The 50799-nt window shown below is 55.3% G+C and overlaps 5 protein-coding genes and 1 long non-coding RNA gene across 9 annotated transcripts in view; 2 read left to right on the forward strand and 4 right to left on the reverse strand.

Moving 5' to 3' along the window:
• The first annotated feature begins 1504 nt into the window (after positions 1–1504).
• HSPA12B (heat shock protein family A (Hsp70) member 12B) lies at positions 1505–19362 on the forward strand. The gene is made up of 13 exons (XM_060031163.1): positions 1505–1619; positions 6430–6489; positions 8134–8231; positions 9234–9358; positions 11918–12104; positions 12451–12555; positions 12886–13002; positions 14800–14974; positions 15688–15774; positions 16203–16307; positions 16417–16675; positions 17169–17272; positions 17864–19362. The coding sequence occupies exons 2-13, from the start codon at positions 6447–6449 to the stop codon at positions 18517–18519; spliced, it is 2061 nt and encodes a 686-aa protein (XP_059887146.1). The 5' UTR covers positions 1505–1619; positions 6430–6446; the 3' UTR covers positions 18520–19362.
• Positions 19363–19744: 382 nt separating this feature from the next.
• ADISSP (adipose secreted signaling protein) lies at positions 19745–33058 on the reverse strand. The gene is made up of 6 exons (XM_060031164.1): positions 32902–33058; positions 26409–26525; positions 24840–24982; positions 21663–21801; positions 20678–20800; positions 19745–20440 (listed from the first exon to the last, which is right to left on the reverse strand). Exons 2-6 carry the CDS (start codon positions 26425–26427, stop codon positions 20340–20342), a joined length of 525 nt encoding a protein of 174 aa, XP_059887147.1. The 5' UTR covers positions 26428–26525; positions 32902–33058; the 3' UTR covers positions 19745–20339.
• A 2545-nt stretch (positions 33059–35603) lies between these two features.
• SPEF1 (sperm flagellar 1) lies at positions 35604–38461 on the reverse strand. Its single transcript, XM_060032871.1, has 7 exons — positions 38353–38461; positions 37156–37267; positions 36649–36805; positions 36422–36461; positions 36165–36225; positions 35828–35951; positions 35604–35729 (listed from the first exon to the last, which is right to left on the reverse strand). Exons 1-7 carry the CDS (start codon positions 38459–38461, stop codon positions 35622–35624), a joined length of 711 nt encoding a protein of 236 aa, XP_059888854.1. The 3' UTR covers positions 35604–35621.
• Positions 38462–41211: 2750 nt separating this feature from the next.
• On the reverse strand, positions 41212–44131 carry CENPB (centromere protein B). The gene has a single exon (XM_060031166.1). It carries the CDS (start codon positions 43849–43851, stop codon positions 42040–42042), a length of 1812 nt encoding a protein of 603 aa, XP_059887149.1. The 5' UTR covers positions 43852–44131; the 3' UTR covers positions 41212–42039.
• Positions 44132–48236: 4105 nt separating this feature from the next.
• On the reverse strand, positions 48237–49938 carry LOC132438920 (uncharacterized). Its single transcript, XR_009522245.1, has 3 exons — positions 49920–49938; positions 48738–48792; positions 48237–48312 (listed from the first exon to the last, which is right to left on the reverse strand). It is a non-coding gene; the product is annotated as an uncharacterized lncRNA (long non-coding RNA).
• Positions 49939–49986: 48 nt separating this feature from the next.
• Positions 49987–50799, forward strand: part of CDC25B (cell division cycle 25B) — a 9252-nt gene continuing 8439 nt past the window's right edge. For 2 of the 4 annotated variants that reach the window (XM_060032875.1, XM_060032876.1), the window contains exon 1: positions 49987–50186. In XM_060032875.1, the coding sequence (XP_059888858.1) occupies positions 49987–50186 (200 nt within the window). The remainder of the gene's footprint in view (positions 50187–50799) is intronic. The other 2 variants (XM_060032872.1, XM_060032873.1) reach the window with 1 other exon arrangement.

Below are 50799 nucleotides of genomic sequence, written 5' to 3' on the forward strand. Positions count from 1 at the left end.
AGCCCTGGTCCGGGAAGATCCCACATGCCGCGTAGCAACTAAGCCCCTGCGCTACAACTACTGAGCCTGCGCTCTAGAGCCCGCACACCACAACTACTGAAGCCCGCGCACCCTAGAGCCCGCGTGCCACAACTACTGAGCCCATGTGCCGCAACTACTGAAGCCCGCACACCTAGAGCCCGTGCTCTGCAACAAGAGAAGCCACCACAATGAGAAGCCCGCACATGGCAACGAAGAGCAGCCCCTGCTCACCACAACTAGAGAAAGCCCGCTTGCAGCAATGAAGATCCAATGCAGCCAAAAATAAGTAATAAAAATTTAAAAATAAGAATAAATAAAATTTTTTTAAATAAATAAATAAATAAAAAGTCTAGGAGAGATGACACTTTAGCTGGGGAGCCTTATAGATGGTCAGAGATGAGGAGAGAAAGTATTCCAGGGAGGGACAATAGCTCCTGCCAAGGTTTGGGGTGGGAGGGGCAGCTGATGCCCAAAGAACTGTGGGAGCCTTCTTTGGAGAAGGGGCTGGGGGAACAGACAGGAGGCCAGGCTCCCTAACACAGAGAGACAAGCTAAGAAGCAGCTTGGCCCTATCCCATCCGTGCCTAGCCTAAGCCTTTGTGGAAACACACTGGGCAGAGAGAAAGGGGCCAGGCCCAGGCCCTGCCAGAATCAGGAGGTGGTGGGCATTATGGGAAGTCAGCTGCCTTAGAGGGGCCTAGCAAGGAGATCTCCACTCTATGTCTCCTGTTTGGAGGCCAGGTCCCCAAATCCTCACGAAAGCATGGGTTAGGACAGGAAGAAGGTCATGAACCCTCACAGGAAAGGAGCTCTGTGCTCCTTGCCAAAGCAGGATGAGTTCTGAGTGATCCCTTTGCTAGGAGTGGGGACCCAAACTGTGAGAACCCTTCCCTCCCTACCCCAAACTTCAGCAAGGACAGACCTAGGCCCCAACCTGGGGCTTAAAGGCCTGTCCTCACCCTCAATCTGGCTTCTTCTCTCTTCTCTGACCCTTGGAGACCAAGCTCGGGATCTTGGGGGTGGGCTGGGGGTGTCTGGGTGAAGGGACTGCGAGAGTCCCGGGCAGGGGCTGGAGGGGTCTGGGCAGGGCCCTCCCTCTCAGCAGCTAGGCCCCTTAGGCTGAATCCCGAGGTGGCCTTGGGGTGGGCAGAGGAGCCCTTTGCAGTCGGGCTGCAGGAGGCCTACCAGGGCCTGAAATTCCTCTCCTCCTCCCTCCACCTCGTCTCCTCACCCTTCTCCCCTCACGGCCCCCCGGGTGGCTGGGAAGTGGGGGAGGCGCAGGAAGGGCAAAAGGAGGGGCGGTGGACTCGAGCCGGGCCGGGCCCCTCGGCGGAGGCCCGTGCTGCAGGCCCCGCCCCGGCCTCGCACATCTGGGCTGAAGCGCTGGCCCACCCGGCGGCGGCGGCAGCGGCGCGGCCATCCGGCCTGGGGGAGGGGGAGGGGAGGAGAGGGGCGGGGGCGGTGCGGGGCGGAGAGCCGGGCTGGGGCTGGGCGCACGTCGAGGGCTTTGGCCGACGCGGCAGAGCACAGCCGCCCCACCGGCTTTGGGCCCGGGATCCAGGCGTCTGGACACAGGTCGAGCTGTCGGCAGGGCAGAGGTGAGTTCTGGGCGGGGGACCGCTGGGCTCCCAGAGAGGAGAAAACGCCAAGGTTTGCGGTCTCATCGCGGGCTGGCGGCTGAGACCCCACCACAAACTTCCTGACCCAGGGGGACAGGACTGGGGCAGATCTTCAAGCTCCTCTCTCCAGCAGGGCTGTGGGTTCGGTAAGGCAATTGGGGTAGCGACGGAGGGCTACATCCGGGCTTTGGGACCCCACACTCGCCCTGTGGAGGGTGGGGATCTGGGGGAAGGGAGGGGGGCTCGAGGGACTTCCGTGTCTGGGTGTCTGTGGGGCTGGGGGCTGCTCCAGGGAGCCAGTTTGTGGAGGACACGGTGCTTAGGCCAGAGGTGGAGACCCCCGGGTTGAGTGTGTGTGTATTTGGGGATGCCTGCAGGGGGAGTTCCCAGGGCCTGTGGTTCAGAAAGTTCAAGAGTGGCTGGGTGGCACAGTGCCAGACTGTGGGCTGGCCTCATGAACAGGGACCTCTGGTTTCTCTCTGTGAGGCCAGCTTGGGAATCCAGGTGGGATGGGGTCAGGGCTCCCTGTGGGATCCCAGTGGAGCCAGGCTGTAAAGTTAGCTTGTGTGGGGGAGAGAAACTGACAGGGAGGGTGCTCTAAAATGTGGACTCCCTGGGAGAGTGAAGGCAGCCCTGGATCCCCAGAAGGTAAGAGATGAGGGACAGTGGGCAGAGGATGGGAGGGGCTTCAGGCCCTAGGCTGTGTGGGACAGAGGTTGTTTGTGAACTGGCTGCTCCCTTGATGAGGACCCATGGGGGCAGGGCAGGATGTATAGAAAGAAAAGTCGAGGACAGGGAGGGGACTTGGGAGGCCATTTCTATCACTCCCTGCCTCAGGCCAGGAGAAGGCAGCTTCCTCACCCCACAACCTCCCACTGGTCCCTCTCCTTGAGGGTGCCTCTCCAGAGACAGACTGGGGCAGCCCTTTGGGTGCCATTTCTGATCTGTTCCTTGGGCCCTGATTGGCTCAGCCTCTGGCTTGGGAGAAATGCCTGTGGCCTCTCTTTGCCTGCTGACTGGCAGGATGCTGAGAGAGCAGTGGATGGGAGAGGCAGGGTCCCGGTAAAAGGAGGCCTGCAGGGGTAGGGAGGTGAAAGTCCTAGGCTTTTGTGAGTCTGGGGGACACTGTGGGATGGGAGTCTCCAGTTTCAAGTCCCTACTCGGCCACACTCTGTCCTAGTCCCCAGTCATGCCTATTGGGTAGAAGCCAGGGCCAGGGGTCAGGGTAAAGCTGAAGATGAGAGGTCAATATGAGGCCAAGGGCTAGGGGTCAGTCCATGGGCAAGGTTAAGGGACAGACCATAGGCAGGGTTAAGGGTCTCTCTGTGGGTAGGGTAGGGGTCAGGCTGGGGCCAGGGTTTAGCCTGCCCCCAGGAAATGAAGTTATTCTCTCTGTATATCAAACTGCCCCACCCAATTCTCAAACCCATAAGCATCACCAGTCTGAAATTAGTGGGCCCCTGGGGCAGGGATCTACCTCTCCCCACTTCCAGCTGCAGGCCCCGCCCAGATATAGCTTTTGTAGCTGAGGTTGTCCTGAGTCCCATGATCAGCATTCTCCTTACATGTTTCTGGTATGTGGGTGTGTATGCATGGTGGGGGATGTCCCAAAGAAATATGGGGTATGTGTGTGTGCTTGTGTGGCTGCCACCCTCTTGTACCTCCACCTCTCAGAGAATCAGCAGGATCCTCCTTCTTTAACACAAATTGATTCAGGGCCTCCCTCCCTCCCTAAAGAACTCAGAATGACTAGAAAAAAAGTCTCAATAAGACCAAAAACTTCTGACAAGAGAAAATTCAGAATCCACATCACTAAGGGAAAGAACACTGCTCACATCTGTCGAACTTCCTGTCTTTTTATCAGCCACCTTCCTTTCTTGGACTTGATCCTCACAAGCCCCCTGCATGATCCATTTTACAGGAAAGGGCACTGAGGCACAGAGAGGCAACATGATGCACGCCAGCCAGGTGCTGTAACAGGCCCTTGTCAGCCCTGAGTGTAGGGGCATTCCGTGTCACATGCTCAAAGATGGGAGATAACTGGACCAGGTTCACAGAGCTGGGGAGATTATAGACGCATTGGTTTGGACATGGAATCAGCTTAGAGTGACAACTCTTGAGTCTTTTCTTCTTGGTGGTTCTAGATTGTTTCTGCTCCAAATACAGTATCCTTGGTTCAGAAAATCCATTCATTCATTCAGCAAAGCATTTCTCCAGCACTTAGCTGCAGAACCTGGCAGGAAGAAATGTCAATAAGTTTTTGCTGATGAATCAAAACAATGTATAAATAGGGCTGCCATATTCTCTCTTGTGGGCTTGATCCAGTAGTGTGTTCGTAGATGTTTTTCAGTCAGCTCCCCAAGAGGGAGAAAAACCTAATTTGCAGTTTACCAACTTCTATGGTAGAATCACCATGGCTGATTTCAAGCTATCAATGTGATGTCATTAAATGCAGAATTGAGAAGAGATGCACAGAATCAGCTCTTGGGAGCTGGTAGAATCCACGTCCAGCACGACACTCCATCACCCTGAACTGGGCACCTGTCCCTGGTTCTCAAGGCCCATACCCACCCCCACCATTTACTTTCCTTTTTCTCAGCATCATCCAGCTGCTGTACAAGTGCCCACGATCAGCCCCTGTATTTCTCCTGATTCTAATTCCTGGACATCCACCTGTGCACCTCCAGTGACAGCAGGACTGCATGCGTCTGGAAATCTCCATGGTGCTGGCCATGGGGGAATATCCTGGATGTGTCTCAGTGTCTGTCCATGCTGGGGCTGGGTTGTGTGAATTCTGTGTGAGCAAGGGTGTGTGCACATGTGTGTAGGGGTGTGACAGTGCCCAGCTCTGTGTCCGCTGTGTTCTGTTAGCAAAACTTCCTGATCTGGCCACTGGCTACAGAGAGGGAGTGGGCTCTGGGCTGTCCCCATCCTTGTTTAGGCTCACTGCTGAGGACAGTAGCATTGGTGATCTGAAGACTGGGCCAGGATACATTGACAAGCACTTCTCAAACCTTAGGGTGCTCCCAACCACCTGGGATCTTGTGAAAAAGCAAGCGCTGACTGAGCAGGTCCGGGGCGGAGCCTGAGGGCCTGCACATCTAACAAGCTCCCAGGGGACCCAGTGCTGCTGTCCTGATACCACGCTTTGAGTAACAAAGCTGTCAATGACCTGGAGGACGAGGCCTCTAGCTGGGCCCTCAGAACTTCACAGACACAAGCTCAGGTTCCTCCCACCTTAGAAGAGAAAATAAAAACCTGTCCTCCCCTCCTCAAGCATTATGTTCCTCCAGGTGCTAGCTGGAGGAGTGCTAGCTAGCTCTGTTCTCTCACTGTCTGCTCCCTCCTCGCCTACCTGACTCCCGCCCCATCTCCATCATTCCACTGAAATGCCATTAAAAACAGGTGTTTCCAGTCTCATCTAAAAATCTCTAAAGGCGTCTAGCTTCACAGCCTTCTCTTATCAAGATCTTCATGAAACCATAGCAGGCAACTCCGTTTCCCTGGCCAGCCAACCTTCCTCCAGTCAACCTTTATTCAGAGCTTCTCCTCCCTTCCCTTCCCCCACTCTACTTTCTGCCAAGCCTCCTGTGACAATGACTCCCAGACACGCATCTCCACCTCAGATTTCTCCCTGTCCTCTAGGTCATATGTCATCTGACTCCTCAGTCTGTTCTCTCAGCAGTTTCAAAACTGCACCCAGAACACTGCCCCTTACCCCTGCCAGCCTGCCCTGCTCCAGTATTCTCCATTTCACCATCCATCTCCCAGCTTGAATCAGGCAATGTCATCCTTGACACCTTCTTCTTCCTAACCTCCCATGTCCAATCCAGCCATCTTCCATCAGGCTTGTTGATTTTAACCTCTAACATAAATGTCTACACTTCTGTCTCAAGACACACAGCCACCACCATCATCTGTTGCCTGGAGCACTTATTGGCTCCTGTTTTCATGTCGTCCCACTGCAATCTACACTTCCCATGCAGCCAGAGGGGCTTTTTAAAACACAGATTTAGTCATGCCCCTGCCTTCACTCTGCCACTTGAAACCTTTCAAGATTTACTGTTGCCTTTCATGTAAAACCAGATCTAAAATTGGGTCCACCAGGGTCTACCTGCAGGGTGAGCCTAGCCCAACCCCTCTCTCCAGCCTTGCCATGCTCCCCTTTCTGCCCTGCTTCACAGTATCCTTCACAGCATTGTTTGTAATCTCAGATTCACTTACATGATTATCTGATTATGAATGGCTTCCCCACCAGGCTGTGGGCCCCCAGGACAGGGACAGTGTCTCTCTGGGTCACTGATGTCCCACAGCATCTGGCAGAGAGTGGGCACCTGAAAACACTTAGGAGCATCCTGGTTCCAACAAAGCAACTGTTAAAAAGACATTTTTGAGGGAATTCCCTGGCAGTCCAGTGGCTGGGTTTCCTCACTTCCACTGCAGGGGGCCAGGGTTCAATCCCTGCTCGGGGAAGTAAAATCCTGCAAGCCACGCAGTGTGGCCCAAAGAAAAACCTGACATTTTTGAGACAAGCTGGGATGGAGGATTGAGCATTGGATGAAATTAAGGAATTACTGTTGATTTTGTTAGACATGATAGTGGTGTTGTGGCAATGTCTTTTAAAAAATCTCTGTTAGAGAGACATTAAATAATTTATAGGTCAAGCAACATGCCTGGGATTTGCTTCAAAGGACTCAGGCCAAAAGTAAATAAATAAAATAAACAATTATTCAGTAAGGGAACAAAGGAACAAATAAATGCCATTCTGCTTGTCTGTTCCCGTTCACAGCCACAGGGCCTACAAAGATGCTGGCTGTCCCGGAGATGGGCCTGCAGGGGCTGTACAGCGGTAAGACCCACCCCCTCACCTCTGCCCGGGGCCCACTGCCCCCCTCACCCTGGCACTCAGACCCACCCCTAGTCTGTCCATGTGCCTTGCCCAGCAGAGGCTCCTGAGCACCGTTCTGTGAGTGTGTGTGCGCAAGGAGGGTCAGTGTAACAGGACTACGCATGTGAGTGTGTGTGTGTGTCTGCGTGTCTGCCTATGGGCAGGTCTCTGGGCACAGGGTGTGTATGTCTGCACAGAACTCTGTGTGCATGCGCATCTGCCTTTGGCCTGGTCTGGGCGCAGGCTCTGGGTTCTGTGCAGGGGTAGGAGGCCAGGAGGCAGGACGGACACGCCTCAGGAAGTCCACTCACAAAGACCTGGTGGGCTGGGGCTTCCTTCCTGACTCCCTTCCCAGGCTCAAACCACAGCAACTCGGCCCCTCAAGCTGGAGCTGGTGACAGGACCCAAGCCTGCCCTGGCCACCTGAGAAAAAGGGGCTCTGGGAGTGTGACCACCATGTCCTTGCCCCTCCAGCACTGCAAGACAGATGCCAGCCCTGTCCAGGCACTTCCCAGAATCATGCCCAGCCCCTCACATATATTCCAAGTGTACCCCAAGGTCGAGGAGGGCTGGGACTTGCCAGGGCCACAGAGCTGTGGCTGAGCGAGTACACAGGCCCCAGCCCTGGCTCAGCCTAAAGCCAGACATTGATTTGCCAATGTGTCTTCATACCAGACCCCATCAATCTCCCTGGCCAGCGCCCCCGTCCCCACACACGGATCTCAGGGCAGCCCCAGTCCCCCTCCCAGGGGCCTTAGCAAAGTTCAGTGTGGTGGTGATAAGCCCACCAGCCCACACCAGCAAAGCAGGCCCTCCTGCCCCCTGAGCTGCCAGAGCCTCCAAACCAGGCTTTGGGCTGCCTTCTGGGCGCTGCACTGCTTCCTCCCACCAAAGGTCCAGCTCAGTCCTGGGCCTGTGAGAGGGTCTTAAGGGGGCCTCCTGCCCCCAAACGCTGGCTCCAGGTCTATGTGTGTCATGGGGGAGGGGAGGCTTGGAATCTGACTTCCTAGTGTGGTGGACACCTCTTGGCTCAGGGCTGGGCTGGGGGAGGTGTTGCCCCAGTCAGCCAGCTGGGCCTGTCCATGGCCCTTGTGGGGCAGAGGGAGGGGAGGAGGCAACTCCCTCAGGTCCTGATTAGAACCATGTGGCTGCACTTTAGTGGGGAGAGGAGCGGCTCCACTCCCACTCAGGTCTGTAGTCCCCTACCTTTTCTGGTTTCTCCACCCTCACCCCAGGAGCTCACCTGCCCCATCTCTCCTGCCCTTCTATCTCTGGACTCAGTCTTCCCCACCCCCACAATGCTTCTCTGTCTCTCCCCTTCCCTGCTGTGTCTGAGGAGTGCTGGGGGAGACAGTGAGTCCCTAGGTGAAGTATGTCACCCTTCAGGAATAGGTCGCCTCTAACTGATAACAGACCCTGAGCCCAGCTATCCCCGACCCCGACCTCAGTCCTGTCCTTCCTACCCTCCCTCCCTCATCCCCTTTCCCCAGCAGGGTACCCCTCACCTTGGCCCAGCAATGACTGATGAAGAATCCCCCAGGCTTGGGCCCCAGCCACCAGCCCCTTACCCTGATTGTGCCAGAGTGATTTGCCCTCTCTTTGCAGGCTCCAGCCCAGAGCGGTCTCCAGTGCCCAGCCCACCCGGCTCCCCAAGGACCCAAGAAAGCTGTGGCATTGCCCCCCTCACACCCTCACAGTCTCCAGTAAGCCCAGAGCAGGGATTGGGGTGGTGGGTGGCCTGGTTAGTGGGGAAGGTCACACTGGTGCCTGGAAGAGCCCTGGCAGGTCTGGGCTGGGGGTGCCATCATGCTTCCTGCCCCTACACACTCCACTCATGTTCCCCCTGATGGGTTAGCCTTAGGTGACCTTGGACTGTAGGGGTAACAATTCTACTGAGGTGATCTCTCTCCAGGATAACATCTAGGGACCATTGCACGTAACCTGCCTGGGGCAGGTGTACTTCTGAGCAAGTAGTTTTGTGTGTTCTTAGAGCACTGGGCCTCCGAGACTTGCTTCCCCTCCTGTCAACCACAGCCACCTTAATACAAGGTATATCTAGGGAAGAGGAGACATGTTGCTAAAAAATAGTTTGGGGCTAGCTTGAAGTATCCAGGACATAACCAGCACCCCCAAGCTCCCTAGGTCACCCCACGTGGGGTGGCCTCACCCTAGTGATTCAGCCTGGGGACCCCCTTTTTCTCAGGGAGCCCAGGCCTGGCCTGGGAGGAGTCAGGGACCACTCTTGGGCACATGCATGGGGCCTCTCTTCTCTGTCACAGAACTGGATAGAGTCTGGCTGTGTCACTGTGGCCACAAAGAGCAAGAGGGTCAAATATACGCAGGTCCATGTGCTATGAAGCTGCTCAGAGCAGCAAAATTGCCCCCAGCTGGGCCCAGGCTGTGAAGTGGTGTGAGATGGGGGTGGGGCAAAGGCAGTCCAGGCAGAAGGTGGGCAGAGAACCAGAAGCAGGGAAGCAGGAGCTCAAGCCCAAAACTTCATGGGGCTACCTGAGAGGCCTTGGGCTTTCTGAACAGTTGGCATCTCAAGGGCTTACCTTGGAGCTTAGGAGAGGAAGGAAGCCAGGCAGGCAGGTAGGTGGGGTTGGGCCAGGGCCGGTCTGGACCACAGCCAGGGGTTGGGAGGGCTCCCACATACACTCAGCCTGGCCATCTGGCTGCTCCCTGACTAGGTCTTGCACTTGCAGAAGCCTGAGGCCCGAGCCCCCCAGCAGGCCCCCTTCTCCGTGGTAGTGGCCATCGACTTCGGCACCACATCCAGTGGCTATGCCTTCAGCTTTGCCAGTGACCCTGAGGCCATCCACATGATGAGGTGAGGGTGGCTGGGCTGGGAGATTGGTGTGGGGTGCGGGGGGAATCCTACACCCTGGGAGACACCTGGTCCCAGAAGTACTGTCACTAAGGAGAAATGGGGTCTCCTCAGAGTGCCTTCCACCCTTAGTCTGGGCTCCTCACTGGGGCAAAAGTTTGGAGGATGGGTGCTAGGCCTGGGCCCTCAGCCCCAATTGGGGCAGCTCTCTGACCTCTGCAGGAAATGTTGGGCTTTGTTTTTTATTTTAAATTTTTTATTGAGAGATAACAAACATACAGTAAAATACACAGATCTTTTTCTGGGCTAGTCACAAACACATACACAAATACATATGCACAAATACATATGCAAAAACCAAATAAATATGTGGTTTTAAAATAAAAGTGTTATATCATACAACTTGCTTTATTTTAAGCTTTCAACACTATTTTCTAGATGTTTCATGTGAATACAGAGAGCCACGATTTTGTTTTAATGGTTGCATAGTATTCCACAGTACAGATGTGTCATAATTTATCCATTCTTATATTGATAGTTTTGAGGCTATTTTTCCTTCTAATTTTTCACTATTACAAAAAGTGTTGCAATGAATATTCTTCCTTGAAAACTTGTGCTGGAATTTCTATGTGGTAGAATCCTAGAGGCAGATTCCTAGGTTCGGCTCAAATGAAATACAAGGAAATGAACGATCAGAGGGTTAACTGAGTTGACAAGTCACACAGTTGTCATGAAAGAGCTGTTTGAAAAATCCATTCTGATGGATTTTGTTTTGTTTGAATGAAACATTTGTCTGACACTCCCCTTCAGGCCTCAAGACCCTGATCCTTTGAATATATCTTAGTGGGTCTGTAGCCTATAGGGGGAAGACCCCTGTAGAAGACCCCAAAGCTCCCAACTCAGCCTGGGGTGGGGAATCAGGGGGCTTCACCAGGGCCTGGGAGGCTGGATGGAAGGGTGGGTGGAGAGACAGGCAAAGGGTCACTGCCCCAAAGATACAGGGGACCTAACCTACATGAGCGTGGACTGTCCTTCCCCCTTCTCTGCTCCCTCCACATCCACATGAGGCCACAAAGGCTCTGGGCCCTTAGAGCTCTCTAAGAGCTGCAGGGCATCCCAACTTGTCAGCACGCACAGCCAAGGCCATGCTGGGCCCCTTGCTGGGGCTGAGGACACATGAAGGGACACTGGAGATAACAATCACAGGAAGTAACTGGGGGCATCTTGGCCTCCTCCCAAGTCCTTCCCACCCCCACTAGCCACTAATCCCCATCACTTCTATCTCTAATATCTCTGTAATACCCGCCTACTTCTCTCCACCACTACCACCCCGAAGTTCAGCCCCACCCTCTCTCACTTGAACGGTTGCAATATCCTCCTCCCTAGTTTTCCTTCTCCATCCTCCCTCCCCTCCACTCTGTTGCTACATGGGGACCAGTGACCTTTCTAAAGGCAAATGTGGTCATGCCTCTTCACTCCCCTACCTAATACCCACCAAGACAGAATTCTGATATGGCATTTGATACTCCTCCTTAGTTGATCTTAAGATTCCTGTATTTTCTCCTGCTTTGAGCCAACTTATAGCTAGTTCTCCCTGGTCTTTCACACCTCTAAGCTTTTGCACATGCTCTTCCTTCTGCCTGGATTCCCAGTTATTTCCCCAAAAGGCTGCACTGGTGAGCTTGGCCTAGAGGAGTCAGGGCATCAGACAACGCAGAGGAAGGGGAGGAAGGATTTGCCAGGCTAATGAACTGGGCAGTGAGTTCTGGGTGGAGGTCCAGATGATGCCTGCACATAGGGAAGTCTGGAGTCTCAGGTTTTGGGGGCCTGCTGGAGGTGCAGTCAGCTGGGGTGTAGCTACTGATGTCGGCCAGATAGGAGTGATCATGAATACCTTGAAAGAGCTTAGCTGTGGAAGATGGCCTAGAGGAGGGCAAACCAGCTGGCTGGGAGGAGGCCTCTGCCAGGGTCCTGGAGAGACACATCAGAAGGCCAGACAAGGCAGATGGTTTGCTGCTGCTGCTTGTTAAAAAGACAGGGAGGTGGGCTTCCCTAGTGGTGCAGTGGTTGAGAGTCTACCTGCCGATGCAGTGGATGCGGGTTCATGCCCCGGTCCAGGAAGATCCCACATGCCGCAGAGCGGCTAGGCCTGTACGCCATGGCTGCTGAGCCTGGGCATCCGGAGCCTGTGCTCCGCAACGGGAGAGGCCACAACAGTGAAAGGCCCGCATACCACAAAAAAAAAAAAGAAAAAAAAAGGGAGGTGAGGTCCAATGGTATACTTCATGGAAGGGATCAGGAGCTGAGGATGTCGGATGGGACCCATGGCCCCATGGATAGAGAGGATCCCATGAGCAACGTTTATGGAGATTTAAGTGGATGCCAAGCACCATATTCACAAGAACCCTAAAAGGTAGGTATTATTATCATTCTCATTTTAGATACGGAAAGACTGAGGCTTGGGGAAGCCAAGTGAGCTGCCCAAAGTCACACAGCTGGTTCCAGAGCCAGCACAAAGGGAGGATTACTGCTGACCACACTGACAGCTATCTGCCTCCACAGGAAATGGGAGGGCGGGGACCCAGGTGTGGCCCACCAGAAGACCCCCACCTGCCTGCTGCTGACCCCAGAGGGTGCCTTTCACAGTTTTGGCTATACAGCCCGTGATTACTACCACGATCTGGACCCTGAGGAGGCTCGTGACTGGCTCTACTTTGAGAAGTTCAAGATGAAGATCCACAGTGCCACTGTGAGTCACATTCTGGCTCAGGGCCCAGCTCCAGCCAGGGAGGCAGGGCTAGGAGGGAAAACGGGGAGGGAGGCCTCATGGAGGGTAGGTAAAGCTAAAAGGTGAGGAGGGGACTGGTGGAGGAGTAGCTAAGGAGGCGGAACTTGAATGTAAGGGATGGAGGCATGACCAAGGGGTGAAGATAGGGTAAAGAGAGGGGCTGGGGAGAGAACTAATGTGAGATTAGAGCCAGAGTGGGACAGTGCCAAAGAGGAGGAGCACCAGGAAATGGGGTGAGTATAAGAGGTTGTCAGGAAATGGAGGCAGAGCTACGGCCTCCTGCAGAGTCACCTTGTGTTCCTGCCAGGATCTCACCTTGAAGACCCAGCTAGAAGCGGTAAATGGAAAGAAAATGCCTGCTCTGGAGGTGTTCGCCCATGCCTTGCGCTTCTTCAAGGAGCATGCCCTTCAGGTGCGCTGTGACCCCATCCCTGCCTACTGGGGTGGAGGGCCCCCAGGTCCATCCTTTCCCCTCAGCCCATCCCCTCTCCATCCAGTGGGTAGCCACTGTCAGAAGACAGAGGTCGTCTTCTCCAGTCCCCTGCCTTTCTATCTGGTAGAGCCTGCATCAACCCTACAGGTGTTGGGGAGGTGGTGGTGGTGGGGAAGTGGGTGTTAGGATTCCAAGTTAGCTGGGAAGTTCCTCCTGAGGGCTGATTAGTTCCTCCAGCTCCCATAGAGGCTAAAGACACTCCCCGCAAACCAAGCCAGCCATTCCCCTCACTGCCCTCTCCTGCTCCAGGAGCTGAGGGACCAGTGCCCATCGCTGCCAGAGAAGGACACTGTGCGCTGGGTGTTGACAGTGCCGGCCATCTGGAAACAGCCAGCTAAGCAGTTCATGCGAGAGGCTGCCTACTTGGTGAGAATGTGCACTCAGAGCCGTGGACGTTGGTCGGGAGGGCCCCGGGCAGGGCCCATACCCTCATTCACCCACCACCCTTGGGACCACAGAGCCACTGTGTAAAGACTGCCAGCCGCCCCCTGCTGGCCATTTTGGAGGGCTGTTGCCACCAGGAAAGGGGGTGGGCCTGCAGGACCAGAGAGCAGAGGGACAAAAGACACAGCCCAGGCCAGCTTAAACAGTGTCTTAGGGCAGGTTTCCTAGAAGCAGAGCCCAAGATGGGGATTCTTGTGCATGTGGTCTATTGCTAGGACTCTCAGGAGAAAGGGGAGTGAGGAAAGCAGGACAGGAGAAAGAGTTGAGCAAGGATGTGGTCTCAGCTGGAGTCTAGCCTCAGCCTGATCCCATGGAGAGCTCTAGAGGGAGAATGTACTGTGGCGTTGGCCACGGGGAGGCGGGGGGGGGGGGGTGGCTTTTTGTCCATCCTTATCAGTCTGTCATTGGTTACTGGGGGGGTTGGGGAAAGCCCCTCCAAGTGAGGCGGTTCTCATTCAGCTGAGGGCAGTTCTTCAGAGAAGGGGCAGCGGTGAGCCAATAGCAGCCAACACTCACAGTAGCTGGGCAGGACACCAAGAACACCCACTTCAGCCAGCATCAGTATTTTCACCACAGCCCCAACCACTGAGCAGGGGAAATAGGACTATGAAACTATGAAGGGAGGCAATTTTGGCCAATGTTTGCTGGTCTTCCTACCATAAGAGGTGCCCAAAGGTCTGGAGAAAGGGGGACGGCTCAGGCACCCCCCTCTCAAGTGGAAATGGGGAGGTTGGAGGGGGGCTCATTGTTTGATCCTGCCTGTGAACCTGAGGCCTTGGTGGACACCCTAGGATCCCCAAAAGGGATCTCAGGAATTCCAGTACATCTTCCCATGGAAGATACCAGGACCCCCAACCCCCCACAAACACAACTTTGGGCCAGGCATGCCACAGCTGTCAAATCCGCAGGTGCCTACACTTGTCTCTAGAAGGAGCTAACCCTGAGGCCAGTGGGCATCCCCCTGCAGAGACCAGGATGAAAGCATGGCTGTGCCCAGCCAGAACAAACACCTACACCAGTGGCCCCCTGCTGGTTTACCCACCCTGCTTCCTCCCACACTGTTCCCTGTCAGCTGAGAACAGGCTGGAGTCTCAATACCCACCCATCCCCATCCCCCACCTGGTCAGACTGCCTTGCCTTGGCGCCTGAAATTTCAGTTAAAGTTTCTTTCCTCCTATATCAGATTCCCTGAGAACAAAGTTCTCCTAAGAGTGGGGAGGCCCATAGCCACTGTCTATCACCAGTGGAGAAAGAGGGTTCAGTAAGCCAAAAGGGGCCCCCCCACCCCTCTGACTGATGGTCTGGCCATTATACCCACCCTCCCCAATACATTGTGTTGGCGTCTCCACTAACCCCCTCAGCCAGTGCTTAGCTGGCCAACCCAGCATCTGTGAAGGGAACCTTGCTGCAGCCCAGGGACACCTTGGGCAGCCTGGAGGCAGATCCCAGGTGCTCTAGGTTTTCACTCAGTCTAGGGTCTCTTCCTGCTGGGCAACACCATGGCATCCTTGGCCATGGCCATGCCCCTCCCCAGCCTGGTCACAGGGTGGCTGTGAGACAGCTCCAAATTTGTGCAGCATGGAGGGGCCTCAGAAGCTTAGCATGGGTGGGGTATAATCCAGAGGAGATTGGAGCCCCACAGGCCCCCGGTTGCCTGCCCATTTCAGTGTGATGTTTGGCCCATGATGCCCCCCAACCCTGCTAACCACCCATCCTCAGGCCGGACTGGTGTCAAGAGAGGATGCAGAGCAATTACTCATCGCCCTGGAGCCTGAGGCCGCCTCTGTCTACTGCCGCAAGCTGCGTCTGCACCAGCTCGTGGACCTGAGCAGCCGAGCTCCAGGCAGCGGGCGCCTGGGCGAGCGCCGCTCCATTGATTCCAGCTTCCGTCAGGGTGAGCCACCCCCAGGGATACTGCCCAGTGGTGGCCTTGGAGGCAGGCGCTGAAGATTACACCTTGCCCTAGAGTAGCACTGTCAGAGGATGGTAGGACTCAGCCCAGCCCTGAATCTGAGAGTGGGAGAGTGATGCCTACCCTGGGGAGAGGTGCTTGGGTACTGACAAAGGGTACTCTGAGCTGAAGGTGGAGGTCTTCAGGAGCTGCCCCTTAAACAGCCACTGAATCAGTTTTCCCTCCCCTCCTGGCACATCAGCTGTCCTCCCCCCTCCCCCATCAGCCCCCAGCTCCTGCTGCCAGGACCAGGAACTGGGACAGCTATGGTCAACCTTCATCATCCCCTCAGATGCCATCTCCCATGACAGGGAGAGGTCCCAGGACCTCCCCCCACCCCATCACCAGCTCCTTCAGACCTTCTTAATTCTGATTTTGCCATGGCCTGAGCCCTTCTGGATTAAGGGAACGTCCTGCAGCCAGAAATATTCCCCCTTAGCTGTTGGTTACAGTGCCTAAGATTACCCCATCCAGTTTCTCTGGACCCTCTGGGGTTCAGCATTGCCCTCTCCCAGTTAGGAGTGGAGCAGGAGTTTCAGGAGCACTGGCTGCTCCAGATGCTCATGGAGGGCGTTGGTGGAAGGATGTGGGGCATTGAGCGTAGTAGCTGAGACACCCCTTCTAACCTCACTGTCCTGCTGTCCCTCAACACACAGCCCGAGAGCAGCTTCGAAGGTCCCGCCACAGCCGCACGTTCCTGGTGGAATCGGGTGTCGGAGAACTGTGGGCTGAGATGCAAGCAGGTGGGGGAGGGGAGATGGAGGGATATTCCTTGGGCCCTGTGGGGCACCGTATACTGAAGGTGGGGGGAACATTCCCAAAGTCAGCTCTAGCCCCTAGGAACCCTGCCCCTTCCAACTCTTTCAGCTGTACCTAACCTCATAGTTCCCCTCAGTCACCTGCACTCCCACCCCCACTCACAGCCATGCCCCTAACCCCCACTCCCCTGGGGGATTCTCTGCAGATGAGTTGCAGAATCCTGGGACCATTTTCCCCCACACCTTGTGCTCCTACCTGGTGACCCTCAAGCACCTGAAGCCCCTTTCAACCCTAACCCCCATGGCCCCGCAGACAGGGCTCAGGACCTGGGGCAGGGCTGGAGGCTGGGTGTGTCTGCAGAGGGCACAGAGCTGAAGGTGCCACGAGTGTGTGCTCACGCTCGCCCCCCTAGGAGACCGCTACGTGGTGGCAGACTGCGGGGGAGGCACGGTGGACCTTACCGTGCACCAGCTGGAGCAGCCCCATGGCACCCTCAAGGAGCTCTACAAGGCATCTGGTGAGTAGCCAGGCAGCGCCCTTGGTACCCAGACCGCCCTGGCCCCGCCAACGCCCCCTGGCGGCGGAGTCGGCACTGACGCCCCACTTCCTCCTCTGCCCTACCCAAGGTGGCCCCTGTGGCGCGGTGGGCGTGGACCTGGCCTTCGAGCAGCTGTTGGGCCGCATCTTCGGCGAGGACTTCATCGCCACCTTCAAAAGGCAACGCCCAGCAGCCTGGGTGGATCTGACTATAGCCTTCGAGGCCCGCAAACGCACCGCAGGCCCACACCGTGCGGGGGCGCTCAACATCTCGCTGCCCTTCTCGTTTATTGACTTCTACCGCAAGCAGCGAGGCCACAACGTGGAGACAGCCCTGCGCAGGAGCAGGTGGGCCGGGGGACCGCACCTACAGGGGAAGGTGTGGGAAGGTGTGGGCCCCGGGGGGGAGTAGGGGAGCCACCTTATCTGTCCCACGCACATATCATGCCAGCCCCGGTGGAGGCAGTGGGAGGGGCATGAGTACCCCAGCTGGAATCAGCAGCCCAAACTGGGGCGAGAATCTTGAGCCTGCAGAAAGGCCAACATCTACCTCTTCCCATTCCCTGCGCGCACACGCGCGCGCACGCACGCACACACACACACACACACACACACACACACACACGCTAGCCAATGGGTCTGGGTTCCTCTGCTCGAGGCAAAGGGAGGCTCCTCTCCTGGGACCTCATGCCTGGACCTGGAACAGACCTGCGTCTAAAGCCCTGAAAGTATGCCTGGCACAACACATAATGTGCAGTCAGTGCCCAGGTACTTCGACCTGGAATAGGGGTAGCGCCCGGGACCCTGACCCATGGGCCTGTGCCTCCTTCAACACCTACAGCGTGAACTTCGTGAAGTGGTCCTCACAGGGGATGCTCAGGATGTCTTGTGAGGCCATGAACGACCTTTTTCAGCCCACGGTCAGCGGGATCATCCAGCACATAGGTGAGCACCTGAGCCTGGGTCCTTCATTCACCTCAACATACATACCCAGATGCGGGAATATGTTACCCTGTTAGTGCCTGGAAACCTCCCCATATCCACACACTGGAATGAGACCCAGAATCATCTGGAATACCTGGAGGATGCAGTGTGGTGGGGATTAAGAGATAGGCGGGAAAATGTGCAGTCTTGCCAGGTTAAAGAACCTCTGGTGCCTGTTTCCCCAAATGGGGTGATAGTATTAGGTCCCCCAAACTGTTATCACAGGGATTTAAATGAGCTGAAGTATCTAGAGAGTGCAATGTCTTGCACGTAGTAGGCATTTAATATGTGTAAATGCAGACCCTTATCTCAAGCCCTCCACAGTGTGGTGGGGAAGCAGAGCCCATAAAGATTGCCAGGGGCCCTCACGAAAGTGCCCGGTGTTTTTCTTTATGAAAACCAGGCTACCCTTTTATAGTGAAATGACTAGTTTCTGGTTGCCTGAGGATACAGGCGGGCAGAGGAGAGGCACCAGTGGCTGCGCAGTGGTGGCCTCAGTGGCCCACTCCCCGTCCCTCCTCCTTACCCCCACCCTTCACTCCTGTACCGCAGAGGCGCTGCTGGCGCGCCCCGAAGTGCAGGGCGTGAAGCTGCTGTTCCTGGTGGGCGGCTTCGCAGAGTCGGCCGTGCTGCAGCACGCGGTGCAGGCAGCACTGGGTGCCCGCGGCCTCCGCGTGGTGGTTCCGCACGACGTGGGCCTCACCATCCTAAAGGGCGCGGTGCTCTTCGGGCAGGCTCCGGGCGTCGTTCGGGTGCGCCGCTCGCCGCTCACCTACGGCGTGGGCGTGCTCAACCGCTTTGTGGCTGGGCGCCACCCGCCCGACAAGCTGCTGGTTCGCGACGGCCGCCGCTGGTGCACCGACGTGTTCGAGCGCTTCGTGGCCGCCGAGCAGTCGGTGGCCCTGGGCGAGGAGGTGCTGCGCAGCTACTGCCCAGCGCGCCCAGGCCAGCGGCGCGTGCTCATCAACCTGTACTGCTGCGCCGCCGAGGACGCGCGCTTCATCACCGACCCAGGCGTGCGCAAGTGCGGCGCGCTCAGTCTAGAGCTCGAGCCCGCCGAGGGAGGCCCCCATGCCGCCGGCGCGCCCCCTAGCCGCCGCGAGATCCGCACTGCTATGCAGTTTGGCGACACCGAGATTAAGGTCACTGCCGTCGACGTCAGCACCAATCGCTCCGTGCGAGCCGCCATCGACTTTCTTTCCAATTGAGGGCGCAGTGCCAGCCCCCGTCGGCCCCGCTGAACTCTCTTTTGGCCCAGGGCCTGGGGAGCGGGCTGAGGCGGACCAACCGGCCCCATTCCCCACCATCCTGCCCCGGGAGGTGAGGTCACAGGAGGATGGGTGGGGACATATCCAGAAACTCTGGCTTTAGGATTGGGCCCCGGTCCGCTGACTGGAAGGCTGAAGGGCCCTGCCAAGGACTGAGGTCAAGGAGACTTAAAAGAGGTTTGCAAGACGGCGTGCCCACAGGGAGCACATGATCCTGAAAGCAGAATGCACCGGAAGACTTGAGCCCTGGTCTGAACTGGGGTCCGGGATGGGAGTGGGGGGGTGGGGGTGCAGCTGCAGGTGGGGCAGCAAGAGGAAGGAGGTTGTGCACGGCCTGGGCCTGAAGGGCGGAGTGCACTGACTGACTGGCTCAGCCTGTTTAGGGAGCCAGACAGGACAAGGACTGGAAACTGACAGGAAAGGGACAGGGGTAGTAAGACCTTCCTGGGTGTGGTACTGACCACCCAAGTATGAATGTTAATTGTAGAAAGAGCAGTAGCAGACTATGAGAAGGGTACAGGGCGAGGCACTTATGAGGGGGATGTGGGGGCACATGTCGGGGGGGGCCTTTCCTTTCTATCTGAGAAGGCCCCAGGGGCAGCCTATGAATGACCCACTTGCACTCCATCGAGCCACGGAGTGGGGGGAGGGTAGGGAGGACAGAGGGAGCACTGGTCGCAGCTCTGCCATCAACTCAGTGTACCTGCCCTCCCATGATGTGCAACAGCTCCACCTGCCTGAGAACCCTAAGGTGACAATAAAGCATTTATGCTCAAGGTGAAGCTATAGCCTCCTGGTACCTCACAAGAGGGGACCCTAATAGTGGAGTAGTGGAGAGGGGCTGGGATCTGCAAAGGGAGGTTTTCAGCTGTGCCTGGGGCTGGGAACTGACCAGAAGGGGGTGCTGCTGTCTCTGGGTCAAGCCTCCCAAACTGAATGCCCCATTCCACAAGACCTCTCTCTGACCTGGGCAGAAGGCCCCTCCCCATCCAAACTCTGTCTTGGCAACTATTCCCAGGCCTAAAATGTCACCCCCTGTGCATACTTCTTTTGGGGCCAGGTGCTGTAATACCACAAAGTGACCTTGCCTCCAAAAAGAATGAGTTGAGCCAAAACTGTTCCTTGGCCCTTCTGTAAAGGATTGGGCATTCTCAGGGCCCTGGAGAACAAAAATCCTGCTGGCCTCTGGTATCCACTGGAAGTTTTATTTCTTTAGGGTTTTATCCCAACCAGTTGTTTAAAAACCAAGAAACACAGACCTGGGGGGGTAGGGATTGGGAACTGCACCTCCCTCCTCCTCACCATGGACGGCAGTGGGAAAGAGGGAGGGGACAGGAGAGATGGCTAAAGCAAGACGACAGCAGCAGTAATGGGGGCAGCTACACCACAGAGCCAGCTCCCTCCTCTCCTAGGCCCTGGCTACAGCCCCTATGGCTTGGGGTAGGGGGGTGGGTAGAACCCACCCCAGGCCCTCTCCATCCCTCCTCAGAGAGCCTCCTTGGGGGCTCAGCCCATTTCTTCCAGCAGGAGACTGAGGCACACAGAGAGGAGGAAGTGGGAGAGGAGGATGCTGGAGAGGCAGGGAGGTGGCACAAATGAGGTGAGAGGTGTGGGCGAGGCTCCAGCTTGGAGGCCCTTGGACCCTCCACCTCCATGCCCATCCCTGGGAAGGGTGAGGAAGCCACACCATCACGCAGCATTTGAGGAGACGAGGTGGGGTTTAAGGCTGAGAGGCCCCGAGGCAGGTGGGGGCGAGGGCCTCAGTCGAAGCCGTGCCAGTCACTGTGCTCTGAGTCGTATTCTAGCTCAGCACCCACGCACTTGACACCATCTAGCAGCATGGGTGTGCCGTGGTGTCGGTCTGCAAGGCAGGTGACAAGTCAGTATGCCAGGCTGGACCCTGGCCCCACCTACTCCAAGGGGACTCCTCTACCTTCCCTCCCGGCTCTGCTAGGGGATGGGGAGAAAGGCACCCACCAAGGAGGTTGGGGATGGGCCGGGACAAGGATCCCTTTTTCAGACTCAAGGAGGGTGGAAACTCCTTGCAGCCAAGTTGGTGCCTCCCTCCTCTAGCCAGACCCGGGCCTCGAGCTCTCACCCATGACGCGCGCCTGCACCATCACGCGCACGCAGGTGCCGGTGCCACCTTCGCAGGCTAGCAGCATCTCCTCCTTGAGGACGCCCTCCTTGTGCGCTGAGTACTCACACTTGATGCTGTAACCTGCCCGGGCGATCAGCACCTCTGCGGCCTCCTGCCCCCACCCCCCAGCACTCACTGGCCCCCACCCACCACCAAGACCTCCAGAGGAGCAAGGATGGCCCAGGACCCTACCCCCAGGGCTGGGCGCATGGGCCTCAGGAACTTCCCATTCTTCATTGAGCTCTACATGCCTCTGCCTGCAGGCCAGAGGTCAAACTCAGGCTTCCAAGAGGTGGGATTCCCCAAAAAGGCAAGCAAGGAGAGAGGGTGATGGGGAGGGGAAAGGAGGGCAGGGCAGGGCTTGAGCAGATCTGGTGGCAAGAGGCCTGAGGGGGCTTGCTCAATCCACTTGAGGGTGAGGTCATTAGGTAGAGGTAGAGGGAAATGAAACTGAAGCTGGGGCTTCGGTACATGGTGAAACTGATACCCTAGCCTTTGGGAGAAGGGGGGGCACTAAAGCTGGCAGGGTATAGAGAAGCAGCCCCAAGCCCAAGCCCAGGTTTGGCGGGTGATGGGAGGTAGCTGCCCAGAGTCCCTGAGGTTCCAGTAGCTTTTTCCTGAGGTACAGGCAGAGGGAGGGCTAGAGGCCCAGAGCCAGTTCCTCAGTGGCTCCCACTGTCCCATTAAGGTAACTATCAGGCAATGAGCAGACATAGGCCAACTGTGTGAGCCTATGGACTTCTGTTCAGGGAGTGGGGCCTGGGGTATGGGACCTGCCAAGGTGCCACACTGCAAGGCCATAAAGAGGCATCATGACCCCTGATTGCTAAGCTGCCCATCAGCCCTAGATGGGGGAAGGAAGTACCCCATGCTCTCACTCCCACTCACACCCAGGCCCTGCTGGAGGAGGGCAGGCTTCCAGCACCCCAAGCAGGGTACGCACCTTCTGGGATGGGCATGACGCTGAGGAGCTTGAGGTGCAGGCTGGGGACAGGTGCCTCTCGGACCTCCTTGCTCAGCCTGCGCACTGGGGGCAGAGTGAAGGTAATCTCATACCTGTGCAGGATCTTCAGGAAGCCAACCTGCAGCAGGAGGGGTGGGGGAAGGAGGCACCTTCACTTACAGTCTCCCCCAGGGCCCACCCAGGTTGTGCCACTGATGATCCTGTGGGGCCCTACACTTGCTTCCTTGACAATCCCAGGGTAGCCTGACTCCCTCCATCACTCTAGTTGGTCCACACCCCTGGCCGGGTAGCTCTAGGCCCTTTCTCCAAGGACCCCATCCCTACAGCTTGGCCCACACACTCCTCAGCATGTGTCTCATGAGCCCTGAAGTTCCTTGGTGGCCATTTTATAGATGATGAAATGGAAGCTAGGAAATGACTGGCTGAAGGCCACAGTGTGGTCAGGGTATAGTCCTCCCTGGACCTCTTGGCTACTGCTGCCACACGTGGCACACAGCAAAGCACCAGCCACTGCCCACAGGGGAGGCTCAAAGCCCCACGACACAGGCCATCCACCTGCTCCCACCACTACCAGCATGTGGCCAGAGCCAATAGCCCAGGGACTCTGGTCCTCTAGTCATGGCAGGGCCACCAGGCAACACAGATAGCACAAGATGGAGGATGGGACAGAATTAGAAAAACAGACACTAGACCAGCTGTGTCAGTCCAAAGCTGGCCCACAAGACTGGCACCAGCCATGGAACCTGGGCTCCGGCCCACCCTGCTGGCATGTGAACATGGATTCCTGCCTGCCCACTCAAAGGCTCACTGTGTCCAACAGCCCTGATTCACAGCCCGAGCAATTTCTGTTGTTCATACACAGAGCTTGGCCATCCTTGGAAACTCCAGCCATGTGAAGGGTCACAGGCCAGGGTGGCTGTTGGGCAGGTAGGCTGACTGGAGTGCCAGTCCAGGAGGTGCAGGGGCGCATGCTGTATCCACAGCTCACATGCACACACACTCCTGTTCAGTTTCAGGAAATGGATGGCCCTGTCCTTTGGGGGAGCAACTAGCCTTTCAATGAGATCAGATGATGTCACTGCATGATAAAGCTCAGTCCCTGTGGCCCCTACACTCTGCTGGTAGAGGGCACACCTCTCAAGAGGACTTTCTGGCTGTACCTGCCAATGGTGACCCTGTGATCCAGCTGTATCACTTGCAGAATTTTCCAGGGGAAATACTCAGAGATGTGCAAAAAAAAATACTCATCACTGCCCTATTTATAACAGTACAAAACTGTAACACCAGGAATAGGGAACCAGCTAAATCAATGATGATACATATAGTGGAATACCAGGCAGTTTTAAAATCTCGTGGAAACCATCAGGAGATGGTTCACAACAGAAGCAAGCAAAATACAGTGTGTACACTGTGATACCAGTTTTTCATTTTTGGAAACAAAGCTAAAAAAGAAACTGGAATAACACACATCAAAATATTAACCGTAGTTATTTCTGGATAGTATGATTGCGGGTACTTTTAAATTTCTTTATAGTTTTTTCTATCTTCCAGATTTTCTCTAATTACATGAATGGATTTTGCGATGGGAGGCAGGGAGCTATTTTTGAAAGTTTGGGTTAATTATGTTTATTCCCTTGGGGAAGTTGTCAGCTCTTGGAGGAAGAGCAAGGGTTTTAGAGTTGGGCAAACAGGTATGACTCTGGGCCCCTCCTCAGGGTGATCTCAATAAACCAGAAACCATCCCGCATCCTCACCACCATGCCCTCCAGGGCTCAACTCTGGAGCCCTGATTTATTGTCCAACCTGAGGGCCTCAGTCTCTGTTTCCCTCCAATCCATCCCCTCCAGAGACTTCCTCCTGCCCCTCCAAAGTGGATGTGGGATCCAACTGTGTGTGTCCCAGCAGCAGAGGAGACAAGAGTGTATGAGATGTGGCCACTCGGAGAGGAGGAGAGGGGAAAAACATGGGGGTGATAAATACTACTGCAAAGAGCCTAAATCAGCCAGAGGTTTGGCAGAGAAGAGTAAATAAAGTCACACCTTGTTATCAGCATAATTAGCCTTACACCTGAGTGACATACATACATCCTTCCATTTCCAACTCTTTGGGGTATAAATTGTCTCTACTTCAGAGAAGGGAAACTGAGGTGACCTGCCCAAGGTCAGAGCCAGAATAGCAGGCCTGGACCTGAACCCAGGCCTGTGACACCACAGCCTTGACACCTGCCTTCCAATTGCAATGGTTGGGGTGATGCCGATGATAACAACAGCTCCACTCCCATTTAAGTAACATCCTAAGTCAGTGGTCCCCAACCTTTTTGGCACCAGGGGCTGGTTTTGTGGAAGACAATTTTTCCACGGACCAGGGGGTGGGGGTGAGGTGGGTATGGTTTCGGGATGATTCAAGTGCATTACATTTATTGTGCACTTTATTTCTATTATTATTACATTGTAATATATAATGAAATAATGATACAACTCACCATAATGAAGAATCAGTGGGAGCCCTGAGCTTGTTTTCACTTGCCACTTACTGATGGGGTTTTGATATGAGTCTGCAAGCAACTGATTTATTATGGTCTCTGTGCAGTCAAACCTCTCTGCTAATGATAATCTGTATTTGCAGCCACTCCCCAGCACTAGCATCACCGCCTCAGCTCCACCTCAGATCATCAGGCATTAGATTCTCACAAGGAACATGCAACCTAGATCCCTCGCATGCGCAGTTCACAGTAGGGTTCCCACTCCTAAGAGAATCTAATACCGCCACTGATCTGACAGGAGGTGGAGCTCAGGAGGTAATGTGAGCAATGGGGAGAAGCTGTAAATACAGATGAAGCTTCGCTCACTCGCCTGCTGCTCACCTCCTGCTGTGTGGCCTGGTTCCTAACAGGCCATGGACCACTAATGGTCCATGGCCTGAGGGCTGGGGACCCCTGTCCTAAGTGCACTCATCTTACCACAGTCTCACACTTCCCATTTTACAGATGGGGAAACCAAAGCCCAGGGAAGAACAAAGATGTGCCTATGGAGCCAACTTAGAGGAAATGGAACAGGCTCAGGAAGCCAGGCAGGGCCAGGGAGAAGACAGATGGAATGAGGCTGATGATGGGGGGGGGGGGGGGGGCGCGGGGGGGCGGGGAAGATGCACACATACCTTGACCAGAAAGCTGCTGTCGCTCTCTTGGGTGACCATGACCACAGAGTCATGCAGCTTCTCATCAAAGTGGACATGGCTCTGGGAGCCTTCTGCATCATGGCCTGTCGCAAAGCGGATACTCCGGACTCTGGGCTTATTGCCTACGAAGAGAGTGGGAGAGGGCTACCGGGGCTGTTGCCTTCACCTATCCTAGTAAACTACTCCACCGTGTCACCTCCCCGCCCTCTGCGACTGCCCTTCACATCATCCAGCATCCACTGCTGGGCTAGGCCACATCCTACTGGACAGTGGCGATCAAAGGCTTGAGGCTCCCACCTGCCCCTACCTGCTCAGTCCTCCCACAGAAAATACTCATCCTGAGAGAGGGTTTGTGGGGGTGGGAGTCAGGGATTAGCTAATATGACCCTTCACTTAGAGGGAATGGGGCTAACAGGGAAGAGACAGTCCTCCCAACTCCAAACACCAAGCAGTGCAGGACTCAGCCCCAGTCCTCAAGATACCCTGCCCCATGCTCTCCTTCACAGTGCCAAGCAAGCTCCCCATCTCTGGGATCTCCTCTTCCAGGTCTGTCAGTACCTGAGGCCCCCTGCCTGCCCCTCCTGCTGACCCAACTTGAGAGGGGAGAAGGGCAGAGACAGGAATGGGCTCTATGGGACCTGCCTGGGAGTGGGAGAAACAAACAGGGTCAAAAACCACACTCAGTCCTCCTAGGAGGGACCGCAGCTGCCTCTAAACCTCATCACTGATCACTGGCAGGTAAGAAGGAAGAACCCAGGGGAGCCTTCAGGACCCCTCCCAGAGACGCCTTTCCTCCTCTGCTTAACCCCTCACATGGCCCACGGCTGTCTCCAGCTGGGTCAGGTTCTCCAAGGCCGGGAAGTCAGGGAGTTAAGGCATGCAGAGCGTGGGAACTGGGCTAAGGGCCTGTACCGGGGGAGGCTAAGGCTGAAAGAGGCCCATCTTGCCAAGAGCATGACCCCAATCCTCTCTGACCCCCACAGCCCCTAGGGCTCCCAACAGCCCTACCCAGAGTCCTTTTGGTGAGAAGGCCTGGGCCAGCCCTTGCCTGGGTTCTTGCACACTCAGTGGAGGGCCAGGGGGCCAGCCTGGCATTTTCACATTCACTGCTGAGCCCCCCAGACTTGATCCTCATATATCCTACCAGGCCTCTCTTGCCTAAAACCTTCTATGAGCACTTCTAGACTCTGAATGAAACCCAAATTCCTTTCCACAACCTGCCGTGGCCCTACCCACCTCAGCAGCCTCAATGCTCACCCAAAGCCCCCTGTGCTCCCCAACCCCCACAGTGGAACAGGGAGGTTGGAACATGGGGCCATGAAGGCACACACCTCCAAAGACCAGCACACCATGGAGCCAGCAGGGGTCCCCGGGTTTGGCTTGGGTGTCCCCAGAACAAACACTGGTGTAATGTAATTAGTACCTCACATTCAGACAGACACACACACACACTCACAGCCAACGCAGGCCCCACATGCAGCAATGCCCCTTCCCACCAGGGCCCGCTGGAAGATGCTACAAACCCCGCCAGACCAGGCAGGCACTCACCTTTGTTGGCTGCAGCCATGGATGCCCTCCCTGCCACAGGGTGAGACACGCAGCTCCTGCCAGACACCACTGGTCAAGCTCAGCAGCTTCCCATGCTCCAGGGACACCAGCAGAAGCCTGATGCATGGGGAGTGGGGAGGGCAGGGGTCAGGGTCACCAATGGGCCTGTGGCTAGGGGAGAGCAGAGAGTTCCCTTTAGGAAGGACCCAAACCCCTGCTGCTCTCAGTAGCCCAAGTGGTACCTGTACCCCCTAGCAGAGGGGGCTTCTGCCCCCCCACTCCTCCACCCACTCCCCACATTCACCAAGAGCCCTCACCCTTGCCTGACACACTACTGACCCAGGGCCTGGCCAGCATGTACTGAGCTGCAGCTTCTGGGTGCCAAAGCACCAGCACAAGCCTCTTGTGCCCAGCCCACCTAAGGCTGGTGGGAAGAGGCAACCAGCAAAGGAAGGGGACTTCACTGGCACTTTCCAGGGGTCAGTTCTGGTGCTGGTGACCCAAAGGTTGGCCCATCCCAGACACACAGGCTGTACCATCCTACATCCAGAGACCACAGTATTCACGTTGCACAAGTGGGTCCAGGTCAGAGTTAACAATATGCTTGGAGGGGGGCAAATATGGGGGCTCACATAATAAAACATGTCCTCAGAGCTTTCCCTCCGAGTGATCGGTCAGGGCCATATACAGAACAGATACCCATGAAGGGGTTGCCGTCCATCGAAACCCACCATTCAGACTCTGGCTTGATTACTATCCGGCTGGCCTCCCAGCTCAGCTCCCCAAGGGCAGCCTCAGGGCAGAGACTGTGGCTGGGAGGTGCCTCCAGGAAGCCTGTGTGAGCAGCCAGGCCTCTGAAAGACTGGGCTGAGACCATCTCAACATCAAAAAGAATAATAAGTGCAACTGATGGAAACAGATGGAATTACATAAAATCAGAGCATTCACAGAGATTACAAAAAATGGGAGAAAGCAAAACAGAAGAACCCAAATCCTCATTTGTCACTACTGACAGTAGCAATGCCCTAACTCTCTGCTGGAAACTGGCAATATAGAGAACTAATTCAGCCTCTCTCTTGGCCTCTCCTATAACCAACTTGCCCTGGTGGTTAAAGGACAGCTCTTCTTTAACAAAGGAATGACCAACTGCTAAATAATTCTGCAACCCCCAAAACACAAATGCTAGGAGCAGCACTAATCAGTGGGTGCTAAACCAGTAAGGCAAAGGTTGAAATGGATGCTCACATATGCGCAAGTGCCACTGACAGATGACCTAGGGTTAAAGGGAACGAGTTTGCAATGGAGGGATGTGACATCAGTCAGTCTTGCATCAGTCAATCTCCTCTCACTCAGAGTGGGACAACTGGACACACTGATGTCTACTGATGTGAGGCAGCACCAAGTCACAGCAGTGCTAACAGGGCAGCCCCACCCCAAATGTCTAACCTGCATCTAACAAGCCCCTAGAACTCCAACCTCAGCTTACCAAAAACACAGAGGCCAGCAGAATAAATGACTCCACGAGAAAGCAAGGAGACAAACCCAGAAGGCAGGATATTCTACAGGACAACTGACCTAATTTTTTTCCAAACTGTAAGAAGGAAAATAAAGGAGGGAGGTGGTTCTAGATAGGGGATGGGCCAACTACAGCCTGTGGGGGCCGCCACTGTTTTTTGTAAAGTTTTACTGGCACACAACCGTGCTCATTTGTTTACGTGTTGTCTAAAATTGCTTCTGTTTTTTTTATTTGTTTGTTTGTTTTGCCTTGCCATGCTACTTGTGGGATCTTAGTTCCCAGACCAGGGATTGAACCTGGGCCTGGCAGTGAAAGTGCTGGGTCCTAACCACTGGACCGCCAGGGAATTCCCTAAAACTGCTTTTGCACTAAAGCAAAACTACTTTGAGTAGTTGCTACAGAGGCCACATAGCCTGCAAAGTCTATAATATTTACTATCTGGCCCTTCACAGAAAAAGTTTGCCAACCGCTGTTCTAAATTAACACACAAAGAGACCAAGAATGGGAAAACTGACCTCGTTTTTTTCCACCACGTCAGTTTCAAGAAGAAAAATAAATGGGGTAGGGGATTTCTAACTATCTCTAAAAAGAGACATTTAGGGGATAATTGGGAAATAATGAGTGGGACTGGATCTTAGATGACATTAAGAAATAAAAGCTGATCAGTTAGGTGCGATAATGGAATTGGATTACGTAGAGAAGTATGTCCATATTTGTCAGAGATACACACTAAAGGAGAGATAAGTGAACGACGTTGGCTAGTCCAGGGAATGAAGAGACTAGCCAACTTGGGGTGGCCTCAGAGTTGGGCCTGTGGAGGGCATAACCTTGAGGCCCCTCAGGTGCCGAGCTGCCCTGAGAGCAGGCCTCACCTCCCTCCCTACTTCCCAATGCAAGAGAAGTCCACCTAGGCCCAAGCCTGGCCTCAAGGGCAGGGCAAACAGCCTGGGTACCAGGAGCCCACATACGAGGCCTCAGGAGGTACAGGGAAAGGCAAGGCTTGGGTCTCAGGAATGCAGGAGCGGCCAGGGCAGAAACAGCCCCAGGTGAGTACTCTGAGGTCACTCCCAGAAGGGCAGCCCCTGAGCCCTGGAATGCCTAGCTGTGCCAGAGAGACTGGCCCCTGGAGAGAAGCCTGCCCTACCCTACCCACTCCAGCCATCCCCTGAAGCTGTAGACTCAGAGCATGTGAAACATGGCCAAGAGCAAGGGGCCAAGAGCAAGGGGACCCTCCTCCTACCTTGGGCAGAGGCTGCTCCAGCCACACCTCTGCAGCCAGGGGAAATGACAAGAGGCCCCCATTTCCCAGGACATTTCCTGGGAGGCCTGGATGAAACTCAAACAGTGGCTGGTAAGCAAAGGCTCCTGGGGCTCTTCATAAAACTCTCTTCACTTCATAAAACCCCAGTACACACAGAGTCCGGTCCCTGTCTTCCTCCCCAGTCCATTGCCTGTTGCCTGCCTGCCTGCCTGCTTTAACCCAGGCCCTCTGCCTGGAACAATCCTGCCCATCCACACCCCAGCCTGGGTCTCAGCTCCAGAGGACGTTTTTCAAGGTAGCACAACCCTATCCCACCACCGCCCATCCCAGGATAGGCCTGAAAATCTTCAAAAAGGATCCCCTTTCTCACTTCTGGGATCATTTGATATCTATGTCCCCCACCTAACAAGGGCGGTGACTGTGTTTTTGCCAAACGCTGTGTTCCCAGCATCCAGCCCAGCACCTGGCAGGGAGCAGCTGTGTTCAGTTTATATTTGTTAAATGAATGAATGACCAAACTAAGTGGAGCCCAAGCATGGGCCTCAGCTGGGCCCTCTAGGCAGATGTGGCACCAGGGCCCAGAGGCTCTCAGAAGAGGAACCGCCCCACCTCATTCTTTAAGCCAACCCCTGCCCTGGAGGGCACTCCCTTCCCCCCATCTCAGAGTGGGGCCCCCCGATGGGCATCTTCTAGCCTGGTCACAATCAGCTGTTACCTGCCCCCTCAACCTTGAAATGGAAGGTCCACTGAGGGCCGGACCTGCGTCTCTTGCACTGCCCAGAGCTCAGGACAGAGCAAGCACTCAGGCACTGCCTTGTAACCCTTGGGCAATGAGAACGCAGAGCGAGGAGGCAAGTGACTTCAGGGGCTCAGAGAAGGCTGGAAAAAGCTCCTTTCCTAGCAGAAAGCCTCTCTGGTCGCTGTCCCCTGTGAGCCAGACTCTCATCCACGCACAATTCTTCATCAGAATCAGGAGGAGACGGCATTGGGCCACAACTCCCGAAGCCCCCATAACTCCCGAAGCCCATGCGCCTAAAAAGCCCGGGTTCCACAACAAGAGAAGCCAACACGCTGAGAAGCCCGTGCACCTCAAGAGTAGCCCCTACTCGCCGCAACTAGAGAAAGCCTGCGTGCAGCAACGAAGACCCAATGCAGCCAAAAATAAATTATATATAAAAAAAAGAAAAACAGCTCAAGGGCTGAGGGGCCTCCCTCTCCCTTCCTTCATCCTGCCTTCCCCTCCCCACCAGGTCTCCAGGGATTGCCAGAGGGCAGACTGCTGGGAACCCACTATGCCCTACAACCAGAAGGACTCATAAAGAAGATGTGAAGAATATACATCCCTCTCGAGCAAAAAAAAGACACCCCCACCTTTAGATGGGCTGGCAACAGGTCAGGGGTGGTACCACAGAGAGTTACAGGATGGGGAGGGCTGGGAAGCTGGAACAAGGGCCTTCGGGGACTCCTTCAGCTCTCAGTTAATCTCAGGTAAATTGGTGGAACCTTCTCTCTGGGAAACAGAGCTCCCAGCTCAGATCCCTCTCAGCTTTAGACAGAAAGGCTGCTTTGAGGTTATTCTACCCAGGGAAGGGCTCAGTCAGGCCCAGTGGCGCCTCTGGCACAAGGAGCAGGACAGGGAAATGGCAGCTGGGCAAATGGACAGATGGACAGTTACACAGGAACCCAGAGTTCTCAGCCCCTTAGATTCCTGCCCTGCACACAGAGTGCTAGCTGCTACTCCAGGCTGTCCCACACTGGGGCCCAAGGCTGAAGGGAGGGTCAAAGACAGTCTGTCCATGGCAAAGTGGAGCTCCAGAATCTGCCACCCTCTTGCCCTGTACCTCACAGCTGCATCCCCATAGCACGTCTCTGCAGTCTCCAAACCCCAGGCATCGTAGGACCAGCCCCAGCTTGTCCTCTGCTTTGTGGCTAGGAACAAGCTTCTTGGGGCCTCGTTTCTCATTCATTCCTAATCCACATTCTCAACCTGTTCAAGGACTTTGAGTCAGGAACTCTACAATCTTCCATCCTCCCCACCCCAGCCTAGGACTCAGTCCTGGCTTAAGCACTCAGTCCCACAGAAGCCTCTCATCAAAGCTCAAGCATGTAAAAAGAGCACCCACTGAGGCCACACTAACCTGCTGACTCCAGGACCTGACATAGGACTGGGCCCACATACCTAGAACAAGGCCTGGAAAGACAAGGCTGAAGGTCAGGAGTGGTTGTGACAGTTTTATATCAACTCAGACTGGATATGACTCCATTTTCTCCTCCCTCCAGCAGGCCAAAGTTGCAAGGATAAGTATGGGTGTTCTCTCTCTTAAAAATGGGTGGAGGGCTTCCCTGGTGGCCCAGTGGTTAAGAATCCACCTGCCAATGCAGGGGACACGGGTTCGAGCCCTGGTCGGGGAAGATCCCACATGCCGCAGAGCAATTAAGCCCTTGCGCCACAACTACTGAGCCTGCGCTCTAGAGCCGGTGAGCCACAACTACTGAAGCCCGCACGCCTAGAGCCGGTGCTCCACAACAAGAGAAGCCATGGGGCAATGAGAAGCCCGCACACCGCAACGACAGAGTAGCCCCCACTCACTGCAACTAGAGAAAATCCACGTACAGCAACGAAGACCCAAGGCAGCCATAAATTAATTAATTAATTAGAAAAAGAATGAGTGGAGCAGGGGTGAACTCAGGAAGGGACCCCCACCATCTCCCACCCTCCTTTCTCCCCAAGAAGTGCTGCCCTCCTCTCCCCAGCATCTCCTCCCCACAACCTCTCAGGCCCGCAGCTAGAGGCTGCTCAGACCCCTCTAGCCTCCAGACTGCCTGCCCCACCCAGGCCCCAATTAGTAGAGGCCAGGCCAGGTCCAGCGGGTGACAGCTGCCTCTGACCTTCTTCAACTCCCTGAGCAGAGAAACGCCCTACCCACACTTCCCAAGGCCAAGGTTCAAGAGGAAAGGCAACACAAGCCCACCCTTCTCAGTCCACCAGGGTTCCTGCTCACTAACAGGAACACTGGTCCAGAACCTAAACGAACCTTTCCTGCTCTGTGACAAAGGGGAAGTGGTGGCCAAGCTCCCAGAGACATCAGGGGCCTGGGTATAGGAATCTGTACCCTCTCCCGCCTCCATCCCCGTGGGTGTGGCGCCCCCATCCCCACCCCATCCTCATCTTCTAAGGGGACAGAGGAGTCTGGACGCCCCCCCATCACACTCCTCCCGGGCTGCGAGGCGTCGGCTCTGTCCCTCATAATCCTGTGCCGTCCCCACCCTCATCTCTGCTGACGCTGTTGTCTCGGGAGCCCGTACTCCCCGATATCACAGCCCTCCTCCCTGAAGGTGCCGAGCCACGCGAGGTTCAGAGGCTACTCGTCCAAGGTCACACATTGAGGCGATGACAATGGAGGGCGGGCGCGGAGTTGCTGACGGCGCTGACCCCATTTGGCCCCCGCCCTCACTGTGTCACACGTGCCCCCGACAGCGCCCCGCGGAAAGCACTCCAGCTCTACCACCTAACGGTCACCTGCGGCCCTGGGGCCTGACATCTCCCCAGCTCAGATGCCAGGGAGCCCTCCCCGTCCCGGGCCCGACAGCGGAACCCTCCAGCCCCAGCCGGATGGGGTCGCAGGCACCGACTACCCAGAACAGCGGCTCCGCTGGGAGGGGATCTCCGCGAGCGGGGCGGAACCGGGAGGTGGCGGAAGGAAGAGCAGTCTCACCGTGCGGGGAGCACCCCGAAGCCAGGAAGGGCAGGGACGACGGCGACAGCGGCGGCGGCAGCTGTGGCGGTGGCGGCAGCCGTAGCGGTAGCAGCAGCAGCGGGGTCTCAGCGCAGAACCAGACGAGAGAGACCCGCGCCGCTACCGCTCGCCTCAAGGGCACACCCCCGCCTCCGCCCATTGGTCGACCGAAGGGGTGGGGCGAGGGCACTTCAGACCAATAAGCAGGCCCCAAAGAACCGCCAACGGGCGTTGCGCCTCTGCGTCACCTGCAGGAGCCCCTGCGGCTGCGCCGTGCGAGCCCACGCCCCGGGGCCCCGCAAGTTCTCGCGATGAAGTCAGCCAGGGCGCTCTCCGGCGCCAGGCGGCAGAATACCGTAGAAGCGAGAGAAGGTAGAAGCGCCCTTAATAGACCCTACGCGTGTCTACTTTCAGCCTGGGGGTTTGCTCCTCCTGTCTCCGCCCAACCTGGAAGGGGCGTCCCCTGGGCTCTGTCCCTTGAGCGGCCGTAAGGTGGGGCTCAGAGCTAGGTGAGGCACCTGAAAGTCGCCTTCCGAGGCTTCCAAGCCCGCATTGGCAGTCGATACGGGCATCGCTAGGTCCTGTCCAGGAGCGGAGGAACCCTCCATTCTTCCCGCTCTGCGATCCCCGGGTTTCGGCATCTTCCCCTTCCGTCCCATCCCCCTGCCTCGGAGGAAGCGCTCCCGTGAGGAACTGAGACGCGTCCTGGGTGCCCTGCCGGCCCGGATAAGAATCAGAACAAAGAAGGCTCGCGGGGTGGGGGGTGGGAGAACTTGTGCAGGAGCCGCCGGGGACCGCAGCCTCTGCTCTCGATCTCCACGGAGGCGGTCGCAATGGCAGGGGGATGTGCCTACTTCAGCGCCCCGGGGTGGGATGTGGGCGCCTGCACAGAGTCTGGGAGCAGAAATGTAGCCCTCGGATCTTCAAGGGTTCTAGCCGCTGCTGCGCCTGCAGGTCCTTGAACAACACCCCCTCCCGATTTCGCTGGCTGGAACAGGGTCCCTAAAGTACCCGCGGGGAACGGTCCCTTCTTCCAACATAACTAGGAGAGAGATGGTATGGGCAGCTTAAGGCCAGCTTCCTTTCAGAAAGAGCGGGGTCACTGCCTTTGGGGAGCCCCCAAGGCTCCTACCCTCCGCTGGATCCCTGTGGCCCCTAACATATCTTCGGGTCTCTGGTGAACACACTGTCGGCAAATTAATCTTCATGAGCTATTGTTACTATTGAATCCTCCCCTGTTCCAAAACGCTCTGTGCTCTGGGACTGTCTCCAGAAGAGCCTCAGACTTTTTAGCATCATTTTGGGTGATAAGTTCACACTCTGAAGTTTGAGATGCTGTCCTCCAGCATGGTCATTGGGAGATTTCTACATTCTGATCCCAGCCCATCCACTCTTGCCAGATGCTTTCTTATTACCCAACCCACCATTCCATGTGCCCCGGTATGCCTCCCCCACAGTTGTATTCACACGTCTATTCTATTCCTCAAGCTCTAAAAGTGGCAGACAGTGCACCCAGAGTAAGCTATAGATGTATTTTGTTTAGTCCACATGGGGCTTTAAAAAATTATTCTTCCTCTTCCTCCTCCTCTGCTTCTTCTTGTTCCTCTTTTGAAATATCAGAAGATCTAACAACATGGACTCGATTCCAGCCTGGCACCAAAGGCTGATGGCACCAAAGGCCATGGTATCTTGGTCAGGGTTGAGAGTCAAGCTTGGCCTTGGTCCACAGAACTTGGGGTCAGTCTGTGGGCAGGGTTGGGAGTCATACAGAGGACAGGTTTAGGGGTGAGTCCATAAGCAGGGTTGAGGGTGACTATGTGGCTACATTTGGTGAGAATCTGAAGCCTGGGTTTGTGGTTGGGTTTGGACAGGGTTGGAGGACACTGTGAGGATAGGTTTGGGGGTCAGTCTAAAGCCAGAGTTAGAAGTCAGGCTGTCCTAGTGCACAAGACCTAACCCCTGGTGGTATCATCAACCTACCAAGCAGTGGCCACTTCAGGGCCCAGCTACCACAAGTTGAGACCCACTCTGGGCCCACAAGGCTCTTTCACTTAAGGGGTGGGGTGTAGCACAAGGGGGACAGGAAATCCCCCTCAGAGAACAGAAGGCAGGCACAGGAAGGAGAGCATACCTTTAATGGGGGCAGCCCAGACATTCTTAACATAACCCCTGTGAGGGGAGGGCAATTGGAACAAGCACAGCCCATGTCTTCCCCACTCCTGGCTGAGCTCACTCCTCACCCCTTCAGCTGTTGCACTTTCCAGCCTCCAGCTGGGTCCCAGGTGAGTGCCCAGGAGGGGCGAGGAAGCCCCTCAGGTGTCTGGGGCAGCTTCCCCTTTGGCCCAGGGCACAGAGGACTAGCCTGGATGGAGACGCTGCTGTCATCAGAGCTGGGCGGGGACCGGGTTCTAGGGGTGCGGACCGAGCTGGGGGACCACCCCCCAAGGCCCAGCACAGGGAGCACCAAGGCAGAACCCCCTCTGGTGTCAGGCACTGCTTTGAGGTGCATGCCAGGTCTCTGCATGTGGCTTCTAGGTTCTGGAAAGCAGTCCATTCTCCTGACCCAGATGGAGTGGAAGGAGGGGGCTCAGTCACGGGGCTCAGCTTGGAGGGTTCCTGTCCCACTGCCCCCCATGCTCACTCACACCCCAAGAGAGGGGAGGCGCTCTTGTCCCAGGAGGCTCATTGGAGCCGCTGGCTCACCGCTGCTTACGCTCCGCCTGCTGGAGCCGCCGGGAGAGGTCTTCGATGCGCACGTTCTTGAGCTGGAGCAGGTGCTCCAAGCGTCTCACCTTCATCTGCAGGACCTGGGAGGAGCCCCATAGAGGTCAAGCCTGCAGCCTGCTGCCCCCGCCCCTGTGTTTCCAGGCCCCAATCCCCCAGCGCCTTCCCAGTGCGCCCTCACCTGCACAGTCTCCTGCAAGGCCAACAGCTCCTGCTCCTTTTCAGCAATCTGGAGGATGAAGCTTCGGTCGCCCTGCAGCACCTGGCTATACCCCAGAGGCCGGGGCACAGGCAGCCGGCCCACCCTGGGGTGAGAAGCAGCTTAGCCCAGGCTTGGATCTTGGGCCCCACCCTCACCCTTCCAGTGTCCCTCGACCAGGCCTTCTCTCCCCCCCACCCTCCCCCACCCATCCCTGACTTCCCTACCTTTCCAGGTGCAAACCTCACCCTCACCTCCTAGCCATGTGCATAGGGAGATTACCAGGGTTGGTGAGGTCAGGAGCTCCCAGTTTCCTTACTTGAGCTGCCCCCCTCCCTGGGGGTCTGGAGCACCTTCCCCTCGGGCCTTCTGGGACAAACCTGAGACAAGGCAAGTGTAGGAGTAATCCTGATGGAGCCCTGTTTTCCTGTCTTCCACCTCCCCACACCCGCACCCCTTCCCCCACAGGAAGGAAGGATGGGAGGAAAGCTCCTCCTGGGAGGAAGAAAAGTAAAGGCCACTTTACCCACATCTACTAAAGGCCACTTTACCCACATCTAGTAAAGACCACTTTACCCACATCTATGTAGTCAGTGCCATCCTGGGGAGCCAGCTCCTGAAAGAACCCCCAGGGTCTGCTGTGAGCTCAGGCTGCCCACCCGCAAAGAGCACCTTCCCCCCCCGCCGCCCGCCAGGCTCCCTTTAGCCAGGCACCCTTCTCCCACACTTATTGCTGAGGCAGAGCGTTCTGCTGCCTGGGAAACTCCCCCAGAGCAGTGCAAGAAACTTGAATGGGGTGGCACCTGTAAGGAGCTGGTGCCCTGCTTCCTGCGCCTCTGCTGCTCCTCCAGGCACTGCCTCAGTGGAATGAGCACCAGCTCCACCACGCCTGGGGTACACTGTGCAATCTTGCGCATCACGTCATCTGGTACAGAGAAGCTCAATTTGTTCAGCACCTTCCTGGGGGGCAGACACAGGGATGGTGGACTGGCTCCTGAGGGGGATGGAGTGAAGGGTTGGGGGATGGAAAGGGGTGCAGCAGTTGCAGCCCTTCAGTGCACAGCCTTGGGGGAATGGAAGGGCACCCAACCTGAGCCCAGTGTTTACATGTCTCGAGGGTCCTTGTCACCTCCCCAAAAGAAGAGTCGCTTGATTTTGTTACCAGACAGATTCTGTCTGCATTGTCCCTTCCCAGCCAGCCACCAGCCTGGACTGTGGAGACCACAGGAGATGGAGGGGCTGGGCAGACCTTCCTGGGATCCCAGTGTAGGGGCTGGAGATCCCACTAGTGTGCCCAGGTATTCTGCTACCTGTTCAGGTGACCCCAGTTGCTCAGCTTCTGCTGGAGAGAGTTAGCAGGAACATAATTGTGCATCTCCACCATCTTGGGGAAGTAAAACTTGATGACCTCTGCGACCAGGACTGAGGGAGAGGGGGTGGGAGCAGACATGGAAGTTGTAGAGATGGGTAAGGAAGAAGGGGGAGGGAGAAAGAATGGGTGGGATGGGAGAATCAGGGTTTTCAGAGTGGTGGGGCCAAGCGGAGAGGTGAAGATGTGGAAAGAGGTAAGGATGATATGGAGGTGAGGTAAGAAAGCAAGATCAGTGATCAGCCAGAGACAAAAATTCCAGCACACCCCAAAGGAGCTGCACTCCTTTGCCATTAACTCGGGGCATATAAAAACTAAGGTCTCTAGTCCTCTATAAGTCTCAAAGAGAACGCTTCAGGAGGCCGGGGCCTCACTCTAGGAATTGACATAAATACACACACACACACAAAATGACACAGAGATGCAGAAACATACACAGACACATACTTCTATCACTGGAGTTCTAAGAGACAGTCACCAACACACACACACAGAAGCACAAAGTGTCACCAATATACACACAGAGAGGTGCATACTTCTATTATTAAAATCCCAGGAGACAGTCTTGGACACACACCTACACAATCACAAAGAAACATATGCACACAACATCCACACTCATACATACAGGACAGAACATGTCAACACACATATGACCAAACACATGCTCAGACTCCCACAAGACAGATATATAGAAGAATAGGCATGCACACACACAGAAATGTACAAATACATACACAGAACGCATCTTAGTCATTAAAGTCCCAGGAGGGAGTCACAGACTCAGACACACACACACACCACATGCATAAAGGATAGAACATGTATACATAATATGGACACACACATGCCCACATACCCAAGATGCACACTTCTACAACTGAAGTTCTAGGAGATAGACACCCCTCCCACCAACCCACCCCCGCCTCCGCCGCCACAAGCACACAAGCACAAGAGACATGTATGCACACACACCCCGTACACCCGTACATACAGGACAGAACGCGTAGACACACAAGGACATACAGAACACACCCAGACGCGCACGCGGACACACACACACGCTGGAGCTCACACGTCTGTCTCACACACACACACACACACACACACACACACACACACACGCTGGAGCGCACACCTCCGTCACTGAAGTCCCGGGAGAGATTTCGCTTGGGCCGGGACAGAGGGATGTTGTCTACCCACAGGTACAGTTGGTGCAGCGCTTCCTCGTCCACGCTGCCCGCCATTGGCGCCCTCAGAAAGGTCAGGCCGTTCCAGCCGTGCAGAGTCCAGGCCCAACCTCACGACCCCTCAAGAGCTTCCTCTATCGCCACTGCTGCCACCCAGAGCCTCCTCTGCCTCTCTAACCCAGACTCACTTCCCAGCTGGGAGCGGCCATATTGTTTTCTGAAACCATGGCAACCATACTCGAGTCGCCGGGGGAGCAAGGGCTTCTGGGAGTTGTAGTTTTCCCCCTCCAGCTACCTCCTCTCAGGCCCCAGCTTTGAAAAGGCGGTTTGTCTTGTCCACCTCCCAAGAAATCACCTCTGCCAACTGCTCACCAGACATTGGCCCACTCTAGGAACTGCCAAAGCCAACCAGGCCTCCAGAACCCCTGCATCAGTATCCTCAGGACAAGGAAACTCCTCCAGGGTCCTTTAGCAATCAGTCCCAAGTGAAGTCAGCATCCCAGTGTTTGTCAGCTTTATCTGGTGGTCCATTGTTAATCACCAGCTGCTTCACGTCTGGACTGTGTGGTAGGCTGGGTGACAGTGCCTCCTTGCTAGGTCCCTCCTCAAAGCTCTGTGCTCATAGGGCCATCCCCACACCACTGACCCCCACCCCCCAAGTAGTGTCCCAGTGAGGCATTTTATATGTAACCCAGACTCCCACGGAGAGCACCAGAGCTCAAGGCCAGTGTCTTGGGCAGGTCATTTATAGTCCTGAACCCTATTTCCTCCTTCATGAAATGGGGATGGTTCTCACCTACCGTCCCTAAGGAGTAATACAGAGAATGGGAAGGGTATTTACAAAAGCCCTGTATTTGGGGACTGGGGGAACAGGGGTTAGTTATAGGTACAGGAGCTTCAAGAGCTCCTGTAGACACTTCCACATCCCTCATCTCCAAGAGCTATTCTTCCATGGGTTAGAAACTGAGTCAGGGGCTTCCCTGGTGGCGCAGTGGTTGAGAATCTGCCTGCCAACGCAGGGGACACGGGTTCGAGCCCTGGTCTGGGAAGATCCCACATGCCGCGGAGCAACTAGGCCCGTGAGCCACAACTACTGAGCCTGCGCGTCTGGAGCTTGTACTCCGCAACAAGAGAGGCCGCGACAGTGAGAGGCCCGCACATCGCGATGAAGAGTGGCCCCGCTCTCTGCAACTAGAGAAAGCCCTCGCACAGAAACGAAGACCCAACACAGCCAAAAATAAATAAATAAATAAAAAGCTTTTTTTAAAAAAAGAAACTGAGTCAGTAAGCAATTCCTTTAGGAATATGGTTAGGGTTAGGAATTCCTTAGTAAAGGGGCACTTCTAGAGTCAGCCTGGGGAGAGAGCTTGCTTCTGCCACATACTAGTGGTTTGGCTTTGGGCACATTACTGAACCTTTCTGTTCTGTGTTTCTCATGGTTTTACCTACTTCACAGGGGCTTTGTGAGCATCTAAAGTACTTAGCATAGAGCCTGGCACACAGCAAGAGCCCTATTAATGCCAGTTGGTGTTATCATTAATGAGATGATCTCAGTTCCAGCAAAAGAGGTGTTCTTGTTGGCAGGAGACAAATGGAAGTATTTGCCTTGTTGGTATTTGAGGTGAGGGCCTTGGGTTGGCCAGGGGCATCTGGGGAGAAGGCTACTGCTCCCACATATTTACTCCAGAGCAGGCCAGGGGGTAGGCTGGGCTTCCTTGTCTCATCCTCCGGGGCTCAGATGGGGACTGGATGGGGGCCAGGGTGGGGGCTGGGAATCCCAACTGCTTTTTTGCTTTCACTTAGTTCTGAAGCCTTCAAGGTCTTAAGGGAATCCCTGAGAGTCAGAGGTACGGAAGGGAAAGTCATTCCACCTTCTTGTTTAAAAAGATGACTTGGATAACTGCCTGCAACACCCCCCACCCCACCCCCACATTCCAGGGTGGAGAGAGGAGGAACTGTGAGGAGGTGGGGGCAGGGAACCACAGGGGTGATGTGCCAGCCTCAGTAGAGGTGGGAAAACCGGTTTGGGGCCCAGAGCTGCTGGCCTGCTCAAGCTCAGGCCCTCCCCTCACTAGAACCACTGGGGCCTGAGGGCCTCAGTGACAAAGGGCCCGGGAGGGGCGAGCTGGCCCTGAAGAGAAAGGTTGGGTAGGATCAGCAGAGGGCCTGTCCTCACCTTTGGATGGGGGCGGGGGGGGCTCCAGAGGGTACCACACAGGGAGTGGCTAACCTCTTGGGGGTGCAATGTGTCCCCAGCAATTTCACCTCCATCCTGACACTGTTCCCAAGGATAGCCACCAGAATTGGAAATGCCAATCACTGAAAGGCCTAGAGGACTCCCTCTTAAGGCATCATACAAGAGATGCCCTGTATGCCCCTACAAACTCCAACCTGGACCACAGGAGCTGCCCCAACACTCCTTTCTTTCTGCCCTCTGACCCCTCTCCTGCAGGGATCTTCTTTAATGGTCCTTGATAAGCCTAGTTCCGAGGTGCCCACAGTTTAATTTGGCCCTCCACGGACTGTTGGCTCCCTCCCTCCTGTCCCAGCCAACTGACCCAAAAGTTTTAACCCCAAAGCAGTGCAAGGCCCAGCTTGCTCAAACCCACCCCCAGGCAGGTGCATTGAAAACCCCTCCCACCCAAGCCTAGGCAACACTTAGATATACATGTTGCCCCTCACCCTGGTCAGGGCTTGGGCTGTAGCCACTCTCTCAACATTTGTCCCACCAGAGCAAGGACCAAAGGGAACCGGGAAAGAAAGTGTCCCCAAGACAGACGCAAGCCCAGACCATGAAGGATGCACCCTTGGCTGTTAAAATGTCCACTCCCACAAAAGGGGGGTGGACAGATTTATTGAATTCAGACTGGGAAAGGAGCAGCTGGATGGCTGGACTCTGGGCCCAGCCCCAGGACCCCTGCCCAGGATAGGGCCCTGCCAGAGAGGGAGGAGAGGCATGGGGCCTGCAGCTGCCCACAAGGGAAGTGCCCATTACCACTCCTCTGGAGGGCCTCCTGAGAACCTCCAATCTGGAAAGAAAAGCAAGGGCCAAAGTAACATGGACTGGGCCAGAGGAAGGGGTTGGGGAAGTGGGGAAGCAGGCAGAGGCAGGCCCAGGAGCCTGCGGTTAGACTGTGCTTCTCAAGGCGGCCTCGGGGCAGGGATGCGGGGCTGCCAGCCTTGTGGGGTCCTAGGCTGGACTTTTCTCTGGAGCCCTTCCCAGAATGGCTTTGGGGTCCCCCCCACCAAAGACCTGGTGTGGATGGCAGAGGGGAGAGGCACTCTCCGGCCAGGAGCTTCCAGGGTCCATCCCTGGCTGCTACTGTGGCCTAGTCCACTGATGGCACGGTGTGGTAGCACCGGACAGCTCCCCACCCTCCCCACCTGGTCCCCCAAGCCCAGGGGCAAATAGGGAGGAAAGAGGATTCTGAGAAAGAGGCAATAAGCAGGCAGTGAGGCTGACACCAGCCCCAGGCCCTACCGCGGTGACTGGGCCTGTCACAAGACCAGGAGAACATCACTAAAGGATCTGGGGTTCCCCACTCTGGCTCCATCCACAACAGCTGCCCAGAGAGTCCTCTGCCCTGGGCTGGTGCTGCCACATCCGGGTTGGAGGCATGGCTAGGCCCAGTGGCTCAGCTTTGATGTCCAAGACCCCGAACTCCTGCCTGCCTGGCATGGTTCTTCCTGGTCACGTGGACCAAGTCGTGTTCCAAGTGGAGGATGTGGCTTTGCACACGGTCATCAATGGGGAAGGAGGTGAGGTACCTCTTGACCATAGCAAAGTAAGCCATGGCCTCCCCAAAGCTGGGTACAGGCACCTCATCACCATCCTCATCATCATCTTCGTCATCTTCGTCCTCCTCCTCATCATCTTCCTCTTCTTCCTCACTGTCTGACTCAGAGTCCTCCTCACCTTCCAGGAAGTGGAGGGTAGGGCACTGGACCTCCTCCTGGGCACCATAACCCCCGAAGCTGCCACCAGCCTCCACTACTCCCTGGGCCCAGTCCTCAGCCTCCAAGCCTTCAGAAGAGCTCTCCTCCTCCTCCTCTTCCTCTTCATCACTGTCATCAACATCACCCTCCTCTTCTACCTCCTCTTCTTCCCCCAGCTCCTCTCCTTCCCCCCCTTCCTCCTCTTCCTCACCATCTTCCTCCTCCTCCTCCTCCCCTTCACCCTCCTCTTCCTCTTCCTCTTCCTCCTCCTCTTCCTCCTCCTCCTCCTCTTCCTCCTCCTCGCTCTTGAGGGCAGTAGTGATGGTAGCATTAGGGCCACCACCAAAGCCAGCCTCACGAAAGCAGGTGGCTATGTCCGAAGGTTCCACAGCCTGCCAGGCTGCAGCAACGAAGTGCAGGGCCTCCATGAGGCCTAGCTGCAGGCCTGAGCGATCCTGACCCTCTAGTGCTGCCATGGCCTTGAGCAGCATAGCCTGGCGGTAGTGGCCCTTCACCTGTTGGACCACTCCACGCTCCAGCGGCTGCACGGTGCCTGGCGGGAAGTAGGCCAGCTGCACATGCCTCAGGCCCGAGGTATCCAGGGACTGGGCTGCCAGGCGGCCAGCCAGCAGCAGGACTCGCCGAGATTCTGCAGCCATGCGGGTGTCCAGGGCCTTCAAGTACTTGGCCAGGGCCTGGGTGGTGACACCACCCTTAGAGTTGGCGGTGTAGTCGCAGGGCAGGCCGGCTTGGCCTGCACGGGGCTTAGCGGACTTGCCGGCTACAAGTGGGGGAAGCTTCTCACTGCCATCTGCATTGGCGCACAGCAGGACACTCAGGCGCTGGGTGGCCTTGCGTGCCCGTCCATCACTGCCACACAGCCCCGCGGCCTGGTCGGGCAGGAAGTCGTACCACAGACTGGTCTCAGTGGCACTGAACACGTCCTGGGAGGCGTAGCCCTCGGCCACCGACGGCGGCTGCTCCTCCCGAGCGCGCCAGCCCGTGGTACCCCCACCGCTGCCCTCCGAGGGCACCGTGGGCGGGCTGGCGGGCGCCGCTGGGGGCCTGGGGGCAGCGCTGCGCGACCGGGCGCGGGCCACGCCGCTGCAGGACACCACACCGTGGCGCCGGCGGAAGCGGTCCAGCCAGCCGTTGGAGGCAGTGAAATCGTCCATGCCCAGCTCCTCAGCTATACGCAGAGCCTTCTCCTTGAGGATGATGCCCTTGACCGGCAGGCCAGCGGCGCGGATCTGCTGGAACCAGGCGATAAGCAGCCCCTCGAGCTTGTCGTAAGGAGACAGCTTGTTGGTCTTGCGGCAGGTGGAGGCTACACCGTACTTGCGCTCCGACGCCAGGATGGCGCGCTTGTTCTTCAGGATGGTGCTCAGCGTGGACGGCGGGATGTTGAAGCGCCGCGCGATCTCGCCCTTGCGCAGGTCCGGGTTCTCCTCCACCTCCTGGATGATCCGCGACTTCTCCCGGAACGTCAGCTGCCGCCGCTTGGGGCCCATCCCGGCGCGCCCCCCGCCCCGGGGCCCGGCGCCACCGCCGCCGCCCCGGGGCGGGGGGCCCGGGCCCGCGGCGGGGGGCACCTGGCGGCCTCTCCTGCTCGCCCCGCCCGAGACAAAGCGGCTCGCGGGGCGGCGGGCGGGGCGGCGACCCGGCCGGGCCGGGGGCACCTTCGGGGGCGCCGGCGGGCGCGGCGCCGGGCGGCGGGCGGCAGGCAGCGGGCGCGGGGGAGAGCGGGAGGCGCGGGAGCGGAAGGCAGGAAGTGCCGCGACGCGGGGAGCTGGGAGCGCGGCGAGCAGGGCGGAGCGGGTAGAGCGGGATCTCGCGGGAAGCGCGGGGACGCCCGGCACCGCCTCCAGCCCTCTGTGCCCACCCTCCTCCCCGCCCCGGACCGACCGCGCGGGGGCGCTTCGGCCTGCTTGAACGGCCAGCGCTCGGGCGTCTGGTGACCCGCCGGCAACGGTGCGGGCCGGGGCGCTGTGCCCGGCCTCTGCGCCGGGTGGGCAGCCATTTGTTGCTTATAAAGAATAACAACTATGTTTTGTCTTTTTTATTTTATTAAGGTAAAAATAACCCACGTTTTTTGAGGAAACTGAAAAGTAAAGGAAACGAAAAAGCACCTTTCACCCCAACACCTGGAGAGATGCGCAGGTCACATTTTGATACATGTACTTCCAGTCTTTTCTCTAGGCGCATGCAGTTTTCTTTAAAAATTTATCGCATAAAACTGGCATCAGACGATATAGACTGTGTATTGGCATCTCCTGCTGTTTTACCTGGCATCAAGTGATGAAAATATTGCCTTACTGATAAAGTACTACCAACAAACTTTTTAATAGTTGCATATTGTTCCAATTATGGTTGAACACTAATCGATGAGGCCTATTGTTACATATTTAGGTTATTTTTATAAGCAACAGTATAGTTTTAAATCTGGTTGATGATGATCCCACAATTCATAGATAAACACTGATAACATCTCGGTGTCTCAGTTTCTGTGCTGTTCCATGCATTTAGCCATAAATGTGTTTGCACCTACAGAAATAATGTCATGTATGTACATAAGCATACATACATACAAATCCCTGAAACCTCTTCCTCCACCAAACACATAAACATGACAAATTCTTTAAACAATGAATGAATTGCAGTGTTTTTTTAAAAAAAATCTTAAAGTAGCCTGAGGAGTAGGCAGAGAGGAAGGCTGTGACCCAGAGGGACAGGCTGAGGATCTGGGGCTGGATGAGGCTTCAAGAAAATGGGTGTAGACGAAGAATAAAATAGCACCAAAGACAGTGCCGGGGTTCTCCAAGGTTAAGGGCTCAAGAAAGAACTAACAAGAAATGCAGGAGGAGCAGCTGAAGCAGTAGGAGGAAATTCAAGCTCCTATGCTGTTCTGGAAGCCAAGGGAAGAAAGTATAACTCACTGCTATTTCAGTGTGCATTTCTCTTTTCATATGTTTATTGGCCATTTGAAGCCTGAGAATTTTCTAGTCATATCTTTTGCCCTTGTTTCTCTTTTGTTGACTTTTAGGAACTCTTCATATGCTCTGGACACAAAATCTTTAAATATATTGCAAATATTTTCTCCCAGTCTGCCACTGTCCTTTTACTTAGCCTAGGGAATCTCAGATATGAGAAGTTTTTAATCTTTAAGTAGACAGGTCTGTCAGTTTTTTCCTCTATTGCTTCTGGATTTTGTGTCTTACTTAGAGAGAGCTTCTCCCCCTTCCCCCACCCCAAGACATAAAAAATATCCTTCCAATCACAAGGTCCAGAAGAAAACTTGGGAGATTTTTTTCCTTTAGGAGCCAGATCAATGCTTGGCCCATAATGGGTGTGAGGTCCCTGTGCAGAAGTAAATGTAGGACCACCTGGCTGAGGACTCCTTCCCACAAACCCTCAGGAAACCAAGTCTACAGTTTTGGAGGTTTCATCCATGTGCATGTATGTCCTCCTGCCTCCCCACCCAACCTGACTTATAATCAATGGTTGTTTGGGTGAAATGACTATAGATGAGCTTTTTTTTTTCTACTTTGCTGAATTTTCCAAGTTTTCTTCAATAGCAAGTACTACAGGCTTTTTAAAATGAAAAGGAGAACTTCCCTGGTGGTCCAGTGGTTAAGACTCTGCACTTCCACTTTAAGGGGCGTGGGTTCGATCCCTGGTCAGGTAGCTAAGATCCCACATGCTGTGTGGTGCAGCCAAAAATGTTTTTAAAATAATAATAAAGTGAAAAGGAAAATGGAAAGTTTGCTGAGAGGCACAAAGGATAGTGATGACATAAGTGGAATGGGTATAGGCCTCATGGGCAGCTTTGGACAGCCTAGGCCAAGAGAAGGGAAGGTGGACTGTGGACTTTCCTAAGGTGGAGAATTGGAAAGATGGCACATTTTCATCACTTTATAAAGAAATCCCATAACCTTTAGCTATCATCTCCCTATCCACTCCCTGCACCTTCCCTGGCTGGCCCTAAACAGCCACTAATTTACTGTCTGTCTATAGATTTCCCTGTTCTGAACGTTTCATATGAATGGAATAATAGCATATGTGTCTTTTATGACTGGCTTCTTTCACTTAGCTTCATATTTCAAGATTCATCCATGACATAGTATTTATCAGTACTTCTTTCTTTTTTTATGGCTGAATAATATTCTGTTGTACAGATATATGACATTTTGCTTATCCATTTGTCAGTTGGTGGACGTTTGGGTTGTTTCTACCTTTTGGCAATCATAAATAACTGCTATAAATATTTATTTGCAAGGACATATGTTTACATTTCTCTTGGGTATATACCTACGAGTGGAATTGCTGGGTCACATGGTAACTCTATGTTTAAATGTTTGAGGAACTGCCAGATGGAGATCATGTTCTTTTAATTAATCTAAAAATTATAATTATGTTATTATTATAATATTATTCCAAATTATGTTCTTTGGAAGATATTTTCAAATACAGAAAAGTTTTAGGATAAAACCATTTAATCACCATTAATTCCATCACTCAGAGAATACCCTTCTAGGATACTTATCTGTGCATTTTTTTTTATAATAAAAAGAAAATTTATTTATTTATTTATTTGGCTGCGCCGGTCTTAGTTGTGGCACGGGGGTCTTTTAGTTGTGGCATGTGGAATCTTTAGCTGTGGCATGCGACCTCTTAGTTATGGCATGTGGGATCTAGTTCCCTGACCAGGGCACAAACCCAGGTCCCCTGCACTGGGAGCATGGAGTCTTAGCCACTGGACCACCAGGAAGTCCCCTGTGCATATTATTTTTAATGGGACCACGCTTGGCATAATATTTTTTAGCCCGTATTGTAAAGATCTTCTCATGTCAATAAATATCTACATCAATGACTTTCAAAATTCTTTTACTCTAGGAACCCTTTCTCCAAAAGATCATTTTCCAAGAGCCCAATAGGTAATCATTCAATAATCAGCAATTATTATTGGGCTTGCCAGGTGCCAGGCATCCCGACCCTCCCAATACCTGTTCTCTTTAAATGCTTCAGCTATTGCACAGTATAGAGGAACCACTTTTTTGTCTAGTTCCCTGTTGAAGGACACTCAGCTTGCTCTCCATTTTTCATTGTTATTATGAACATACATCTCTGTGTACTTTTATCACCTTCTTAAGAGAAATCTCTAGAAGTAGGATATGGGGGTTAGAGACCAACCTTGGGCTTGGGCCTATTCAAGGTTCTGGGAGACGGGAGGAGAGGTAAGTGACTTGGTCCCTGTTCTTCAATAACTCAGATTGAGAAAATGAGATTCAGGAAAGGGAAAAGGAGATTTTGATAAATAAAGTCCATTCCTTCCAGCAGTTTCTCTTTAGGACTTCATTCTATGCATATCTGTTGCATCATTTAAATAAATGTTCAGCATTAGGGAATTGAGTAAAAATATCAAGTAAAAGAAAGCAAGGTATAAAACATTCTGGCAAGTCCAAATTGAGATGTGCTGTGTGTGTAAAACGCACATTGGATTTTGAAGGCTTGGTACCAAAAAAAAGTATGTAAAACATCTCATTAAAAATTTTTATATTGATAACATGTTGAAATGATAACTTTTAAAATAGGTTAAATAAAATATTAAAGTTTCTTTTTCCTTTTTTGTTTTAAACACCCTTCCTTTATTTATTTTGTAATTTATTTATTTTTGGCTGCGTTGGGTCTTCATTGCTGTGCTCAGGCTTTCTCTAGTTGCAGCGAGTGGGGGCTCCTCTTTGTTGCAGTGTGTGGACGTATTGCAGTGGCTTCTCTTGTTGCGGAGCACGGGCTCTAGGCAAGCGAGCATCAGTAGTTGTGACACGCGGGCTCAGTAGTTGTCGCATGCGGGCTTAGTTGCTCTATGGCATGTGGGATCTTCCTGGACCAGGGCTCAAACCTGTGTCCCCTGCCTTGGCAGGCGGATTCTTAACCACTGCACCACCAGGGAAGTCCTTTTTTAAATGCGGTTACTAGAAAATTTTAAATTACATATGTGGCTCGTATTTGTGCCTCCCATTTTGTTTCTATTAGCTAGGACTGTTTAGACTGACTCCAGAAGAATATGCAACAAATTATAGTAGTGACTGCCTCTGGGGAGGGGCCCTGAAGATTTCGGTGGGGTGGGAGACATACTTTTGTCACGTCCCCACCCTCCTCACCCCTCTCAGATGGGATTGGGGTCTTTCCATTCCCTTCCTCCACATGTCTCCTGGCCCACCCAACCCCCTACCGCCATGCCCTCCCTTCTGCCACCCCCACCCACTGCTCCTTGGCCTGAAGGATTGGGGCTGCAGGGGAAGGGACTCAAGGCCGCGGCTCCAGCATTCCTGAGCTGCGACCTGACAAGCCGGAGGGCACCTCTCCCTGGGGGAGATGGGGTGCAAGAGTAGCTTACCACCCACTCGCTTTTGGGTTCAGCCTTCCCACCACGGTCCAGGAAAGATGGCTCCCTAGGAGGTGATCAGATAATTAGAAGATGTTCAGTTAAAACTAGTGACAAATTCAGCCTCCCTGATTAAAGAAACACCAATTAAACGTTGGCACCACATTAGCCAAACCGTCAGTGGGCATGAGATAATTCCATAACTGGGTTCTGAGGTTGCTGACACCCTCTTTGGCCCTTACGGCCCAAACTCATGGCTAGACCAACCATTAGAGCCTCCTCTGGGACTGCGGGAGAAAACTGGATCCCTTGGCATCACATCTAATCAGAGGCTATGGAAGCACCCATCAGTTACGTGTCAGCCCCCACCGCGGGTCCACCTCCTGCACTGGGGGCTCCCCGTGGGAATTACGCTTTGGGGCCGCTCTGAGCTGCCAGTTGCAGGGTCAGGGAAGCTGTGGGAGTAGAGGCACCTGGGGTGAATCTCAACTCCACCATCTGCACAACCATGTGACCTTGAACGAGTTAATGAACTTCTCTACGCCTCATTGTCCCCGTCTGTAAAGTGGAATGGAGAAAACAGACCGCACAGCACAGCTGTATTCTGCAGACTCCGGGAATGGAGGCTCTCAAGATGCCAACCGGTGCTTGTGAGTGATGTTAAACGGCGGGGGTCCCTCTGAGGCCACCCTGGGGGGTTGTTGCATCCTCTGAGGCCCTCTTCGCTGGAGGCCCTCTACACACCCTCTTCGCTGGGGGCGGGGGGGTGTAGCTCCAAACCACATACTGAGAAGCGGAATTTGGGAAGCCAGGCTCCTCGAACCGTAGCTGGGAGGGAGTGCGAGGGGTGTAAGAGAAACCCTAATTCCTCCACCCCACCCAAAGCCTGGAACTGGGCGAGGCCCGGCTGGTCCAGCCTCCGCGCCTTCCACCACACGGGCTCCGCCCTCGGTCCCGCCTCTCTTCTAACCCGCACCCCCATTGGTGGCGTTCGGCGGCGCGGCCGCTGTTATTTTTCGAATATATAAGGAGGTGGAGGTGGCAGCTTCTGCCAGAGGCTTCCCGGGCTGGCGGCTGGTCCCTGCGTCCCTCCTCCCTTCCCCACCCTCCCCGCTTCCCTCTCCTCCCTCGCTCCGGCCCCGTTGCTCTTCCTTCCTCCCTCCCTCCCCCCTCCACCCCGGGCCGGCTCCCTACCTCGTCCCGGCCAGCTGTGCCCGGCGTCTGTGGGTCGCCCTTCGCCCAGCCCTCCCGCCCCACAGAGATGGAGCTGCCCCAGCCGGAGCCCGCGGCAGCCTCGACTCTCAGTCCGGCCGGCGTGCGCGGTGGCGCCCAGCGTCCCGGCCACCTCCCGGGCCTCCGGCTGGGGGCTCATGGCCTCCTGGGGTCTCCGAAGCGCGCCGCCGCTTCCTCGCCGGTCACCACCCTCACCCAGACCATGCACGACCTCGCCGGGCTCGGCAGGTAGGGCGCCCCAAGGATACTGGATGTGGGGTGAGAGGCCCGCATTAGGGTTTAGTCCCAGGCCTCTTGGGAGCCCTGCCTGGGTGCCAAATGGGGAGGCATCCGGGACAGAGACTGCTTCAGGGGCCCAGGACTAGGGCTGTGCTGTTCACACCCTCCAGGTGACTTGTTCTTGGCCCGCACAAGCCTCTGGAGACCCTCTTCCCCACCTCCACCATGCTGCCTTCCTAATCTGAGCCCAAATCTCCACCATTTTGCCCCAGGCAGGGGATTCTGAGTCTGGAGGGGGAACTTGAGGGTGGCCCTGTTCCCTCCACCCCCAGTTCTTTCCTGGGGTTAAGGGGTTAAACTCTGGTCCTGCTCCCTGAGCAAGCCTGCAGCTCCAGCCTGGGTTGTCCTTGGAGCAATAAAGACCAAAGTCTTGGCCATTCCTCCAGAAAGGCTTGTGGATGGGTAGGGGCCTGAAGAGTTTAGGGGAAAGCCCTCCAGGGCTGTCTACTGCCCCACAATCCCCCAGGATGATCCCAGCCCACCTCCTCCAGCCTACCTCCTTGCTCTTGCTCCGGGTTCACCTTCCCCTGCACCCAGGAGAACGTTAAATCAATCAACAAAG

The sequence above is a fragment of the Delphinus delphis genome, chromosome 15 (assembly GCF_949987515.2).
Source record: "Delphinus delphis chromosome 15, mDelDel1.2, whole genome shotgun sequence".
Lineage (NCBI taxonomy): Eukaryota > Metazoa > Chordata > Mammalia > Artiodactyla > Delphinidae > Delphinus > Delphinus delphis.

Excerpts from the sequence above, each read along its gene's own strand:
- HSPA12B (XM_060031163.1), top strand. The coding sequence starts at position 6,447 with ATGCTGGCTGTCCCGGAGATGGGCCTGCAGGGGCTGTACAGCG. Across the intron at positions 13,003-14,799 it reads TGCGAGAGGCTGCCTACTTG|GCCGGACTGGTGTCAAGAGA; the intron begins GTGAGAATGTGC and ends ACCCATCCTCAG. Across the intron at positions 14,975-15,687 it reads TGATTCCAGCTTCCGTCAGG|CCCGAGAGCAGCTTCGAAGG; the intron begins GTGAGCCACCCC and ends CTCAACACACAG.
- ADISSP (XM_060031164.1), bottom strand. Across the intron at positions 21,802-24,839 it reads ACAGCAGCTTTCTGGTCAAG|GTTGGCTTCCTGAAGATCCT; the intron begins GTATGTGTGCAT and ends CTCCTGCTGCAG. Across the intron at positions 20,441-20,677 it reads GGTGCAGGCGCGCGTCATGG|ACCGACACCACGGCACACCC; the intron begins GTGAGAGCTCGA and ends CCTGCCTTGCAG.
- SPEF1 (XM_060032871.1), bottom strand. The coding sequence starts at position 38,461 with ATGGCGGGCAGCGTGGACGAGGAAGCGCTGCACCAACTGTACCTGTGG. Across the intron at positions 36,806-37,155 it reads AACTGGGGTCACCTGAACAG|GAAGGTGCTGAACAAATTGA; the intron begins GTAGCAGAATAC and ends TCTGCCCCCCAG. Across the intron at positions 36,462-36,648 it reads AGGGCACCAGCTCCTTACAG|GAGCTGGCTCCCCAGGATGG; the intron begins GTGCCACCCCAT and ends GGGTTCTTTCAG.
- CENPB (XM_060031166.1), bottom strand. The coding sequence starts at position 43,851 with ATGGGCCCCAAGCGGCGGCAGCTGACGTTCCGGGAGAAGTCGCGGATC.